The 72,089-nt window shown below is 34.2% G+C and overlaps 2 protein-coding genes, 2 non-coding genes and 2 pseudogenes across 5 annotated transcripts; all 6 read right to left on the bottom strand.

Moving 5' to 3' along the window:
• Positions 1 to 9,809: 9,809 nt before the first annotated feature.
• On the bottom strand, positions 9,810 to 10,726 carry LOC148550570 (protein FAR-RED ELONGATED HYPOCOTYL 3-like; annotated as a pseudogene).
• Positions 10,727 to 10,979: 253 nt separating this feature from the next.
• LOC148550569 (protein FAR-RED IMPAIRED RESPONSE 1-like) lies at positions 10,980 to 11,449 on the bottom strand. The gene is made up of 2 exons (XM_088493230.1): positions 11,298 to 11,449; positions 10,980 to 11,214 (listed from the first exon to the last, which is right to left on the bottom strand). Exons 1-2 carry the CDS (start codon positions 11,447 to 11,449, stop codon positions 10,980 to 10,982), a joined length of 387 nt encoding a protein of 128 aa, XP_088349356.1.
• An 11,438-nt stretch (positions 11,450 to 22,887) lies between these two features.
• LOC107609570 (protein FAR1-RELATED SEQUENCE 5-like) lies at positions 22,888 to 33,132 on the bottom strand (annotated as a pseudogene). Its single transcript, XR_002351237.2, has 10 exons — positions 32,464 to 33,132; positions 32,252 to 32,301; positions 30,734 to 32,160; positions 30,475 to 30,544; positions 29,945 to 30,403; positions 29,720 to 29,847; positions 26,367 to 26,536; positions 23,634 to 25,956; positions 23,230 to 23,521; positions 22,888 to 23,124 (listed from the first exon to the last, which is right to left on the bottom strand). The product of XR_002351237.2 is annotated as a protein FAR1-RELATED SEQUENCE 5-like (transcript).
• Positions 33,133 to 39,144: 6,012 nt separating this feature from the next.
• On the bottom strand, positions 39,145 to 41,953 carry LOC107606886 (putative O-methyltransferase 3). Its single transcript, XM_016308894.3, has 2 exons — positions 41,134 to 41,953; positions 39,145 to 40,124 (listed from the first exon to the last, which is right to left on the bottom strand). Exons 1-2 carry the CDS (start codon positions 41,875 to 41,877, stop codon positions 39,819 to 39,821), a joined length of 1,050 nt encoding a protein of 349 aa, XP_016164380.2. The 5' UTR covers positions 41,878 to 41,953; the 3' UTR covers positions 39,145 to 39,818.
• A 16,252-nt stretch (positions 41,954 to 58,205) lies between these two features.
• Positions 58,206 to 58,313, bottom strand: LOC148550568 (small nucleolar RNA R71). Its single transcript, XR_015893165.1, has one exon. It is a non-coding gene; the product is annotated as a small nucleolar RNA R71 (small nucleolar RNA).
• A 9,440-nt stretch (positions 58,314 to 67,753) lies between these two features.
• On the bottom strand, positions 67,754 to 67,857 carry LOC148550567 (small nucleolar RNA R71). Its single transcript, XR_015893879.1, has one exon. It is a non-coding gene; the product is annotated as a small nucleolar RNA R71 (small nucleolar RNA).
• Positions 67,858 to 72,089: the final 4,232 nt, after the last annotated feature.

Below are 72,089 nucleotides of genomic sequence, written 5' to 3'. Positions count from 1 at the left end.
AAATAAGATTTTATAAACAAAATTTTAAAAGAAGATTATAAATATTATTTTAAATACTTCTTTAAAATTATTCATTTATATTAAAATAAATTATTATTATAATTAGTATTTATTAAAGATATTATTTTGTAAGAATATTATAATGTGTAATATTAATGAGTAAGCAAGCAAGCAAATTAATCCTAAAAGTTTTAGAGAACGCAGGCTTAATTAAAGAACTTTATAATTATTTTTCTTAAAACACTTAGGGAAAGGCGAGGGAACAATGTGAAAATAATTTATATTATGAACGATAAGAAAGAAAGAAAGAAGAAGAAAGAAAAGAAAAGAAAAGAAAAATATTAAAGAAACATCTGACACAAAAGAGTAGAGAGAAAAGATTAAAAGAATCTAAAAAATCTCTGTCATAGGAGAGCAGAGAGTAGGAATAAAAGAAACGAAAGAAAGAACGAGCTAAGATGATTATGTACCTGCTGATAACGAGCAGAGATATGGTGATGAGTCCACCGAAATTTGTTTCCAGAGATACATCGGCTAATCCAAGGGATGGTCGCACCTGTAAGACAGATGTTACTTACAAAGGTTATAGCTACATACATTGACTAGAGAGAGCCTCATCTGTAAGACAAAGGTTGCTTACAGAGGTTATGTTTGCATACATCGGCTCAAGAGAGTCGCACCTGTAAGGCAGAGGTTGCTTACAGAGATTATGACACTGGAAACCAAACTCAGACAAAGGTTGCTGAGTTGCGTCGGGAGCGGGTCGAAACCGACAGATGAGCTCATTACCTGCACTAGGGATAGACATACATCATACTTGTTTGCGCATATTATTTGTGAGTGTGTTTTCTATGATTGTGTGTGCTTGTGATTGGGTTTTGTACTGTTCTATAATTGTTGAATTGACTCGTACTTTGTTCACTGTTGTTGACCAAGTATATATAAAATGGATATAACTATACACCCCGACCCTACTAAGAACTCCCTAGTTCTTACTCCTATTTCTACCCCTTTCAGCTACAGGTGTGAAGGTTTAGTGCGGAGCTACAGGAGTATAGAAGATTATATTCACGACTTAAGTTGTTAGAATTTACTTTTTCCCTCGTCTTCTTTTGGTTTTTAGAGGGGTAGGATTTGTAATTTAGGTTCTTTGAAATAAGTCTATATATATAAAGATGTGTGAATATATATACTTTTATGGTTAAGTGATTTAAAATAAAGTCTCCTCTTGTTTTCTTAATTAAAGTATCGTTTCGTATTCACGAAGACTCAATATTAAATAAGCATAGTATATAATTAAAGGAATAGAGGTAAGTAGCGCTCGAACTTTTAGTACGATCATGAGGTACTAAAAGTTAGAGTGTTACACCTTTCCCCTTTCCCGAACCTAACCCCTTTTTTGTAGATCAGCACGTTGTCTTCACCTCCCATGACTTCTTTGCTTGAGACTTCGAGCTACTCGCCGTTGTGTATGTTGCCGTCGTCTCCTCGCTTGTCGTCTTCTCTTCGTCGTTCTTCTCTCCGTCGAATGTTAGTGGTAGAGTTTTTCACTTCTTTCTTTTATGTTCTGTTTAGTGGTTTTTGAATGTGAATGAAAATCAAATAATTAATTTTGTGTTGTTGAAAATGAATTTATTACTCTACTGCTATTTTTTTTATTTCTGAGTATGCTGTTTTTTATTGTTTTTTTTATAGATATATTAATTTCTAGTTTAGGGTGATTAATTGTTGCTATTTTTTAATTTTTATTGTCAATTGTTCTTGATTTCTGGTTCTGTTCAATCTGTTATTGTGCTGTTGGTAATGGTGTTTTTGATTTGATTTATGTTTGTGAGCTGCTATTAGTGTGGTGTTGCTTTATTGATTTTAGTTATGGTCTTATGGATGATTATTTAATTTTTGGCTGTGTAGTTGCTGTTTTTAACTTTGTGAATAATTTATTAATTTCAGTTATGGATGATAGTATTAATCAAGAAGCAATTATTGATAATAATACACCTGTGAATAATAATTTATTTGTCAATCTTTCTATTTCGAATGATGCTGCTAATTCTAATCTTCTTAGTTCTAACAATAGTCAATCACAAAATTTTTTTAATTTACGAAAAAAATAGATTTAGTTTAAAAATATGTTGCTCTATAAATAATGATTAAAAATTACAATATTAATATTATTTTGTTTATAAATTTTTTATAGAGATTATAATTATATTTTAAAATGTTTATTTATAATTTATTTATTATTTTATTTTAAAATAATTTATTTTAATTAAATTACGATTAAACTAATTAAATTAATAAATCAATAAATTGAATGATTCGATGATCCGATTCTTAAAATTTTGATTTATAAGGCTATGGTTTTAGGGTTTTTTTTTTTTTTTTTTTTTTGTAAGCATTTGTAAAAATAATCTCAATAAGTTGTTTTGTACGTGGAATCCCATGCTACGTAGCTTGCATTGTTTATAGGCCAGTCCTATGGTGACGAAGGCATGTGGTGGTTAAGCTTGGCAAAAGTTGACCTGCCAATAAAATTGTTACACATACGTGAATGAATCATTTTAAAGGGGTCTGTGGACAACCAATGCACTAGTGTGTAATAATGGAGGATGATCCTCTCAATTTGTTTTAATTGAGGGTGTAAAATGTAATTTTTAATTTTTTAATATTTTATTTATATTCTCTTAATAAAATTTATGATATTTATAATTTAATATTTAATTTTTGTTTAATTTATTTTTTATGATAAAGTTTGAATATTTAATAATTATTTATTTTTATATTTTAAAATTAAATATTAATTTTTACTTTTTTTTAATAAATAGACAAATATTTTTAGATATTATAATAATCATTTTTTTTAGTTTTACTTATTAAATGTATAGTAAAAGATCATATTTTATACCTTTAAATAGAAGTATTTGCGTTACGGTTTGGATCAGTTTTGAATTAAAAATTTATCTGATCTGAATATTAATTTTACTTGTAGTGCAATTTGGACGAAATAATTTTTTTAAGAAAATTTGATCCAATTTCAAGTGATTTGAATTGAATTTGCGATTTTGTAAATTAAAAAAATTAAATATACATGATAAGTCTTAACATTAAATTTTAAATAATCAACAATAACATAACAACAAGTCTTAATAATATCTTAAAAAACTAACAATAACATAATAATAAAAATAAAATTATAGATTAGTTAAAATAATAAATAAATAAATCTCATTTTAAATTCATAAAATATTCATTAAATAATAATAATATATGAATAACATAAAAATGTATAATAAATTGAATCTATTGTAAAAAAAATTTAATATAATAATAAAATAATAATATTATAATATATTATACACTTTGGATTGGATTGAATTAGTTTGAGAAGTAAACCTAAAATTTAATCCGAGTAGTTTGTCGAAAATAGAATCCAATCAAATTTAAATTAATTTGAATTTAATTAGTTTTCGGTTTGAATTAGATTTGATAAATGATTTAATTTGGATTGATTTAAATTTAAACATTTCTATTTTTAAGTGAAAAAAAATTAAGAGAATCTAATATCATAATTAAATATAGGTAAACAGCAATAACTGTGAGAAGTTTACCGTAATAATATAACTATGGTTAACATCTTTGAACATTACCACAATTAAGAACATATTAAAAAGTGTAAAAATTTTAAAAATTCAAAAACCTCGAATTTGAAAATTGGAAAACTGTCAAACCTATGAGAAATAGCATAAACCATATTATAGATTAGGGAACAGGCCAGTAGTCTAGAGAGTGTTGATTCACTTGAAAAAAAAAATCGATTACAAGTTTACAACAATAAATGATTTTTAAAAGTATTACAAAACTGATGTTTAAAAAATGAACAATCCCTATTGCAAGAAAAGCAACATGCCTCATGTAATTTTTAGTTAAACAACAAAATCTAAAGAAAGTGACATATCTCACGTAGCTTTTAGTTTTAACAACCAAATGGAAAGAACACTACACTTAGAGAGTGTAGTGTTTCATTCATTTATAAATAAACTATTAATTAAAATGTTAAAAGTAAATATAACTGGGTTAGTTAAATTAGTTCCTAAAGATAAGATATTTTTTAAATTCGTTTCTAAAAATTTTTTTAAAAAGAGTATGAATTAATCATATTTATCATTCAGTTACTCCATTCACAATTTTCAATTTTTTTTTTTTACCAAAGATAAGAGACTCGAACCCGCAACCTCTTAATTGAGTATGGAGAGACTATGCCATTTGAGCTATTACTTATTGGCCATTCACAATTTTCATTAACGATTGATGATGTGAAATCTTAATTAATAGCGTACATAACACATAATATATTCAATTAGACGTTGACTATATATATTTACGAAAATCTATCAATTTAGTCACTAGGTCATATTGGGAATAGGGGTGGCAACACTACCTGAATCCGTGGGTATCCACTCCGCCCCTACCTGCTCGGAGCGAATAAGCAGAGCAGGTTTTTAATGAGGCGAGTTCTTGGGCGGGGCGAACGGAGTTGGTTTAGGTTAAACTTGCCCCAGTATATGATATATGTAATATATATAACATAATTAGTAAAATAATTAATAATATTATATCATATTTAAATTTCTATTTTAATTTATGTTATGTATATAATAATGGTCATATAAATTTTAAAATTTAATTTTATTTGTTAAATTTTAATAATTATAGGGGTGGGTAGGGATAGGGTAGGTACCTGCAGGAACAAGTTAGGGTTTAGCTTTTCACTACCCGCGAGTAGAAGTGGGACGGATTCGATGTGGGTTATTGTAGGGTGGGGCGGGGTCAGGTATGGCAAAAACTCGCCTCTACCCGCCCTATTGTTACCCTTAGCTAATTGGGAATAAGATTTTTATAATTATAAGGAGAAATGAGGGTAAAAAACGTATTTAAGCCAAGGGAAGAAATTTGTTACACAAATAAGCCAAATAGAAATCTAATTCATCAATCAACCAAAGCATGTTATTATGTAATTCGAAGCAACTTCTTTCGAATTACATTCCTACATAATTCGAAACAATATAGTTCGAATTATGCACAAGCGTTTTGTGAAGGTAAATCGAAGCAACTTGGTTCGATTTACTCATTGGTTTTGTTTGTATATAATTCGAATGGGACTGATTCGAATTACTATGCATTGAGCTATTACTCTATTACAAATTTTTATAGTATTCCAAACATCTTTTAAGTCATTTTTTAAAATTATTTTACATAGAATAAAATATTTTTTTGTGGTATAATTTAAAAAAATATTAAAAAAATTTATTAAACTATATATTTACTCAAATTTTAAATATAATACTCTTCTACATAATTAATAATTTAAAAATTAAAAAAATTATTTTATTTCATGCAAAGTAATTAAAGAGAAGACTAAATTTGAAGATAAATATTTATGCATATAGTCAAATTTTAAATAAAATACTCTACATAATCAATAATAATTTAAAAATTAAAAAAATATTTTATTCTATACAAGACAATTTAAAAAAAAGACTTAAAAGATATTAGGAGTATTATAAAAATTTATAATGTCCCAATAATTTAGATAAGTAAATGATAAAAATATTTTTTTTAATTTTTAAATTATTATTGACTATGTAGAGTATTTTATTTAAAATTTGAGTACATATATTTCTAAATCACTAGGACATTACAACTCTTTATAGTACTCCTAACATTTTTAAACCATTTCTTTAAAACCATCTCCTAGTACATATATTTTATTTTATTTTATTTCTTTAAATTATTTTGTATAAAATAAAATACATGTACTAGGAGATGGTATTAAAGAAATGGTTTAAAAATATTAGGAGTACTATAAAGAGTTGTAATGTCCTAGTTGAAACCAAAAATTAAAATACGGTTCGGTGGGCTTATAAAATATTTTTTATTATTTTTAATGGAATATGATAATAGTTTGGGATAAATATTGAAATGTTTACTGTTTAATGCAGCAGACCTCTGGAACAGCAACAACAGCCCTGCAAAGAACCAACAGCACAGCAATCCGAACAAGAAGCACTTGTTGATGTGTAAGTTTTACTGCTTATACAAATACCGATAATTTTGGTACACTACATGGTTTAATTATGGTTCAGTTGAAACCAAAAATGAATTCAATGTATTTTTGTCTTTGGACTCTCTTCTATTTCTTACAGCTACCCTCCAGAACCCGAAAAGCAGGGCGTTACGGTGTCTCTTACGAGTTCTGTAATTGAAAAGTTAATCAAAGATGCCTATATCTATGAAGTTTCTGATGAAGAGTAAGTTTTACATAGAAATTCTTTTTATTAATTTTAATGGTATAGGATAATAATTCTGGGTTGTTATTGAACTATTTTCTGTTTAATGCAACAGCCCTGCCGAAGAACAACAGCAACAATCCTAAGAACCTCCAGTGACACGGCAATCAAAACAAGAAGCACCAGTTAATGTGTAAGCATAAAATTCTTTAATATCATTTTTGTTTAATATCATTTCGGTTCACTATAAGTTTGGATTTAGGTTCACTATTAGTTTGGATTTTGGTTCACTATAATGATTAATATCATTTTTGTTTAATATCGTTGTTAAATATCTATCATCTTGCAGTGCTGCTCAACCTAGGCAAAGGAAAGATGAAAGGCCTTCCTTTAGCCTTGGGATAAGTCCACGCCAGCATCTCAACCAACTCAGTCCTCTCAACCGAGTGTTTCACAGCTTGAAATCCTGGAAGAGACGGTGGTAGATGCTGGAGTGATGGCAGCATTAAAGTTTGCTGAAGCAACAACTTCAGAGCCAACCTTACCAGCTGTTGAAGTTTTTAAAACCCCGGAGAAAAAGATAAAAATCACGAACGAGTTGATTGAAAAGTGTTATCATTGGATGACACATGTGAAACGGACAAGAGATAGTAGCAATGAATATGATGCAATATTCGTCTTGAAACATGAGGCACTTTACGAGGGGTTAAGACAATATTTTATGTCTCTAATGCCTAAAGAACATGTGCATGCCACGATAAATTCTTTGCCAGTTGCAATAACGTTAATGATTTTTCTAAACACTCTTATATGGTATATCTCATAAATTTTCTTCCTGTAGGCAGTTAGTATACACAGTATGATTCTCAACCAAATAAAAGTTCGCCGGTATCAAGAACAAATATACATTGTGCCGCTGGATATTGTGGTAAGCTAAATTTCTTATTCGCTGCTGATTGCTGTTTGGTTAAGTGGGAATGTTAATATTGATTCACCTGATGGTTATGTGTTTTATTGAGTTCTTTTGCATGAAGAAAACTTTTCTCTTGATGATTGAATGTTTTTCAAGTATTATTCAGCACATAAATTGTGTTCGGTTCAGTGCATGAATTGTGTTCGGTTCAGTGCAAATGTGATTTAACTGATATTCGTTTTGCAGAATTTTATGTTGGGAACACATGGCGAGTCCTACACTGATAAAAGGACAAACAAGGCCTACCGGTTCGATATTGAACAATATGCCCACCACCGCCGGTTTCTTGATAAAAAAAACTTGCATCGCATCCATTTGTAAGTTGTAATTTCTAAAAATTCTTCGATAATTCTCTTGTTTGCTATTGTTTCGACTGAAATATTTTATTATTTTCCCAAACTTCAGCAATTTGTGCCAATTTGTAATGGAGCGCATTGGTGGTTGTGGATTATCGATGTCAACAAAAAGAAATTCTATGTGCTTGACCCTGTCAATAAGCTGCCAAAAGATATACCTGAATTGAGAGTGAAACTGAACAAATTTGTTGTAAGTTATTTTCTTGTAAATTATTCAAATTATTCAGTACATGAAATGAGTTCGGTTCACTGTTGTTGATTTATTTTTTTTTCAATTTTTTCATACCTTTCAAGAATTAATAATTTCTAAGATGAGGGTTTATACTGGGGCGAAACCCTTAATGGAGGATGGACTAGGAGTAGAAGCAGACTATATCCTATTAAATGGTCAACGTACAGAATAATAATCTTTCTCTTCTATAGTGCTATTTTTAATATGTTTTATTTTGTATACTATTAATCATATTATACTCAATTCTTGCTTAGCTATGATTGTGGAATATACGTCATGAAATGGCTCGAAACAATTGATCCATAAAAGATCAAAAGCGGGAAGAGATATAAATATAGAGCTCGGACATAAGTTAGTACTTTCTATATTTATAAACTTCTTTCTTTTCTTATTTTAGTTGGGTTCATTTCTTATATAACTAATTCCTTTCAATTGAAATGTAGGAAGAGATTGATAGTTTCAGGTACCAATATGGTCTGCACATTCTGTTGCATGAAATGAACAAAATCAGAGACCAAGTGATTTAGGAATTTGAAGCAATAAGACTCCCGAAGCCATCTGCTGCCCTCTCCAGCCCTTATTGTAAATTCACATATGGGAATTTAGATAGTAAATAGCATATACTATGATTGCCTGGTTGTAATTAACAATATTTTGTTTAACTTGTTTAAAAAGCAAAATATGCTTACTTCAAATGTATATATGTCAATATTAATGTAAATGTTAATGTTAAAATTTATATTTGATTCAAGATGGATTACTCATCTGAGATGTTAATTTATATATCTGTTGGAACTGTCTGGCTACTGTTTTATTCCAGGTTCTCAGTGATTGCAATCACTGTATTTACCAATACATTACGAACACCAAAAGAACACAGTGAACCGAAATTAATATACTGGGTGAACCGAAAGTTGCAAACACACTGTATAGAAATTCAGAGAGCTAAACCATGAACCCCTAAACCCTAAACCCTAAACTCTAAACCCTGAACCTTGAACCTATAAACCCTAAGCCCTAAACACTGAACCCTGAACCCTAAAACCCTAAAACCTTAACCCCTAAAACCCTAAAACCCTAAACCCCTAACCCTAAATCCTAAACCCTAAATCCTAAAATGCTAAACCCCTAACCCTAAAATGCTAAACCCTAAACCCTAAACTCTAAACCCTGAACCCTAAACCCTAAACCCTAAACCCTGAACCTTGAACCATGAACCCTAAACCTTGAACCCTAAACCCTAAACCCTAAACCATAAACCCTGAACCTGAACCCTAAACCCCTAAACCCTAAGCCCTAAACCCTAAATTCTAAATTCTAAACCCTAAACCCTAAACCTTGACCCCTGAATACTAAACCCTGAATCCTGAACCCATAAACCCTAAACCCCTAAAACTCTAAACCCAAAACCCTAAACCCTGAAAATTCATCCAATAAAGTGTTTTAAAACTCCACCAATGTAAGTTAAAAATATTTATGTTACTCTTTTAGATTTTTTTAATAATTTTTGTTTAATTAATTACACAAAAAATGTAACTAGCACTACACCTGATTCCCGTTTCTCAAAACAAATTCTAATTATTCAACTTAGAAATTAATACACTAGACGAATCGAAAAACTGCATATATCAATATAGAATTTCACAAAAAAGTGACTATTCATTAAAGACTAACAACAGTCAGAAATTAACACTGCTATAACCATGGTGAACCGAAATTTGCTCATGGGTGAACACAAATTTACATTAATAAAAACTAAAACTTGTACAATCCTCTCTTGGATAATTCATATATGGTGCATTGTAAAGAGTGGAGCTTGACTGAATTGATGATCCGGAGTCTAAAAGGTTCAACTACAAAAGACATAATTAATTGTATATTAGCAAAATGAACAATTGAATTTTTAACTAATAAAAAACAAGTCACTTTTACCTCGCTTGGAGCTGTCTTTTTCTTTTTCTTCATGGCATTTGAGATCTTTTTTTCCAGGTTTGATCCAAGTCTGTTCTTGAGCCGGCCTCTTGTTTTGACACGTGGTGGGCTTTGAAGGTCATTCACATTGCTTAATGTCGCTTCTTCATAGGTTAACAAACTTTTTCCTTTGCTTCTCTCTTGGTATTCTTCCATCTCAGCCGTGACCTTGTCAAATGCTCGGTGCAGAATTCCGGTCAACTCTTCAGACTCGGATGCAAATTCACATATATTGTGCGACTGAAACACCAATTCGTCAAATCTCTTACTTCTCGTCTCCAGTAGAGGTTCATCTTGGCTGCTCTTGATGTGTGTATGCCTCCTCTTTATGTTCTTGCTTCAGCGTTTCAATATGTATCTCGGTGCCACGTTATCCACTCGCTCAAAACTTAGGACGCTTAGGGAATGGCGGCATAATATGCCCCTAGACTCAAACAGCAAGCAATGGCACTTTACATCTCGTGATACTGCGTCGTAGGTGACGACAAACTTGTTGAATGTGGAGTTGGAAACCTGCTCAATGACTTCATATGTTGTGAAACCTAGGGTGAAATGCATTGATCTTGTGATACAGTTCACTTTACCTCTGAATTGAGCTTGAACTTCCCTGAACTTCTCATGGGTATATAGATGCTGAAACTGTGTCTCTATTGCTGATTTTGTTGCGCACGGTATCACGGTGTGAAAATCTGCAGCATAGAATTCTCTCTCTACTTGCTAGACAATTGTCGTATTGCTTCACGAATTGTCTCATGGAGCTATTCCGTGTGATGAACTTGTTGAAAAATGAATGCATGCTCTCACTCCTTTGCGTGATTCTCATCCCGACCCAGAAGTGGTGATCCAAGTAAACTGAAATCCATATATGCCGATCCTCGTACAGCTCTGCAAAACAAACCGAACCCATAAGGTGTGGTGAACCGAAAATAGTGCATGCTTTGGGGAAAAAAGATATGAGCATGAAAATAATTCGAATTGAAATATCAATTACCTTAAAGCCACTTGTTGCCTCCGAGGCCGTACTTTCTAAGGAAATCAATCCAGTTTCTGTCAAATGCTTATTTTGTATACGAGTTCCAAACAACATGGCTCATCTCTTGTTCAATTTCGTTGTGTCCCTTGTAGCCATTTAATTTACTTGGGATCTTCTTCATAATGTGCTAGATGCACCAGCGGTGAATTATTGTTGGCATGCACATCTCAATTGCCATTTGAATCGATGCGCATTGATCAGTAAGAATACCTTTTGGTGCCTTCCCTCCCATACAACGTAGCCAATACTCAAATAGCCATTTGAATGATTGGATGTCCTCATTTTTCATCAACGCGCATCCGAGAAGTGTCGATTGGCCGTGGTGATTCACATCCACAAAAGAACCTAAAACCAAATTGTACCTGCATAAATAACAAGCAAACCGTAGTGAACAGAAATATATACATGCAATGAACATCAAAATATATTTGAATGAACCAAATACCTGTTTGTGTTATAGGTGGTGTCAAATGAAACCACATCTCCGAAATACTCAAATGCAGCCCTGCTTTTTCCATCGGCCCAGAATGCATGTTTAATGTAGTGATCGCCTTCAAGGTTGAGCTCAAAGAAGAAATTTTGGTTCTTCTCTTTCATTCTTACTAGGTACTTCCCAAATTCTTTGGCATCGTCTTCTTCGGATATATTCCGTACTTCTCTTGTGATGTAATTCCTGACATCTTTTTCTATAAAATCTAGTTCACGGTGGCTACCAGCTGCTGTCACAAATGATTGGTAAGTTTTGCTCGGTCTAATTCTGACTTCCTCATGGGTTTTGATGGTGCGACGCACGAACATGCTAAGCTCCCTGTGTTGTTTGAGCATCTCAGCCTGGTCTGGACAACAAGGATGTGAGTGATTCAAAACAACCTTGAAAATTGTCCAAAAACCAACATCCTTCATTATGTGTACGTAAATTCTAGCTGGACAATTTAACCCAGCTGAAGGGTTTGTCTTCAAAGTTGGAGATATCTTAGATTTCCACCTCCCCTTTCTGGTGCATACAATTAGTTGATTCTTAACCTTGTCTCTATCCCGAGTCGTGTTCCTTATTTTCGTAGAAAAACCGGCAAGTTTGGAATAATGTTTGTAGAACTTTCCAGCTTCTTCTAGTGTCTTGAAAATCATTCCCACTTTTGGGACAAATTTTTCATCCACAACACAACTGGTCTGCACGGTGAACCGAAATCTTAATTACGGTGAACCAAAATCTTAATTACGGTGAAACAATTATATAGTGCTTAGGGAACAAAATAGAATATATTCGTCTAATTTTTTTAGGCTCCTTTCTGCATACCGAACCGAACACATGGATGGTGAAACAACTCTATAGTACTTACCGAACCGAACAATTACTCACAGTGAACGAAACCATTATACAAAACCAAATTTAAAATAACTCTGTCTACAATTTACATATTATCAATTCAATTCAATTCAATTCAGATACAGATCACCTCAGTCCATTCAATTCAATTCAAATAAAATTAGCAATTACATTTCGTTGAATTCGATTCAATAATTCAAACCTCATCAAATTGATGCGTTTCGGAAGAATTATCCAAATCGCACTCATTCAACTGATTTAAAGTTGATTCATTTATTGTTTCAATTCAGAAGTGCAGATAGAAGAAGAAAACAAAGAAGAAGAAGAACGACGAAGTTAATTACGTTAAAGTCAATCCAGATCCATAATATAGAGAAGAAAAATGCGAACAGAGGAGAACAACGAATTTAATTAGGTTGAAGAAGAAGAAGGAGAAGTGGAAGAGGAAGAAGAAGAAGAAGAATAAGAAGAAGAATGCGAATAGAGAAGGAAAAGAAGAAGAAGAAGAAGAAGAAGAAGAAGAAGAAGAAGAAGAAGAAGAAGAAGAAGAAGAAGGTTTACGTTGAGAAAGGTTGATCACGCAAAAGAAGGATTACGTTATATACGTTATATGAGGCGCGTGTAAAACAAACGAGTGTGGGTGGGGGAAAACGCATGAGGTGGAAGGTACTTGGATAACATCCATGTTATTTTTACATGGATGTAGAGCTTTTCCTTATAATTTTTTAGTTATTATATAAATAACTATAAAGTTAACACAGATGTTTTTAAATTTTATCATGATTAAATTTAAAAAAAAATTAAATTCTTAAATTAATTTATTCAATTGATAAATTTACTCATAATATTCATAAATTCATACACATAACATCCATTATTTTATGTTAATAACATCCATAATTTATACTCATAATATTCATAATTTCATACCTATGATGTCTATAATTAATAAATTTTTATAATTAATATTATCAAATTTTAAACTATATGTCTTATTGTATTTTTCAAATTATCTCATATGTGCACTAATAGGTCATGATTTTAATTATTTTAATATTTTTATTTAATATTCATATGTATGCTTATTTATTGATTTTAATATGACGAGTTAATAATTATTTTTTAAAATTTATTTTTTAATTTTTGTTTATATTTTATTTTTTATTTTTTAATAGTCTATATGTAAAATATAAGTTGTATAGTAGAAGTTGATAAAAATTTTTAACTTAATTTCCATAATTTTTACAAAGAATTGTTACATTTAATGGATAATTATGTGATTGAGAGATGTTAGGGATTTGATTTGGGAGAAACTAAAATTAATTTTGGAAAGAACATTAATAACTCCAAACATACAGCAAAATAGTAAGTGATAAGAAGAATAAGTGATAAAAAGATGTATATCACTTACTTATTAAGAGAATAAAAATTTTTATGTGATATTTTTATATTATAATTATTTTTTGATAACCTAACATCACTCAATAGAATATATACTACTGTAGTACATAAACGCTAGGTTACATTTCGAAAAAAGGGTTGCTTTTAGTATTCTACATTATGGTGATTAGTGTTTTAAAAAATATTCATAAAATTAAAATAATATTTTTTATTATTTAATAATATTTTTTAAAAATATATTACCAAAAAAATAAATACCAAAATATAAAAAAATGTCTTTAATTTAATAATACTCTATAATCATTATTACTATTATTACAAAATTTTGACTAATTATAAAAATTTGACTGTCGACTATACCATATATGAGATGAGTCTAGTCGAGAAGGACTTAAGATAATTTGATAATCACATGTAGTTTTATCTGATAACACTATACAGAATTTGGGCGAAGTAAAAGAAAAGACATAGAATGTTCAACTTAGATGACAAGATCCTTTACGATCAAGACAAAGTCGTAGATTGTGAGATCCTAAGAAAAAGGGAGAAGATAGATGATCGTGAAAAAGAAAAGCATTCTGCAATCCACCCTTGTGATCTATAAATAGAAAAAATTTGTTAGAGACTTCAATTTGCACACTTCATAATCACACAAAATTCTGCAAAATTCAAGTCACACTAACACCAAAAAAAATCTATGAAGTACAAATACACGTGAATGTTCGAAGTCAACTTTTAATTCATTTTACTTTTATTTCTTGCCTTTACATATTTTTCTTCAAACATTTTACTTTCTTTAATTCTAAATTTTACTTTCTTATCTATTTTAAGCTTTATTTATTTTTTATGTTCTATTTATTATTGTTTACATTATTTGATTCAACTTTTATTTCATGAATAACTGTTCGACACATACATTAAATAAATTATAGGTTGAGTTTACTCTTTTAAAATAAATCGTATCTACTTTTTGAATTAAAATCTTAATACAAATTTGATTTAATATTATTATATTTTATCAAAATTACTAAAAATCAAGCAAAATAATTACTATCATGCATATTTATAAGCATACTGAAATTATATATATATATATATATATATGCTTGGTTTATTAGAGTACGAGCGAAGAAAGTCGTTCCAAATATATATATATATATATATATATATATATATATATATATATATATATGCTTGGTTTATTAGAGTACGAGCGAAGAAAGTCGTTCCAAAATTGTTTTCATCATGTGACAAATTCACGATAATTGTTTCAGAAAATTTCAAGGATTCCAAATGTTGGATGGTAATTTATCGAATACATCGTTTTATTATTTCTTTTGTTTTCATATTCACAATAGAAATTTTCAAATTAAATTTTCTTGTTCGTTGTTCCTTTTAATTTGTTGGATCCACATGGATGGTTTACAATACAAAGGTACGAAAATACAATATGCAATCTTAACCATATGATGCTAAGATCACAAAATAGGGATTTGTTTTTTTGTTACCTAGTTCCTACAAAAATACTTGTGCATTTATTTTTAGAAGACTAAAATAATTTATTAACTACTTCGACCACAAACAATTTGATACAAAGAAGGCCCTCAGGTGCAACCGGTTGCCCTTCTTCGTTTCATTATTTTAATGATACTGCTAGAGAACTAACTAAGATGTAGTTAATTTGGAGTTAATTAGTTAAAAAATAAGTCTATTATAAAAAAAGAAAAATAATTTCTTACTATCCTTGATAAATCGTGGGAACCTGATAAAATTTTCTTATTGCTTCTTCTCATTGTAAATCATTGCTACTTAGCACGATTTACACTTTTAAATATAAAATCATAACTTATTTTCTAATACAATCAAATAATTTTTATTAATCAAATAAAGATATGTATGTTAGTCTCTTACAATTAATATTAAAATGTACTTACTAGTTTTAGTCCTTTAAAATGAACTACAATCGTATTTTAATCTTATTAAAATTAATACTGAAATAATATTTTAGCCTCTTATAATAAATTATGTAGACATTTTAGTCTTTTTTGAGTCAATTTCAAATTTTAGTTTCTCATATAATTTAACAAACTTTAACTTAAAAAGATATTTTTTAATATTAATTCTAACATTTAATTCTTGTTAAAATATTAAAACGTATATTTGATTTCTTTTATAATATTAGCCAAAAATATTTTCAATCATTTCATAATTAATTACAAAGACATTTTATAAAATAATATATAATATATTTTTAAATTTAATTAATATTTCCAGTGAAAGTAAAAGATTTATTAACAAAAATAATGAGAATCTACTTTTAATTTGTTAATATTAATAGTCAACTTTAATATTTAAGTTATAATTTAAAATTTATAATTAATTATTTATAATTTAGGATCTAAATTTAGGATAAATAAAATAATTTTAAAATAATTAATTGATATTGGCTTAAAAAAAAATAGATTATTCAGTATTGGTCAAATGCACATACATTATGATGCAAATTCTGACCGGAACTCAGTTCAACAATCCGGTCCATTAGAAGGTTGTACAGATGCAAGAGAAGGAGTAACACTGTAACAGGCCCAAATAAGAATAAGAGAGAAAGAAAGGTCTCTTATTGAATTAGGGATTATCAGATGGAAAAATAAGAGTTAGAGCACAATAGAGAATGAGGAGGAGAGTTAGTTAGGACTTGGGTGGTATACTTTGGGAGTGAAGGGAGAGAGTGGGGTAAGAAGAATATTATTCAGTTAGGAGTAGTGTCCGTTTTCTTGGACTCGAAGACAAGGACATTGTTACATTGTATTTCGATTGTTGAATCAAATTTTTTCAATTCCTCCATTTTCTTGCTATTCTGATTTTTGCTTTCTTCTCTATTATTCTTATAATTCTGCTTGTGAATTTTGGGTCTAATATTTTTGGTACTTTCACTGAGAGATTGACAATGGAGTTAGGAACTCCTATTTCTTATTTAGAAGACGTTTGCAACCAAAATTGATCTGAAATCGCAGCTTTGCAACGAGAATAAATCGAGATGTTGGCACAAATTACGAAAACTCAGAAGAGAATGGGATCCGTTGAATTTTCGGTAAAGAACATTATTAAAAGAATATTATAGACATTTTAAAGCTGAATATTAATCAATTATTTTTTAACACATAATATTAATCTATCTTATCATTGTATCACATATCACTTAACCTGACATATTACATATATATCATCATATCTAACATTTTAACTAATATGATCAATTTAATTTTTGATAATATCTAAAAACTAAAATAATTTATTTTTTAGAAGACCAATTTAAGAAGTATGCGATCTTTCAACAACTTTAATTAATATATCAAAAAGTCTATGATGCACGGACATCGATAGAGATACGGGACACGACACGACACGGGACATGTCGATACGTGAATTTTAAAATCTTACATGACACGGAAACATGTATATATATAAAATATAAAGTATTTTTTAGATAAATTGTAATGATATTTTGATATTTTATTGATATTAAAATATAAATTAAAATTTTTAATTATTTTTAATGTCTTATTTTAATTATATCAAGTATTTAAAATATTTTTTATTTTAATAAATAATATATACTATATTTACATTTATTTTAAGAATATATGTTAAGAATAAGACTGGACACGCAGACACGTGATGATATTTAGGTATGTCCAAACGTGTCTGGAGAAGAATTTTTTATTTTTTATTAAGATACGGTTGGACACAGCAGACACGCGTGTCAGACGAGTGTCGGTGAGTGACGTGTCCGACACACGGACACGATAATTCAGCGAAATATCCGTGCTTCATAGCAAAAAGTATATTAATCTAAAATTATTTTATTATCAGAAATTCTTGAATTACTATGTTTCTTAATGTTGTGTTCTTTCTTTCAATTATTTTTTTTCTAACGAATCTTCAAATTTTGTTATAAATTCAAATATAATTAAAAAATAAATGAAAAGATCTTAATTTTTTGTCAATAATTTATTTCTTACAAAAATTATTGGAACACTTGTCAACAAATAACTTATATCTATGAAATGTTTAAATAAGTTTGAACCAAATCTGGAAGTACTAATAGGACATGAAAATAGATGTATTTTTTCAACAAAATGGGGCTTTTTCCACAAAATCAGTATTGACAAAACAACACTTCACACTTTTTCATATTATAAAAGCATTAATGTCTTTTAAGAAGCCAAAGATTTTTCTCCAGATTAGAACCATGGTTTTGTCTAGTTCATATCTTCGATATGTGTGGCCATTACTTAGCCCATATCCTTCTCTGGAGCTCTGGGCCAGCTCATTAATTAGTAATAAATGTCTATTTCATTTAGGATTGGGTTGAGTATATATTAATCGTAGGTGAATTTTATGGTGTCTATAATTTAGTATTTAATTTTTGTTTAATTTATTTGTTGTAGTAATTTTTGAATATTTAATAATTATTTATTTTTATATTTTTAAAATTAAATATTAATTTTTAATTATTTTAATAAGTTAGACAAATATTTTTAGACACCATAACAATCACCTTACTCGTAAGACAGATGAACCACAAACATAATTAATGTTAAAAGTGTTTTTATTCTGACAAAAAAAAGTGTTTTTCACAAACAAAATTGATGTTAAAAGTGTTTTTATTTTGACAAAAAAAAAAGTGGTTTTATTTGTATGTTATAATAGTCATATATAATTCAACTTTATTTGTCTCTTGATGTTATAATTTATTCAACTTGTGACCGACAATTTCAATATCATCATCGCAGACCTATGTATATTTGGTAATATAATGGAAAATGTTAATATTTATCAGGGTTTAAAATTGATTAAATATTAATTAAAAATAATAAATTTTGTTAGTGATACGATAATATATTTTTTTTAATTAGCCAAATTATAGTATATTTACGTACGTATATTCTATAACAAGATTAAAAATACATAAATTTAAAATGTATAAATATTTTATTAAATACATACATCTGGTCACTTATTAAAATAATATTTATTTTAATTATTTTTATCACGTTTTGTAATACTTTAAGAGCGTTTTCTTCTTATCGAACGTAGGAATATTTCTGTTAGCGTTTTTAAAAATTAGGAACAATTTTAATTGTTCACCCAATAAATAAAAATATCGTGGATATTATTACTATAAAGATTTTATAATTGTCTTTATATAAAAATATTTTATTTTATCATTAGATCATAAATTATATAATTTGATTTTGATGTGTTATAAAAATATTATTCTTTTAAAGTGTGGCTAAACAAACAAAATATATTTTTAACATTAAAATCTTCATAAAAAGATATTTTTAGCATCTTCGTTTGAGTAGCTGCCTAAAATTATTAGTTGAACTAATAAACTCAAACAAAAAAAATTAGCAAAATGACTTATCCATATAACACTACTATTAGGAATGACTACACTATTATTCGAATTTGTTAGTACCCATCCCTTCTTTATTTGGTTGAGACAGGTAATTATCCTACTCAATGCAGGATAGATTTTTTGTGGAATGGAATATTGGGTGAGGTGAGTCGAGGTCGGGTTTAGAAAATATTTATCCCAAAATGTATATAAAACTAAAATTTTAAGCTAACTATTCAAATCAATTTCTGAAATTTTTAAAATCAAACACTTTAGCCTATTAAGTTTTAAAATACATAAAACGAGTTAAGTCTTAAAGTAGTCCCTAAAATTACACTCGAGTCTCAAAGTAATCCATGAAATTAATAATTACCCAAATTTATCCTCGAAGTTGCACTCTAGGACTCACAGTAGTCCATGAGGCATTTTCCGTTCATCAAAACCTTAAAACGACGTCGTTTTGAAAAAAGAAAGAAAAAAAAGAAGAAAAAAGAAGCATAGAAAAACGTCGTCGTTCTATATTAAAAAAAAAAAGCAATCCCCTTCTTCTTCAACTTTTCAACTCTGTTCTTCTTCTTCTTCTTCAATTCTGTTCTTTTTCTTCTTCTTCAACAGTTCACAAAAATAAAAACCAACAACACAAAATATCACCAAAAAAACTAGCATTAATCAGAAAAGATCAATCAACTTAAATAGAAAGCATCAATCAACCTAAACAGCAACAAGCACAAAAAATAGCAACAATAAAAAAAACCAATAATAATTTTAGAATAGAAAACAACTAAAATTAACCATTGTTGTTATATTGAAACAGGATCAGCAGCAACAATCACCTAGACATTAAAGAACAATGATTGAATAACTAAAAAAATTAAAAAAAATCATGACTGAGAGAGAGAGAACTGTGCCAGAGGAGAGAAGAGGGAGGCAGAGAAAAACAGAGCGGAGATGGAGGCTGGCGAGCGGCGCAATGATCACTACAACAATATAGATTATTTTTGAGGGTTATAATGTGTAAAAAAAATTAAAATTTGTCAAAAAAACAAAATTTGACACTATTTTAACTATAAAAATATGTTAATAAAAATTTTGTCAAAAATAGTATTTTTAACATATAAGTGATTGTGAAAAAAATTTAAATCTTATTTTGATAAATATTGGCTGTCAAAAATAATTTGTTAGAAAATTTTGAGAACATATTTTCTGTGATACTTATTAATTGTCAAAAATACTATTTATTTTGACACTTATTAACTATAAAATATTTTCAACAAAAAATTTTAACAAAGAATGAAATGAGATCTTGAAACAAAAGAATAAATTGAGATTTTGAAGATAAAGAATGAGTAGTATAATCCTAAACTGAGAGTAGTGTGATGTCAAAATTAACAGAGCCCAAAGAAAAAGAAAAATAGTGGAGTAAATTGAAAACAAATGAGTATCAAAATTGAGGAGTAATTTTCTACGGTCAAATTATTCATCAAGAAAACATAAAAAATTTGACATTTGTGATATTTGTCAAAAATATATATTAATTTTGACATTTAATTATGGTGTTAAAAAATAAAATGTTAAAATAACTCTATTTTCTTGTAGTGGATGACAGAGAAGATTGAGGCTTTGTGCCTCTGCTTCAACTGTGTTTAAGTGTGAGAGACTAGGTTAGAGTGGGGGATGAACGGCGCGGCACTGAAACGGAGGTAGGCGAGAGGCGGCGATAGCGAGGGTTGACAAGAGCTCTTGTGAATGCGAGAGTATGGTTGGGGAAGGAGAGGGCGTCAGGTTAGGAAGAAGAAGGGGAATGGGAAGGACCTCAGGTTGGGGAAGTAGAAGAGGAAGAGGAAGGAGTAGGGCGTCAGGTTGGGGAAGTAGAAGGGGAAGGGGAAGAGTTGGGGGAGGGAAAAGGGACGGGTTGGGGACGGAGAAGGGGAAAGGGGAAGGTTGGGGGAGGGAAAGGAGACGGGTTGGGGATGGGGAAGGGGAAGGGAACGGGTTGGGAATTAGGAGGGGGGGGGGAGCGGGGGATGTTTTGCTACGCTTCTTTTTTCTTCTTTTTTTTTTTTTCAAAACGAAATCATTTTAAACTTTCGATAAATGAAAAATGCCTCAAGGACTACTATGAGTCTCGGAGTGCAACTTCGAGGATAAATTTGGGTAATTATTAATTTCAGGGATTACTTTGAAGTTCGAGTGCAACTTCAGGGATTATTTTGAGACTTAACACATACATAAAATACACTGCAAGAAAAATGTTGAATACCGTTGGATTTAACGTCGGACGTTAGCGACGGGTTTGCCGTCAGATTTACTAGCAGATTTGTCAATAAATTTATCGGATAAAAAGTTACCGTTGGATTTGATTTTTCGACGGTATATTCGCCGAAGAGTCGTAGACGACGTAAGTGGCTAATATGGGTGGCATTTAATTTTTATGCATGGTTGTTTCAATCAATTAACCTCTTTGGTAAATGAACTTGTATATTTAAGTGTCGCTGTGATATTTTAAATATTCGCATAACTCTTAATGGATTTGTCACCCGTTTCATGGCTAAATTCATCTTTTTTAGATTATAATCCTTGTTGCAACGATGCTTACCTACAATTCTGGTCGCCTAATAATATGGTATTTTCCTCCAACGTTTGCGGTAAGAATTAATGCGTATTTTAAATCCTACTTGCATGCCTCTTATCTAAAAAAAATTACTGAATTGGGATAAATGTTAGCAACTTGCTTGTGGCCATGGACATTTCCATGGTGGAACAGCCAAATGGATCAGGGATAAATACATGGCCAACATAGATGAGGTGTTGAAGATACATGTGCCTATTTGGCATGACGACCATTGGTTTTTACTGGTCATTGACATGTTGGCAAAGCAGCTCCTGTACTTGGACTCCGCACGTTCGGCTAAGCAAAGAGATTCACATGTCCTGCAGATTAAGAAAGTGGTAAAATACTTGTCGTACTAGTGCATGGATAGAGATTACCGGTCAGACTTTCAGTCTTGTTCTAAACCTATATTATTTACAGGCCTTGTTCTTGGAAGAGATAGTCTTAGATGAGTCCTGGTATGCTTGTAAAAGGCATGAAAGGCCAACTATCTCTGAATTTAAGCTAGTGGAACCTGAGGTCAATCAGCAAGAAGTTGGAACCTAAGCTTTTTTTTATCTTCCTAGTACAAAATAACAATCTTGTATAATACTAGATAGTGTTTGTCTTACTCTTACGTGTTGGAATTACTATTTACATTGACTAAACAGAAATGATTGTGGAGTGTGGGTCTGTCAATGGATGATTTTATCTCGATTGTGGGGATCTCACAATGTTGAGGTATCTACTTCTTTATGATCCTTGAAAAATGTTTTGTTTACCTAAATTATACAATATTTAACTGTGGCAAACTTTGATAAAAAAAAAGGTACATTGTCTTGTATAACTATGCAGAAGGTTACTGAGTACACTAGAATGAAGTTGGCGATTGACTTGGTGCTAAAACCGCATAATGAAATCCGTCAAGACATTATCAATAAGGCAATGAAAAATTGGAGGAGATTCTCCCAAGTTTAGGAGCCTTTGCTGTCGGAAGAACTTCTACCTTAGAGCCTTTAAATTTTGCACAGATCTATTAAATTTTGCACAGATCCATGTTGAAATGATGATTGCAACACATATTTTGTTGGGTATTTTTGTTACGCATAACTAAAACCTCGACTAATATAATTAGAACTCAAAATTCATTATATTTCGAAGAAGGTGAAATACAATCAGAACTTGAAATTGACAGTTCACTCCAAAAACTTCTAGCATAAACAAGTGCATTATCATCAGATTATTCCAATAAAATACTTATACTAAGAAGTAAATCTGAAAATGTAACCTCTCATATAGCTCCACATTTCCAATGAAAAATGGCAATAAAGATAATAATAATTATATATAATTAATACATGTAATTACATGATCCTCTCAGGATATAAGAGAGTAATTGATCGATAATATAATGTCTACCTTACTAGCGACCCAAAATAATAATTTGCTGAACTCTTAATAGCGTAGCATATTAACAAGTGTATTCCATAGATTTGTAAAAGGCATCACTTAAGTCCTCACAGATTGTTCCTTGCATGTGGCATCATATCCTAATATGGAATGTACACATTAGCAAATAGAATAAAAACAGAACACATATCAGTAAATAACGGTAAAAAAAAATGCAATTAAATCTTTTCAATTAGTTAAACAACCTGAAAATGCCATTGATGGCTAGGAACAAAGGAAAACACATCTGTTCCAGCATTAGAATACATGGCATTGGCAAAGGGCATTACTTTAGCAATCGGAGATGTAGATGAAGATGGCATTGCATTCATAGCATGAACTTGGTTAATGTGTTGCTCTTCTAAAAAAAATCTGTTTTGGGACAATAATATAATTTGGAATAGAATTTTTACAGATATTCTTCAAAGAGTCTGATGCAACTTCATCACAACCTGTGCTATACAAACCAAACTTGCTTGAAAGTGATCCTTGCTTGGCCTAAAAAGAAAATACCCAAAGAAAAAAAAATTATGCAACTTAACGACATTAACCAAATTATAAGTGAAACAACATCTACTTCAATTGATCTAATGAAAAAGCATGTACTAACCACGACATCATCATCATGACTATTATGCCGTCCTGTCTCAAACCTACTGCCATGCCCTTGGCCTTCAGAGCCATTGTCTCCAGTCGAACATTGCTTCTTAGATTCTACATTATGACATGTTCTTCGGGTGTGACCAGTTTTCCCACAACGGGAGCAGTTCCTTGTCTTCAATCCCTTGAATTTCTTGTTGAGTTTTGGCGCACCCTTGTCTTCACAATCTCAGGGTCCTCAATGTCTTTGACTGGCCTACTCACATTTTCGACCAAGCATAACCTCTTCTCCAAATACTTTATAATGCCATTAACACATCCAATTGTATAGCGATAAGTTGGTGCAGTTTTTGCGGCAAGAAAGTTCATCCAAATTGACCCCGACCACAAGGAACCGTACCGGAGAGCAAACGCGGAGAGAAAACGCTCTCTTCGGGTCTTTTCCATCATCAACTTCTTCATTTAAGTACGCCTTTGCATCTTTTCGCCATCTCTTTAAAACCAAACGTTCAGAAAATTCACAAATATCCTCATGTCTCATGACACAAAATATATGGCTGCATGGTATGCCACTTTGTTCCCAACGGTGACACTCACATTCAATCCTTTCTGAAGTCACATCATGAAGAACATGATAAAGTCTACCTGGTCGTCTAAATTTGCAACACAATGAACAACATTACTGCCCATACCACTTTTGCCAACATGCTTTAGTGCAGCAACTTTTGCTAGTTGATCCTTCACCTCTACAAATACTTCTGTAGTGTAAACCCTTGCTGCAGCCTGCTCAATGGAGTCCAACCCAGTAGTCAGCACTGGCTTACTATACATAGACTTGAATTGAGCAACAAATTCATTGTTACGGTACTCTTTAACCACACGCTCTAGATTTTCCACAAGCTCAAGCAAGGTTTTTCGCGACTTTATAAACCTTTTTAGAAAAGAGTTTATACCTTTACATCAAGATGTTGTTCTAACACCTGCACTAAACTTTCCGCGTAGGTATGCACTGGCCCACATTTTCTTATTGGCATATTTGGTTAAAAGCCAGTGGTCCTCACCAATATCAAATTTTTGAATCATTTCTTCCCAATAAGCTTCAAATTGGGGTACCGTCATATTAGCATACATCGATACCTTAAAAGCATCCAAAAGAGACCGATCCTTGATATGACTATTTGCATTTTTCTCAATGTGTCATGCACAATGCCTATGTGTTGCGCTAGGGAAGACCTCCTTTATTGCTTGTCGCATTTGATCGTCGCCGTCAGTCACTACAACACTTGGTTCCTTGTTCATCATGACATCCAAAAATTCCTTCAGCAACTATGTGTAGGTATCTCGACTTTCACTGGCAAGCACAGGAAACCCAAATATGCAAGTCAAGCGATGATTATTTGATCCAGAGAAAATCACTACAGGTTTATTATATCTATTCTTCTTATAAGTGGAGTCAAAAGCTAACACATCTCCAAAGCATTAGTAGTCATTGATCATAAGTCCATCAGCCCAGAAAAGATTACCCAATTTGTTACCGTTGACTAGTGTATAACGAGTAACAGACATTGGGTCCACATCTGCCTTACCCTGAAGATAACTTATTGCTGCCGCAGCATCTCCGTTCTCTATCTTTGCACGCCTATCTCGATCAATGAAGTTATAAACATCCTTCTTCATGAAATTAAGGTTATCATAGCCACCAGCAAGCTTCGCCAAAACCCCAACAATTTGAGAAGTTTGAAACCCAGGTTCCTTCATGCAAACAATCCGGACTTTGTCAGCCTCAGTCAACTTCCGATAGCTAGAAATTAAATGAACAAATTGTTCTGGGATCATTGGATGGTTGTGCTCCTCTTCTAGTGTCTTAACTCTCCATTTCATGGACAACTTATCCAAATAAACAGAACAATGTGCCTTGCAACCAATTCTTGTCTCTGGCTTATGATTCCTCTTTCTATCAACTAGACGATAGTGTTTTGGATCCCTTGTCCCTTGGCAATTGCAAACATAGTATCTTCTATTCAAATTCACATCCTCATCTCTTGACAAGTCTCTTTTACGGACAACAAAACCCATATCTCTCGCATACTTTATATAAGCTTTATAGGCATGAACCTCCTCGTCAAACTCAGAACTCCATAGCATAGTTGTAGTAACCTTGTCATCATCTTTCTCTATGCTAGATTCAATATTATCAGTGTTCTCAACACCTTGATGAGAATCTTCATCCTCATAGTAAATGCTATCGTCACTGCTGCTACTGGTCCACTCAGGAGCTTGATCACCACTGCTAAATTCATCCATTTTCAAGACTCCAACTTAAAAGGCAGCACCTAAGAAAGAAAGGACACCCAAAAAAATTTTACAAATCACCCAGAAGCACAATTAGGATTCTTTATGTTCATATATAGAAACACATCAAACTAAAATTTTCATACTATTAAAAATAAGAATAAAGAAACATTTTCCTCTCTCAATACATACATGGAATAAACTTGGTGATAGGGTTCTTATTCATTATTTTTTTAATAAAAATTTTGGATTGTTCATGATTGAAAACGTACAAACAATAGAGCAAGAAAAAAATTCTTGAGAAAAAAAAGATTAGAGAAAAAACCCTCAAAATTTCAGAGAAACAATATTCAATATAACAATAGCAACACAATAACGAAACTCTAAAAAAAACACCAAGAACCAAAAAAAGTGAAAAATAAAAAAAATCGGAAAAAATCCCAAATCTTACCTCAGAAACAAATGGAAAGAAGCGTATGGAGGAGGTGTGAGAGGAGGGCCACAATGTCACTGTCCACAACAGCAATGGAGGCACGGTGAGGGCAATCGTAACACGAACAGTGATAGAAGAAGATGCCACACCTCGGTTCGTGGGTCTTCAGAGTTACTTTCAATGGAGGACTGGAGAAAGAGTAATGACTCGTGAATGGAAGAAATGCAGTAACACTGATTATTGTCACCAAACAAAAGAAAGAGGAGCAAATAAAAATTTTGGGTAAACATTGGCTGGGTAATAGAGAGAATGAAAAAAATCAAGTTAACGCCGTTTGTTAACTCTGTAAAAGTTACTATTACCCCTAATAGTTTCATGTCCACTTGTCAATCTTATAATTTACCAAATTTTTTCGACAATATTTCGGCAAAAATTTTTAGGCACCGAAAAAATATTATAGACACTTTAAAGCTGAATATTAATCAATTATTTTTTAACACATAATATTAATTTATGTTATCATTATATTACATATCACTTAACCTAACATATTACATATATGTCATCATCTAACATTTTAACTAATGAAATGATTAATTTAACTTTTGATAATATCTAAAAACTAAAATGATCAATATATTTTTTAGGAGACCAATTTAAGAAGTATGCGATCTTTCAACAATTTGAACATTAACTTTAATTAATATATCAAAAAATATATTAGTCTAAAAATATTTTATTATCAGAAATTCTTGAATTACTATGTTTCTTAATGTTGTGTTCTTTTTTTCAATTATTTTTTTTCTAACGAATCTTCAAAATTTGTTATAAACTACAACATTTTCAGGTTGAGGCAACTTTTAAAAAGTGTTGCCTAAAAGCTGACAAAAGGTTGCTTTTGATCTATGGCAACACTTTTGGACCTAAGGCAACGTTTTTGGGCGGCGTTGCATATGCAGCCGTTGCCTTAGATCAAGGCAACACTTTTTTATTTAAAAAATGTTGCTTTTGAGAGCAACACTTGCAACACTTGGTAAGTGTTGCCTTTGGTTGAAAAACAACAACACTTCAAAGGTGTGTTTGAGACTACACTTTTTCAGTGTTGTCTTTTCTCTTATATTTTGGCCACTACTACAAAATGTTGCCTATTTGTAATAAAATGCAACCCTTTTACGTGTTGTTTATAAGTTTGAATTCGCAATACTTTGAAGTGTTGCCTATTAGTTATGAATATGCAACCTTTTAAAGCATTGCATTTTCTTTTGGATATGCAACCTATACAAGTGTTGCCTTTTCTTTTGGATATGCAACCATACAAGTGTTGTCTAATATTCAAAATATGCAACTAATAGAAGGGTTGCCTTTTTGGTAAAAATAAAAGTTACTTTTGTAATAAAAATACACAAAATTAAAATTTACAATAAAATTTTTTGTTCATACATGTGTAATTATTTTATTTAATAAATAAATTTGTGCACAATAAAAAAAATTATAAAAGAGACAAAATAACTAATAATAAAATTCTAATTAAAATAGATATTAAAAAGTTTAATTAGTATTTTAAATACATGTTTATCAATAATTTTCAACAAAATAATAAAATTCTTGTCTAACAATAATTGTCATAATAAAATAGTAATTAATATTTATCCAAAAAATATCAATTTACTTGCATATTTTATATCCATGCTTGACTTGTCCATATGCTAAATTTGCAAATAATACACAACAAAAAAGTATATTGTTATTCATGTACCCGATATAGATGAGTATATAGTACTAGTGAGAGAGTTATACCCTATCGTTGATGCATTGATGTTATCCCTTTGAAGTGTTAAGCATGATCTGTTTTTTTAGAGGGAGCTGAATCTACTAGGATGGATAATGAAAACAAACAAGCTTTCTTAAACTCTAGTTAAAGTTATCTTGTAATATCTAATATCTAAAATACAAGCACTTGAATGATACAGAAATTATGTCAAATTCATCAGACTTTTCTTTCCTTTTCATTTAATTTCGAATGGCATCAATCAGCACTCTTAGTCCATATGAATGCTACAAATGGCAAAACCATGTGTGGCCAACGTGCAAAGGATAAGACTGGCTTTGTACATTGACAAGTGCAAATTAACCGTTAGTGGGAATGCCTTCAATTTTCAAACACATCAACAAGCTCCATCATGTAAATCTTAGGTATAGCTGTATAGGTGCATACAACACATGCATGTTAAGTGATTATTTCAACAGTAGTTCTAATATCAGATGCTACTTATCTATAAGTCAATCTCTATTTAATTTCTCATAATATATACTTCACTTGACAAGTGTATATATAGTAAATGTAAACAGATTGATATCAAATCATTTGATAATTTATGTATAGGAAATATAATTCTACAGTATCACCAAACCATGGGCTAAAATCTGTTGGAACTTGGTGAGAGGAAAGAGTGTGAATGAAAGAGTTGAAACATGTGGAGGCTACTTATTCCTATTATATTCATCTGTGTTAACAGATTGCAAGCTTCTGTCTTTATTTTCTGACTCAATTTCTGTCTAGCTATATAAACACATACTGAAAAGGGTTCAACATAGACTCAGAATACAGTACATAAAAGAAACTAACCAATCCACCTCATAGTTAACTTGTCTTTCTATCAAAGTAAAGACCTCTGTTCATTGCATTTTTTGTTCATTCATTAAACACTAGCTTGCTATGCATGTGTGTGTGAAAAAAACTTACATTGAATTAACAGAATCAGACAACCAGTGGTTGTTGATAGTACATGGTAGAGTAAATGAACCATTTTTGTATGTGCTGATTTTTTAATAATTCAGCTAAATAGTCCTTTAAAGAAATTGGTTAAAATAGTGGAAAACATAAAAAAAAAGAAGCTTACAGTTAGTTAACATTTTTCATTAAAACTTTCTACATTTAAATATTTAATATGTTTAATAAGTGTTCTAATAAGACTTGAAATTTAAAAAATATGCAAAAAACAGCTCTCCCAGAATTAATTAAAACAAAAGCATGCATTAAGTCTCAAAAACCAAAGCATGCATTAAATCTCAAACTATCTGCACAGAAACGAAATTGCAATCCACCAAATCAATTATTTGAACAAAACCGGCTCAGAAGTACAATGGCATGCCTAAACAACCAAGAATCAATGAGCAGGAACATCTAGAAGCTCTGTTGTGCAATGCAACCTTCATCAATCACTAATCAAAGACCACAAGATACCATTTAACCCCAAATGACAAAATATGCAAGAAAAAAACAACTTGAAAAGCAATCCCAGCTAAAAAAGAGAAGAAATGTGAACCACTTGAAACTCAACTCCCAAATTTCTTAAGGAGGGAGGGAGTACCTTTTTCACCAGCATCACTGTCTTTACGCTTGAGAATCTTTCTCACATCTTTCCTTGTTAAAAATTTAAACATTGTCCTTTAGCAGAGAGGGAAGCTGAGTGTGGTGCTTGAAAGTTGCAAGCAAACCCTAGAAAGTTAGACCCCATAGTATTACTGGTTAAATACTTCAGCTAATTTTGCTATATTGCTCAAACAAGAAAACCAAATACAAAAACCTAGATAACCTTTTCCATGATGACGAGAAGCTGGCATCCTTGGAAGAACACAACTTTATATAATAATTCAGATCTGATCATCTATGATGGCTGATCAACAAAGCAACTTGAACTCCTCTTTCTCCTAATAATAGATTCATCTTATTGTTCCTTAGATTCTTTGAAGAGTGGCAACAATTCAAGTGAAGCAGTATTAGTGGTGTTAGTACTATTAGGCCTTTGATCCATTGAGCTTTCAGAAGATGTCAAAGAACTTTAAATTTCAAGTGAATACATGGCTCCTCTGTTCTGTTTCCTCTGCCCACAGCTCCCACTGAACCCTCCTCTTGTTTCTGTCAGTTCCGAAATCGGAGGAGATCCCGGGCTGCCATTGTTGATCATTCCTGCAAGTGTTTCTTGTGCCTTGTGTAGTATTGATTGCAAGTACTTCCCTTGTGCTTCAATCTTAAGCTGCAAATGTCTCTGCACCTGAAAAATCATTATCCATATTGATCTTTAACATATCCTTGTTATGCTTCAATTTTAATTTAGATACCTACCTCAATTTGCTCATAAAGTTTCTTCTACACCTCCATTTGCATTTGGAGAGCCTCAGCAATTTGCATGCTTCTGTTGAACAAAACATTTGATCAATGAAATTTTTTATACCAATTACAAAAGCATTCAACTAGTTTGATCAATTTTCTAACTATTATAATTATTACTCAGTCATCTCATTCTTATTATTATTTTATAGTTTAGAATTTAGACATAAACTAAAAGAACTTAGGCATATAACTTCCAACATCACAATCTTACCTGTTCACTGTGACCTTGTGAAAAGTACACAACTCAGCTTCCAACAGCTGGTAAAGAAACAAGGGGACCAGCACATGCATGCCAAAGTTCTGAATCCAAAACGCGTTTTTCTCTTGTAACCAAAGGCCCTCAAGTAACCATATGAAAGTCCATCAAAATCATTCATATGTTATAAAATCATATGCTTTTCTCCAAGACTATTTCGAAATGACCTTCCCTAGTTAACGGCTATTGCATAACCTAAGCAAACCGACGCATGCCTATGAAAGAACAATAATGTTTTGTTAAGATTTCTTTTTAATAAATGACTTCTAAGACTTTGAGAATTGCACTATCTTTTTTGGCGACAAATACCATCCCCAATTCCCATTAATTCCTCACTATTTCTAAAGTGATGTTATTAAAAGTTAATTTTGTTTCTTGACACCCCAAAAAGAAAAGTAATAAATAAAGTTAATTTTGTTTAGATAGTTTATAGATATATTATTTATTCAAAAACTTGTTTTCACAAACTGTTTTGGAAATGACATTAAGTTTAATTGTAGGTATTAATAGATAAAGTCATTTAGTTGAAGAATACCAAAGTAAATAGATATTGAGAGTTAAGATCTGGAAAATTGTAGGTATTAATAAAGTTTAATTGTGAAAGTAAAAGAATTGACTGAAATAAAGGTAAAGACAAAAAAAGACAACTAAGAGGAAGAGTGCAGAACACAAGAAGCATGTGAAGATGGCTAACTTGACCACCTTCAACCATGGAAGTGGAACCCAACACCCAGGTGGCTTAAACTGAATCCCCGTGCAGTCCCTCTTTTCTCCTGTAACCATATGATTATATACACAAAATTCTCAGCAACCAAAGTCCATCAAGATCTAAAAGAGAATAGCATTTTCACCCCCCTTAACACTGGTACGCAACAATAACTAGCTCCAAAACAGTGGAGAATAGAAAGGGAGATGAACAAGGAAGAATATGCAAACAAGAGTGTATACATAACATACCTTCCGGGGGTGGAGGACAAAAATCAGCTGAAGAAAGCTTATTTTTAGCAAAATTTCAAAACTAGAAAAAACCAAGCCAATCCCACACAGTCAATTACTAAAAACAAAAGCTCTTTAAGTAGACCCATTAAGTAGGAGCAAAATTCTCACAAGAAGAACCTCAGACCACAGAAAAATCCTTTTCTTCTCTCCTTTTCCGCTGCAAAATCTCATTCTTCTTACCTTTATAATTACCTTTACATCCATTAAGCAAGGCTAATAACAATTCATTCTTCCCTAAATTCCTTTTACTACTTGCCAAATAATAATGCAAATTTCTAATTACCTGTATATCACGAAATTTAGCTTCTTCAACAATCAATTTGGATGTTATTTCCGCTACAATGTTTGTACTTCTCCTCATATTTCTTGCTTAACAACTCTGCCTGTAAAATAGCAGCAACTGAGAGTTTATTCTCCAATTTCTTAAACTTAAAATTAAATGACATATTTAAAGACAAAAGGAGCATACCTCACATTTATCTGCAGATGGCCTTACTGTAATCTAATTGAGTTACATGAAATTTCTGAAACATTAAGGAAAAGAAAAAAAAAAGGTCACATTTCTCACTATTTTTGTATAAGTAGCTACTTCTCCCAATTTAGAATACGGAGGAGTGGAGCAGAACTCAACGCGAGAGAACGAAGAACAAGGTGCGAGCAAAAGAATATAGCGGAGCAGAGCAAACCTTGGCGCGAGCAGAAGAACATGGTGGAGCAAAGCAGAACTCGATGCGAGGAGAAGAACACAGCGGAGCAGAAGAACACGGCGGAGTAGAGCAGAACTCGGCAGAGCAGAGAGAAATGCAGAATGCGCACATCAGTGTTGTGAAATTGGGGAAATTGTGTTAGGGTTGGGGTTAGGGATTTAGGTTATTCATGATTTTGATTATGAACGCCGTCCAAGCGTTCGTCTGGGAGAGATCGGAGACCAACGCGCCTCCGCAATCAACCATGAAACTCACGCGCCGCCCGAGCAAGCCTCCATGGAGCTGGCGCATCCACTCGAAAGAACCTTCCAGGACAAACTCGAAGGCTCGATCCCTAACGGCGGTGAAGAAATCACTGAATTCGGTAACAAATGAGGTAAATCGAAGCGAGCCACAACATGAACAAAGCATATGAGATCGAATTTCGCTCCTCAAACCACAATAACAACAGCAGCAGCAAAAAGAGAAAACAACAACAAGGACAACAGAGAAGAAGAAAGAAGAGTATCACGATTTAGTAACAGGAGTGAACCAGGTGATGAATGTATGCTGTGCTGCTTAAAATATTTAGAGGGAAGCGTAAAATTTTAAAAGAAAATATTGAATTATTTTAGGCAACGATTATAATGAGAAGTCTATTAAAAAATTAAAAGCATCCTTCGTAAAGGGTAATATATGAAGACCATAAGCGTTGCTTGATTAATTTACTAAAGTAACGCTTTTTACATGTTTTCTAATTGATCAAAGAGAACGCTTATGACACGTTAGTTAATAAAAAGTTACAATAGCCTTATTCTTTTGCAATAAATTTTAAAAGTTGTTTTTGATTGTTATAGACAACATTTTTTAAGTGTTGTTTATATTATATGTTGCAATAATTCAAAAATGTTGTAATAAAATCTAAATATAATTAAAAAATAAATGAAAAGATTTTAATTTTTTGTCAATAATTTATTTCTTACAAAAATTATTAGAACACTTGTCAACAAATAACTTATATCTATGAAATGTTTAAATAAGTTTGAACCAAATCTGGAAGTACTAGTAGGACATGAAAATAGATGTATTTTTTCAACAAAATGGGGGCATTTTCCACAAAATCAGTATTGACAAAACAACACTTCACACATTTCATATTATAAAAGCATTAATGTCTTTTAAGAAGCCAAAGATTTTTCTCCAGATTAGAACCATGGTTTTGTCTAGTTCATATCTTCGATATGTGTGGCCATTACTTAGGCCATATCCTTCTCTGGAGCTCTGGGCCAGCTCATTAATTAGTAATAAATGTCTATTTCATTCAGGATTAGGTTGAGTGTATATTAATCGTAGGTGAATTTTATGATGTCTATAATTTAGTATTTAATTTTTATTTAATTTATTTGTTGTAGTAATTTTTAAATATTTAATAATTATTTATTTTTATATTTTTAAAATTAAATATTAATTTTTAATTATTTTAATAAGTTAGACAAATATTTTTAGATACCATAACAATCCCCTTATTCGTAAGACAGATGAACCACAAACATAATTAATGTTAAAAGTGTTTTTATTCTGACCAAAAAAAAGTGTTTTTCACACACAAAATTGATGTTAAAAGTGTTTTTATTTTGACAAAAAAAAGTGGTTTTATTTGTATGTTATAATAGTCATATATAATTCAACTTTATTTGTCTCTTGATGTTATAATTTATTCAACTTGTGTGACCGACAATTTCAATATCATCATCGCAGACCTATATATATTTGGTAATATAATGGAAAATGTTAATATTTATCAGGGTTTAAAATTGATTAAATATTAATTAAAAATAATAAATTTTGTTAGTGATACGATAATATATTTTTTTTAATTAGCCAAATTATAGTATACTTTACGTACGTATATTCTATAACAAGATTAAAAATACATAAATTTAAAATGTATAAATAATTTATTAAATACATACATCTGGTCACTTATTAAAATAATATTTATTTTAATTATTTTTATCACGTTTTGTAATACTTTAGGAGCGTTTTCTTCTTATCGAACGTAGGAATATTTCTGTTAGCGTTTTTAAAAATTAGGAACAATTTTAATTGTTCACCCAGTAAATAAAAATATCGTCGATACTATTACTATAAAAATTTTATAATTGTCTTTATATAAAAATATTTTTTTTATTATTAGATCATAAATTGTATGATTTTGATTTTGATGTGATAAAAATATTATTTTTTTAAAGTGTTGCTAAACAAACAAAATACATTTTTAACATTAAAATCTTCATAAAAAAATATTTTTAGCATCTTTGTTTGAGTATGTGCCTAAAATTATTAGTTGAACTAATAAACTCAAACAAAAAAAATTAGCAAAATGACTTATCCATGTAACACTACCATTAGGAATGACTACACTATTATTCGAATTTGTTAGTACCCATCCCTTCTTTATTTGGTTGAGACAGGTAATTATCCTATTCAATGCAGGATATATTTTTTGTGGAATGGAATATTGGGTGAGGTGAGTCGAGGTCGGGTTTAGAAAATATTTATCCCAAAATGTATATAAAACTAAAATTTTAAGCTAACTATTCAAATCAATTTCTGAAATTTTTAAAATCAAACACTTTAGCCTATTAAGTTTTAAAATACATAAAACGAGTTAAGTCTTAAAGTAGTTCCTAAAGTTACACTCGAGTCTCAAAGTAATCCCTGAAATTAATAATTACCCAAATTTATCCTCGAAGTTGCACTGTAGAACTCACAGTAGTCCATGAGGCATTTTCCGTTCATCAAAACCTTAAAACGACGTCGTTTTGAAAAAAGAAAGAAAAAAAAGAAGAAAAAAGAAGCGTAGAAAAACGTCGTCGTTCTATATTAAAAAAAAAAGCAATCCCCTTCTTCAACTTTTCAACTCTGTTCTTCTTCTTCTTCTTCAACTCTGTTCTTTTTCTTCTCTTCAACAGTTCACAAAAATAAAAACCAACAACACAAAATATCACCAAAAGAACTAGCATTAGTCAGAAAAGATCAATCAACTTAAATAGAAAGCATCAATCAACCTAAACAGCAACAAGCACAAACAATAGCAACAATAAAAAAACCAATAATAATTTTAGAATAGAAAACAACTAAAATTAACCATTGTTGTTATATTGAAACAGGATCAGCAGCAACAATCACCTAGACATTAAAGAACAATGATTGAATAACTAAAAAAATTAAAAAAAAAAATCATGACTGAGAGAGAGAGAACTGTGCCAGAGGAGAGAAGAGGGAGGCAGAGAAAAACAGAGCGGAGATGGAGGCTGGCGAGCGGCGCAACGATGACAGAGAAGATTGAGGCTTTGTGCCTCTGCTTCTACTGTGTTTAAGTGTGAGAGACTAGGTTAGAGTGGGATGAATGGTGCGGCACTGAAACGGAGGTAGGCGAGAGGCGGCGATAGCGAGGGTTGACGAGAGCTCTTGTGAATGCGAGAGTATGGTTGGAGAAGGGGAGGGCGTCAGGTTAGGAAGAAGAAGGGGAATGGGAAGGACCTCAGGTTGGGGAAGTAGAAGAGGAAGGGGAAGGAGTAGGGCGTCAGGTTGGGGAAGTAGATGGGAAAGGGGAAGGGTTGGGGGAGGGAAAGGGGACGGGTTGGGGATGGAGAAGGGGAAAGGGGAAGGTTGGGGGAGGGAAAGGGGACGGGTTGGGGATGGGGATGGGGAAGGGAACGAGTTTGGAATTAGGAGAGCGGGGGGGGGGGGGGGGGGGAGGAGGGGATGTTTTGCTACGCTTCTTTTTTATTTTTTTTTCAAAACGACGTCATTTTAAACTTTCGATGAACGAAAAATGCCTCAAGGACTACTATGAGTCTCGGAGTGCAACTTCGAGGATAAATTTGGGTAATTATTAATTTCAAGGATTACTTTGAGGCTCGAGTGCAACTTCAGGGATTACTTTGAGACTTAACTCATACATAAAGCACACTGCAAGAAAAATGTTGAATACCGTTGGATTTAACGTCGGACGTTAGCGGCAGGTTTGCCGTCAGATTTACTAGCAGATTTGACAATAAATTTGTCGGATAAAAAGTTATCGTTGGATTTGATTTTCCGACGGTATATTCGCCAGTAATAATTGAAGAAAAAATAAGAAAAATTGGCTTTGGTGCAAACCTATCAATAATCCACAAACAAACCAATATGGCAATATATATTAAAACTTCTAAAGCAAATAACCATAATATATAGAGATTTTTTAAAAATTTTGGCAGAGTTTCATCTATAATTGGAATGCGCCACAAGCTCTATCCATCAACAGAAAATTTAAATAGCACCAAACGTCAACAATCAATGAATAACAGGGAATAATAAATAAGCAACATCTATAAATCCACTAAACTAGAATCAATAATCAGACACTTTCAACATATAGAATCAATAATCCGTCACTGGAGGCGGCGTCGTCGAGACATTCGGCTGTTGAGCGGATGGAGGCGTTGTCATCGTCGTAGACGCAGGGACGTAGTTGGGGTTAGAGACCATGATGAATGATTGATTCGATGCACCCGCAACCTGTGACGTCACAGGGGTATGTAGTCGAAGTAGAGGGAGAGGATCCAGAATTCCCAAGGGTACCGACAGAAACTCTCCCTCTACCACAACCATGACCCTGATCCGCAACACCACTACCTGTCATCATGTTTGCAAAGAGCATACCAATTAGAAATGTACTAAACATATTCACAACATCATTCAAACTGCTTAATCAAGCTCAGTACCGTAAGTTCAGAACTAAATAAGGAACACAAATCCGCCAATATTCTAATTAAAATTAAAACTACACAAGTTCAGTACCCTAAGTTCAGAATTTTAGAAAATCATAAGTTCAAAACAAGTTCAGTATCCTAAGTTCATAACTAAATAAGGAACAGAAATCAGAACATGTTCTAATTAAGATTGAAACTAAACAAGTTCAGTACCTTAAATTCAAAATTTTAGAAAATCCTAAGTTCAAAACAAGTTCAGCACCTTAAGTTTAAAACTAAATAAGGAACACAAATCCGCCAATATTCTAATTAAAATTAAAACTACACAAGTTCAATATCCTAAATTCAGAATTTTAGAAAATCATAAGCTCAAAACAAGTTCAGTACCCTAATTTCATAACTAAATATGAAATAGAAATAAGAACATGTTTTAATTAAAATTGAAACTAAACAAGCTTAGTACCCTAAGTTCAGAACTAAATAATCAACAATAATCAAAAGTCTCAAAATAGCAAATAAACCTAATAAATTATATCAACAAATCAGAATTCTAAAAAAATCCTAACATCAGAAACATTACCTGAAGAAGAGCACTAGAGGTGAGAAGAAGAAGTAGCGTAAGCGATGACAGCAACAACGGCATTGGTGTGCAACAGAAGCAGCGGCGTTGGCGGCAGCGGTAATAGCGGTAGCAGCTCCTTCAACATCCAATAGCTACAATGGTAACAGCGAACGAGGAGTAGCTCTCAGAGAGGAAGGACTGTCGGGGAGATGAGAGGGGGTAGAGAGAGAGTGGGAGGTGAGAGGGTTAAAGAGAGAGATAAATTCGAACGAGGGGGAAGAGGTTTCACACTTCAATTTTACGACATAATTACCATAAAATAATTTCGACGGTAAACCATTGTGGGTCACCAAAACACAGTATCTCATTAGGAGGGTTTACCGTCGGAAAAATTCGACTGTAATTCTGACCCTAAAGGACGCGCCAATTTCTTTTTGTTTTCCTCCAGTTATTACTAGCGAATTTACTGTCAGAAACATAAATCCACTAGTAATCATTCAACCATTCGAATTCGACGCCTTTACTGCCGGTAAATCCGTCACTACTCTGTGATGCTAAATCTGACAGTACTTAGCATTTTTCTTATAGTGATATCTTAAGTTAATGATTAAATAATATTATTTCTTATGACAGTTTAAATTAATAAATAAAATTATCTTTTAGTATATATGTCGATATATTTTTATTCTTTATTTATTATATATTTTTTAATAATATTTTATTATTCTGATTAATAAAAATGTTATAAGACATTGACTTTTGAAAAAAATTAAAAACATTCTAATGGACTATTTTAAAATTTTTAAAATTTTTTAAAAACTGTTTTAAGATTTTTTAAATTCTTTAGAATTGTTTTTGTACTTCACCCGTGGAGACTAATTTGTTCAACTCACATATGTAGACATTTAATGGTCACATATGTAAGTTAACGTTTTATGACAGTAGTCACTATTAGTGGCTAATAGAAAAGGATTATATTGTCTAACAAAATAAATATTGAGACTGTTTTATGTTTCTTGAAAATATGAAGGACTAAAATGTCTGATTTTAAAAATTTTAAATATTGATTTAGGTAATTATTTTTTTAAATTTTATAAAAATATTTTTGGTGATTGTCCATACATTTTTTCAACCTGTTTTAAGTTTTAATGGTGACTAATAGATTCAATCTATACCTACTACTATTATATTTGAACTAATGACTATCGCTGTATAAAAATAATACTCTAACCACTGTGTTAAGTAAATCAATTTTTTTTTACGAAAAATAGATTATAAAAAAAAGAGAATACCCATTTTATTAGATCAATGGATTATAAAAGAAATATTAAATATATTCAATAACAAGGCGATATCAATAAAAAAGAATATGGTCACGAAATATTCATCTCGATAAGAATTTTTAAATATAATATGACTACTAATATTTATTACACTCCACATCAGTCACCTCTTCAAGGCAAATCAACCCTCAAGTGAAAAACAAAAAGATCACGGTCTAGCTAGGTGTAGAAACAGATATCATTAATATAAATTTTATACTAGTAAATCATACAAGAATAACTTTATTATTACAAAGTTCAAATCTGTTTGTAGCCATTAGTAAACAGAATCCTGGTTCCATCTCGTTCATTATTTTCCAACTAGTGTTCATGCTAACATTTTTGAAAAGGAAAAGTTACAAATGATTCACATGAACTTTGTCTTATGTGCAAATTGGATTATATTTCTTTAAATGTACAATTTCACATGTTGAAACTGTCAAACGGTATGTATAAAAAGAACAATTCTTCTAACTGCTTCTTTTGAAAATTACCCGTTCTCTAGTGTTTTATTTATTACAAATCATTTATTAATGGAAATTAAGGATAAACTTTGAGGGAAAAAAACAAAAAGGCCTTTATTTTATAATTTGAGAAAACTTTAAATAATTGAATTTGACATTTCAAAGGTTTGAGAGTCTAAAAATCACACATAAATCAATGTTTATAATAAAAATCATTTGCAATTTTTTCCTTTTCAAAAATGAGTTATTATGGGTAGACCTCAATAACAGACCTCATACCTAAAACTGGAATTATCTTATAGTCACTGAATCCGGCAGAGAAGAACAACTTGGCCCATTCTTTTTCACTTCTCTCCTTTCCGGCAGCCATAACCAACATGAGCAAGTCAAAGAAGAGTTGCGTTTCCACTAATTCAGGATCTTCCTTCTCATCTTCCTGAACTACCATGTCTATAATGATCAATTTCCCTTCTTTGCCTTTGCTCAGAATTGCTTCATTGCTTTTCTTCAATATGTTAATGCATTCTTTATCATTCCAGTCATGCAAAATCCCCTGATTTATTATTCAACGTACCATTCATTAGAATCAATTTGAGGAAACTAAATAAAATTTTCTTTTTATTCATCTTAATCTTTGCATAATAAATTTTCGTCTATATTTTTCTTTTTCTTCATACAAGGTTAAAATTCAAGTTTCTGTATTTAATATTGTTTTGATGCTTATAACACAAAGAAAAAAACGTGATATTAAAAATGTTATATGTACATATAAAAAGAAATTAAATCAGCACTCATAAAATTAAAATACATATTTGATATTAATGAAAAAAATTTATTATGTTATTATTTAAAAAAATTGCTTATTTTGTTATGACATATTTGATTATTTAACAATGTTAGATTTGATTATTCTAGTGTCTCATAATAAAAAATATATATATAAAAGAACATATAATATAATATAATAATATACATATATTATAATTAATTTAGTAGCTGATTTTTTTATATTTGTGGAGTATTTTGAAATAACCACTAAAAAAATCATTTGACAATATTATACTAACCTTTAAAATTCTTAGTTATATATATGATATTAGGATCTATAATTTTTATTAATATTAATCAATATTTTGGACTAATATTTTATTTTTATATTATTAAAATTTAAAATTCTGAATTTAAAATTTAATATAAAAATATCTTTTGTTGGCCAAGTGTTAGTCGAAATTTTATTAGTCATGTAATATTTTTATATGAGAAGTGCTAGGGGCTAGCACTTTTGTTAAATTATAGCCATCACTTAACCATCAAAAGGAAATTGAATGATTCTACACCATTAGATACAATCTCACCCCATTAAAAATATCATTGATGGCTAATTAATGGCTAAAAACCATAAAATCAGTTGGTCCTCTAGACTTTATCCTATTTGTATATTATTGGTGGTGAGGAAAAAAGATTCTTTTTTTCTTGTAATATAAATACGATTATGTAACCTACATTATTTATATAGAGCTCATAAAATAAAGAGCAACATGCATTTAATATAGTTTTTTTACCTTCATCAAAACAGCATCCGCAGGAGGAATGGCCTCAAACATGTTCCCTCCAACATATTTAAGGTTGTCACTTCCTTCCAAGTCAGCAACAACATGTGGCTGATCAAGCACAGTGCACTCCAACTGTGGGAATGATTTGGCAATGGCCTTTGCAAGAGTTCCATTGCCTCCACCAACATCAACCAATGATTCCAATCCCTCAAACACACCTTTGCACTTCTCAATCACCATTTCGCTAATGAATCTAGCATCACTTGCCATGGCATCATTGATCAAATGATTGAGCCTAGGTTCACGGCCACCATACTCCCATACCATTATCCCATGCTCTGTTTCAAACGGCGTAGGATCTTCATTTTTGTACCATGTTGACAACTTGTTCCATGGATTTGTCAAAATTGGATCAAGCGAGTTAACAAAGAAAGTCCTTATACTTAAGGGGTGTTCCTTAAGTAACAACATAGACGAATCAGTTAGAACATACCCAATTTCGATCTCATTATTGTTATCGGCCACATTTGTCGTTGCGAAGAAGTCGGAATGTGTCAAGATTCTTATCAAGCGATGGATGAAGGTGGTTTTTGAAGGGTGAATTTGCAATGAAGCAATGAGTTGTGAGAGTGACATGGGTTTTCCATGTTTGTGTATGGTTTCAAATATGTCTAAGTCAACGGCACATTTAAGGGAAACAGTGTTCACAAAACTATACATATGATTCCATATGTGGCATTGAGCTTTAAGCATATTGTTAGCTTGCTCTCCACTTTGGAATCCCCAACTCTTTTGGCTTTCAGCTATGTTATCTTGTGGTATGGAATATGGATACACTCTAGTTACATTAAGGGTCCTTTATTTATAAGCATTCCAAATTATGATAATTCCACCACTACAACTACAGCATTATTTGGTTGGTGAAAACCATACGTATTAGTTTGAACCTGAAAGCATATAATTATTAGATTAATGTAGAAATTTTTGAATAAGTGGAAGAGTAGAGTTTGGACTTATTGACGGGTTAGATATATAATGAAGAATAGAAGCAATTAGTATTTTTTATAGTACCTACTTGACTATCTGCTTTTAAAGATACAAAGTTCAATTTGAGTTCCAAAAATGCATGTTATGAAACTATTTATATGTTAATTGTATTGCAAATATAAAAAAAAATTAACAAAAGCTTTCGCTCAGTACATTTTACAAAGTGGCTTTCACTTAAGGAAAGAACCTGTACTTATCATATCCGTTGCTTTTTAATCCTTCATGCTTATTGTATATAATAAAGGAAAAGTATAGATAGACAATGAAAATATTAAACAATGTGAACAATAGATATATTGGATGTTTAATTTACTAGGTGTGCGGATGGTTATTCTAATATTAAGATTTAGGTGAGTAATTTGAAGATGTAGTGTATTTTACTTAAATTGAGCCCATTTTAAGGCCCGTTATTCATGTTGTTCAAAAAAATCATTGGTTACCTGGCATAACCCTATAATAAAATGTACTCATCAACAAAAGCATTTCTAACTTTAACTATTTTAATTTGTATAAAAAATTAATGACAATACTTTATCAATATCTTCTATAAACAGATATACATGATAGATTATGATGGATTATTGTAATATAACAGTAACAACACCACTCCAAATTAAAACTAACAACACAATCAAATATATGAAGAATTAATTAAAGAGTAGATAGAGAATAAGAAAATGTATATAACAGCAAAAAAAAAAAATATAAACAACAATTCTCCCCATTCAAGTTAGGGAAAAAACTCTACTCAATTATCAAATCAATTACTATCTCTCACTTACTCTACTCCTCTTTATTCATACCTCTCATTTTATTACGTAACTAATTATGACAATTATTTTTCTGTTGCGCACTCTTCTCATACATGGTAGTCCCTTATTTATGTTGGAGCTTTTTTCACTCTTTTGTTTTAGATCTCATTTTGATTACTTGGCCCAATCCCTTCCTCAATCTTGGGTTCTTGGTTTGGGCCTCTATGAGATGGGCCATTAATCGTATCAACCACTCTCCTGTCAATAACGACATTGTTCTCAAGGTCTACTTCTAGATATAACTTGATTAACTCTGACCAACTGATCTAAGTGGATTGCTCCCACGGTGCACCTTGCCATTCCACCAAAACTTGTATTCTATATGGCTCTTCTTCCTATGGCAGTACTCAACTATCAATAATTGCTGTTGGATTGGGGTCAAAAGGGAGAGTCATAGGCAGATTGTTTGCTCCAACAGTGGCTGTAGAGTCACCCTTATATTTCTTCAACATTGAAATGTGGAACACCAAATAAATAGCACTTTCAATCGGAAGTTCCAACTTATAAGCGACTTTCGCTATCCGTTGAAAGATCTTGAAGGGCCCATAATACCTCTTTCTTAATTTCAAATTGCCTTGCATCACCACTGAGCCTTGCGGTAAGGTTTCAATTTTAGCAAAATCCAATCACCAACCGTAAATGACTTTTCACGCCTCTGCTGGTTAGATCGTTTCTTCATACGTTCTTGAGCCCTTTTCAGTTGGTAGTGTAGCTCTAGATCCAGAGCTTCTTTTACCCAAAGCATGTCATCTACATCCTGCACTAGGGAAGAGCAACTGACATACTCTGAAATATTAAGGATGACAAACCCATATCATACCTCATAAGGTGATATTTTAATGGTAGAATAAAATGAAGTATTATGATAGTATTCAGCCCACATGAGATAAGACGACCACTTCTCTACATGAGTATGAGTGAAGACACATATCCACTGTCTAAGGCTCGATTAATGACTTCAATTTGCCCATTCCGTTTCGAAGGTGATAAGATGTGCTATACAATAATTTAGTACCACGGCTTTCAAATAACAGCTTCTAGAATTGACTGAGGAAGAGGGGATCACGATCAAACACAATTTAAGCGGGAAAGCCATGGTACCTAACTACATTGTTGAGGAACTTTTGTGCTACCACCTTGGCTGTAAACCCATTTTTCAGCAGAGCAACTCGAGCAATCTTACTGAAGCAATTTACCATTACCATAATAACTGTAAAGCCACCAGATTTCGGTAGCTCAGTGATAAAATTCATACTAATTCCCTCCCAAGCTTATTTGGAACCAGCAGTGGCTGTAATAGACCTTAAGGACGTGCTGGAAAATATTTTGTGCTCTGGCACTCATCGAAATGGTCAATAAATCTGATGATATCCTTGTGCATACTTGGCCAAAAAATGTCTTGCTCAAACCTTTATAACTCTAAAACACCTCCATGGCCTACTGTGATGACTGAATGGAATTGGTGTAGTAAAATCTCTCTCAAATCAGCAAAATTGGACACCCAAATTTTATCCCGATATATAATAGCAACCCATCTTTGAAACTATAATCAGAAGTAAACTCTCCAATTTGGGCTTTGTCTCTGAATTGTTGCATTTCTACTGCTTCTTGAATAGCTTCCAATAGGGTAGGAATGAAAGCAAATTTAACTGTGGTGAAGGCTTGGAATTGAGTTATTGTGATCTCTTTTCTTGCCGTGACAGCTCATCGGCAACTTGATTGAATTTTTCCAAGCAAAATTCAATCTTGAATTCATGCCCAACAAGCTTAGAGAGGTAATGTTGTTGTTCTGAGGTTAAGATCACTTGCGTTTGTAGTTCCTTGAGCCCTTGCTGATCTGAACTGATCACAAATTGCCTTCCCAACAAGTAATGACACCACTTCACCCTTGCTTGCATCACTGCATACTACTTCTACACATATGCCGAAGCTTGTGCCAACCTTGCTCATAGTTTCTTGCTAAAAAATGCAATCGGGTGGCTTTCCTATGATAGAACTGCTCTGACCCTTGTGCTCGACACATCTGTCTCTACTGTAACACCCTACCACACTAAGCTTTACGCTTAAGTCATAAAATGAAGGTGGTGTGGTATTACGACATCTAAAATAAAATGAGTACATATAATAGCAGAAGAATTATAATATGGTAGGAGCCTTAAAGAATAGCGGGAAATAAAAATCGCGAAATAAAAGCGCAACGCTCAAGGAACGAGTTAACTTGCGTGTAAAGAAAAAACCATAACTACTAAACATAAGATAACAGAAGTAGGAATAGAGTGCCAAGGATACAAAATAACAAGCTCCTAACTTAGCCTATGAAGTCAAGTCTGGTCGGAGAATATTTACACATATATACATACATATCCAAAATCCAAAATTACATATACACAATCCTGCCTCTCCATAAACCTCTAAGAGGATAAAAAAGAATAAGTTATATGGAGAGAAAGCTACGTACATATATATATATACATCATAGCATAACAAAATAACCCAGTAACCATTCCGCTTCAAGAGTTCAGACGTCTAACGAGATGCCTCTCGACCTGCATCTGAAAAATAACAACATAGTATGAAATGAGAACCAGAGGTTCTCGGTATGGTAAATGTGCCACACACATAATATATAAGTTCCTGGGAATGCCAGAGGCAATCCTAGAACGCCGACACTCAAATTATAGAGCTTAAAGTATTAAACAGAAGCCATAAGAGGCGGTTTTCTAAGAATATTTAAACCTAACTTAACTTAACCTTAAAATCTAAGTCCCACATTACCATTCCTCCATACCTCCAACTCCACCATGCATTTCCACAGACAAATAAACAGATAAAGGCAAGCACAAGAAGGTTACAATTACTGCAGGTAAGAAATACACATTTAACATGGCAAGTACATATAGGCACACCCAATTAAAGCACAAGCAAGTAATTCAAGTATTATGCATATGATGCATGCCTGTCCTATGGTTGATGAGGCTCATCTGTCGGTTATCCAGCCAACCCGACAAGTCTGAATTGTACTTAGACTGTCCCCCGACGTGCATCCCCAAGAGTCTATGCATAGCTTTATCTCAAATAATCAATATTGCTCAACGGGGGTAACATTCCTAGGAATTTATATAGTGCCCGGTCACACTTATGTCGTAGGGTCAACAGAGTGTCGAGTTTTCCAACCTGGTACACATGGTGGCAAGCCACAACACTTTATCCAGGGAATCTCGTATCTCAGATTATTCAAATTCATAAGCCATATAAATAATTCAATTATAATTCATCAACATCCACATCATTCTCAATCGCATCTCATTCATCATCATAAATCAATCATATTCAATCCTTATCCTTCATTATCACACCTCCGATTCCGTCCATCAATAGTTCCAATTCAAAACATAATTCCTTCTTTTCTAAATGAATCAAACTTAAAACATGCTCATTTTCTTAATAACTCAAAATCAAACATTATAACTTTTGAATCTAAATCTTTTTAAATAATCATATAAACAAAATCTCTAATTTTTATAAAATTTTGACAGCATCTCCTCTAAACTCAGACTTTGCCACCCTTTTCGAGTCCAAACCTGCATTCTTTTCAATTCAACACACCCTTCCTCATCATCATAACAATCATCATAATGAATCTACCTCAGATCAACAGTTAAACTCATACAATATTCAAATCCAAAAACCAAAATTCAACTAAGAATCATAGTTCACAAATCCTAGGCTTTTAACACAAAATACCTCATTATCACAACAACCTCCACAATAGTTATACCTCAAATCAATAATTCACCAAATCACCAGTTAATCAACAAGCACCGAACCAACCATGTTCATCAACAGGATACTAAGTATTAAATATACACATGCAATCCAACTTATCCTATAGTCATCTAGCCTAAGTTTTCACAGAATATTATATATTAAATGCAAGAAACCTAAACCATACCTTAGCCGATTCCCAAGTATTATTCCAAGACAATTTTTCTAAAAGAACACGGCCCTCAAAACCTCAACTAATCCGCTTCCTCCAAGTTCCAGTATTCACAATTTCAAGCTCCAATTATTTATTCACAACCTAATACACATTCATAACACATATATATTCAATTTAATACTCAAAGCTCAAATTTAATGAAAATAAAATAGAATTATCATATCCTCACCTTACCCAGGCTTCACATAAGCAAGAGTGAATGTTTTCCTCAAGCTAATTGGATCCTAAAATATCAGAAATCAAAGAAATTCAACCTCCCTTCTCAAAATTAAAAAATTGGGGGAAATGAAGGCTGAGTGTGAAATAAGGAGTTATCTATAAAATTGTTCCAGTAGAAACGTAGAGCTCGACGCGGTGAACGTGTGGCCGCAAACGGTGCAGCGATTGGAGCTCAAACGGAGAAGTTACGGGAGTTGGAAGTTAACGTAAGGGTTTTGGGAGCTTTCTCTCTTCCCTGGAAGCATTTCACGCTACTGCAGGTGAAATGAAGAAGAAAGGGGCTTTTGGGCTCTTTTAATGTGTTAGTCCATTGGACCGACAGCCCGGTTCGGGTCCGGTTCAACCGGTTCAGCCCATTCGGTCTAATTTTGGACCATTTTCTTCGAAATTAGTGTCAAAATTCTCGTTTCGATGAGTTCTATCCTAATTGAATATAATATTTGTGTTTCTAATCTTCCTTATTAAAAACTAATTTATCGACTAATTATCTACTAATTTAACCGGTGTTTACATCCTACCCACCTAATAAAGAATATTGCCCTCAAAATTCAAATCTAGTTACCTGAAAAGAGATGTGGATAGTCCTTTCACATATCTAATTTGAGCTCCCAGGTATGTTCCTCGATACAAGCTCGACTCCAAGCTACTTTTACCAATGATACTTCCTTCCCGCGTAATCGTTTAATACTGATGTCATCAATTCTCACCGAAATTACTGGGAGTGTTAGATCTTCTCTTACTTGAATTGGTTCCGGTTCTAGAACATGACTTGCGTCAGGAGTATACTTCTGAAGCTGCGATACATGAAACACATCGTGCAAATTCGAAAGATACGGCGGTAAGACAATTCTATAAGCCACTGCCCCAATTCTCTTCAGGATCTCAAACGGTCCAATATAACGGGGATTTAGTTTCTTAGTCTTAATAGCTCTTCCCACTCCAGTGGTTGGTGTAACTTTCAGAAAAACATGCTCCCCTTCCTAAAATTCCAAAGGCGTTTGCCTCTGATCAGCATAACTTTTTTGGCGGCTCTGGGCTATAAGCATTCGACTACGAATCTTCTTTATCTGTTCAGTAGTTTCAGCTATCATCTCAGGTCCTAATAAACTCCTTTCTCTAGTTTCATACCAACACAACAAAGATTGACATTTTCTGCCATACAGAGCCTCATATGGATCCATTCCGATGCTCGCATGATAGCTATTATTATAAGCAAACTCTACTAATGGCATATACCGATCCCAGCTTGCCGGCTGGTCCAAAACATAAGCCCTTAGCATATCCTCCAAGGTTTGAATAGTTCTTTCTGACTGACCATCTGTCTGAGGGTGATACGCAGTACTCAAGCTTAACTGAGTTCCAAATGCACACTGAAAAGCTCCCCAAAATCTTGATGTAAAGCGTGGATCCCTGTCAGATATAATGGTAGAAGGCATGCCATGCAACCTGACAATCTCTTTAATTTACATTCGAGCTAATTCTTCCATTGTACAACTTATTCGAATAGGAAAAAAGTGAGCTGATTTTGTCAGTCGATCCACAACTACCCAAATAGCGTCACAACTAGATCGGGTTCTAGGCAAACCTATCACAAAATCCATTGCAATACTCTCCCATTTTCATTGTGGAATCTCCAAAGACTGAAGGGTCCCTGATGGTCTCTGATGCTCAATCTTAACTTTTTGACACGTTAAACATTTAGATACATGTAATGCCATATCATTCTTCATACCTGGCCACCAGAACATCGCTTTCAGATCTTGATACATTTTAGTACTCCCCAGGTGAATTGAGAATCTACTCTTATGATCTTCCTTCAGAATACTCTGTCCCAGGTCTCCGATATCTGGTACAATAATCTAGTTCTTGAACCTCCACAAACCATCCTGTCCTTTCGACACTCTCCACTGTTTTCCCTGTTCAACTACTGGTAATACCTTATGTAATGCTTCACTGTCTCAATGAGCCTTCAGAAGTTCTGATTTAAATTCACTTGAAATCTGCAACTGACTCAAACAAAAAATTCCAGATTCTTCTCTAATTCCCAAATTCAAACCTTGAAATGCCCTTAGTAATTCTTCTTCCCGTAGCATCATCCAAGCTGCATATAAAGATTTATGACTCAAGGCGTCTGCCACAACGTTCGCTTTTCCTGGATGATAATTCAATTCGAAATGATAATCTTTCAGAAGCTCTATCCATCTCCTCTGACGCATATTCAACTCTCTCTGCTCAAAAAGATACTTCAAACTCTTATGGTCTGAGAAAATATGAAACTTAACGCTATAGAGGTAGTGCCTCCAAATCTTTAAAGCAAACACAACAGCAGCAAGTTCCAAATCATGTGTCGGATAGTTCATTTCATGCGGTCTTAATTGCCGTGAGGCGTATGCTACAACATTCTGGTGCTGCATCAGAATGCACCCCAACCCTTTCAGAGATGCATCACAATACACTTCAAACAGTTCACTTGGTTCAGGTAATACCAATACAGGTGCAGTAGTCAACCTGTGCTTCAATGCTTGGAAACTCTTCACATTCCGGAGTCCAGAGAAAAGGCGTATCCTTCCTAGTCAATTTAGTTAAAGGTAAGGCGAGCTGTGAAAATTCCTTAATGAATCTGCGATAATACCCCGCCAAACCTAGAAAACTCCTGATCTCTGTCACTGAAGTTGGTCGCTCCCAATTCATCACTGCTTCTACCTTAGCAGGATCCACAGCTATTCCCTACTTACTCACCACGTCGCCGAGAAATTTCACCTCACTCTTCCAAAACTCACATTTAGATAACTTAGCATATAACTTACTGTCTCTCAAAATTTGCAACACAGTTTGCAAGTGATCAGCATGCTCTTCTTCAGTCTTAGAGTAAACAAGAATGTCATCAATGAAGACAATAACAAATTTGTCCAGATACGGTCGGAAAATCATGTTCATATAATCCATAAATACTGCTGGGGCATTAGTTAACCTAAAAGACATCACTGTATACTCATAATGACCATAACGCGTCCTGAAAGCAGTTTTCAGAATATCCTCGTCTTTAACCCTTATCTAATGATACCCGGATCGCGGGTCAATCTTAGAAAACACACCGGCACCCTATAACTGATCCATTAGATCATCGATTCTAAGCAACGGATATTTGTTCTTCACGGTGATCTTATTCAATTGCCGATAATCGACACACAAACTCATACTCCTGTCCTTTTTCTTTACCAGTAACACTGGCGCTCCCCACGGAGAAACACTTGGTCGGATAAAATGCTTACCCAACAGATCTTCCAGCTGAGCTTTCAGTTCAGTCATTTCTAAAGGTGACATCCTGTAAGGAGTAATCGAAATCGGACCGGCTCCAGGCACCAACTCAATTGCGAATTCAACTTCCCGGTTACGTGGAAATTCATTAATATCATCCGGAAATACATTTGGAAATTCACATACAACTGGAATCTGCTCTAAACTCTGATCATCACCTGATACTCCCGCAGTTAATAACATAATACCCTGACATTCAGTTCCAGAATAGTTTACTATCATAGAATTCAAATAGTAACTATTCACCACAACCGGTGCTTCTGACCCTTCCGGCATAAACTGTACTGATTTCTCAGAACAATCAAGCAAAACATGATTCTTAGATGACCAACCTCCTGGTTATCACAGCGCCATCTAACTGCAGGATACGTCATGTTCCCTGTCACCAATACTGAGCTTCACCTTGCAACTGATAAGTTCCAAACTCAACCCATTGCTCTTCAGGAACCTGTTGTGCCTGTAACACCCTTTCCATAACCTGAATCCAATTATCTTCATCAGTGGGATTTGAGGTTCCCCTGAAGGTCGGAGGGTGAACTTTCAGAAATGTAGCAAGCGTCATAGGACCGTCCTCATCATTATTGTTCCCATGATTACCCTGGTTTATCTGATTACCCAATACCTCGGCTGTCGCCTGCATAGCTGCAGCCATATTTCCAGGGGCAGCCATAAAGTCTACTGGATCAGTCCCTATGAGGGCAGGAGTAAAGGTGCCTGTCCTACCTCTGCCTCGCTCGCGACCACGTTCGCGAGTCGACATCTGGTCCCTATACACACCAAACAAGTGATATTAAGTTGATCAGTCTCAATATCGCAGGTCTAATGCTTTAAGTTCCAAATGCATGCTCACAAATGTTTATGCCATATATATAGTTAGATATCCTAATAGCACAAAGACACATATACAGAGAATGTACAGAAGCACAATCAGTCCGTCTTTCAGGCTTTATAGGAACGAACTACTCTGATACCATAATGTAACACCCTACCACACTAAGCTTTACGCTTACGTTGTAAAACGAAGGTGGTGTGGTATTACGACCTCTAAAATAAAATGAGTACATATAATAGCAGAAGAATTATAATATGCTAGGAGCCTTGAAGAATAGGGGAAATAAAAATCGCGAAATAAAAGCGCAACGCTCAAGGAACGAGTTAACTTGCGTGCTAAGAAAAAAAAATCATAATTACCAAACATAAGATAACAGAAGTAGGAATAGAGTGCCAAGGATACAAAATAACAAGCTCCTAACTCAGCCTGCGAAGTCAAGTCTGGTCGGAGAATATTTACACATATATACATACATATCCAAAATCCAAAAGTACATATACACAATCCTGCCTCTCCATAAACCTCTAAGAGGATCAAAAAGAATAAGTTAGGAGAGAAAGCTAAGTACATATATATATATATACATCATAGCATAACAAAATAACCCAGTAACCACTCCGCTTCAAGAGTCCAGACGCCTAACGAGATGCCTCTGGACCTGCATCTGAAAAATAACAACATAGTATGGAATGAGAACCAGAGGTTCTCAGTATGGTAAAGGTGCCACACACATAATATATAAGGTCCTGGAAATGCCAGAGGCAATCCTAGAACGCCGACACTCAAATTATAGAGCTTAAAGTATTAAACAGAAGCCATAAGAGGCGGTTTTCTAAGAATATTTAAACCTAACTTAACTTAACCTTAAAATCTAAGTCCCACACTGCCATTTCTCCATACCTCCAACTCCACCATGCATTTTCACAGACAAATAAACAGATAAAGGCAAGCACAAGAAGGTTACAATTACTACAGGTAACAAATATACATTTAACATGGCAAGTACATATAGGCACACCCAATTAAAGCACAAGCAAGTAATTCAAGTATTATGCATATGATGCATGCCTGTCCTATGGCTGATGAGGCTCATCTGTCGGTTATCCAGCCAACCCGACAAGTCTGAATTGTACTTAGACTGTCCCTCGACGTGCATCCCCAAGAGTCTATACATAGCTTTATCTCAAATAATCAATATTGCTCAATGGGGGTAACATTCCCGGGAATTTATATAGTTCCCGGTCACACTTACGTTGTAGGGTCAACAGAGTGTCGAGTTTTCTAACCTGGTACACGTGGTGGCAAGCCACAGCACTTTATCCAGGGAATCTCGTATCTCAGATTATTCAAATTCATAATCCATATAAATAATTCAATTATAATTCATCAACATCCACATCATTCTCAATCGCATCTCATTCATCATCATACATCAATCATATTCAATCCTTATCCTTCATTATCACACCTCCCATTCCGTCCATCAATAGTTCCAATTCAAAACATAATTCCTTCTTTTCTAAATGAATCGAACTTAAAACATGCTCATTTTCTTAATAACTCAAAATCAAACCTTATAACCTTATAACCTTTGAATCTAAATCTTTTTAAATAATCATATAAACAAAATCTCTAATTTTTATAAAATTTTAGCAGCATCTCCTCTAAAACTCGGACTTTGCCACCCTTTTCGGGTCCAAACCTGCATTCTTTTCAATTCAACATACCCTTCCTCATCATCATAACAATCACCACAATAATTCTACCTCAGATCAACAATTAAACTCATACAATATTCAAATCCAACAACCAAAATTCTACTAAGAATCATAGTTCACAAATCCTAGGCTTTTAACACAAAATACCTCATTATCACACCAACCTCCAGAATAGTTATACCTCAAATCAATAATTTACCAAATCACCAGTTAATCAACAAGCACCAAACCAACCATATTTAACAACAGGATACTAAGTATTAAATATACACATGCAATTCAACTTATCCTATGGTCATCTAGCCTAAGTTTTCACAGAATATTATATATTAAATTCAAGAAACCTAAACCATACCTTAGCTGATTCCCAAATATTATTCCAAGACAATTTTTCTAAAAGAACACAGCCCTCAAAACCTCAACTAATCTGCTTCCTCCAAGTTCCAGTTTTCACAATTTCAAGCTCCAATTATTTATTCATAGCCTAATACACATTCATAACACATATATGTTCAATTTAATACTCAAAGCTCAAATTCAATGAAAATAAAATAGAATTATCATATCCTCACCTTACCCAAGCTTCACATAAGCAAGACTGAACATTTTTCTCAAGCTAATTGGATCCTAAAACATCAGAAATCAAAGAAATTCAACCTCCCTTCTCAAAATTCAAAAATTGGGGGAAATGAAGGTTGAGTGTGAAATAACGAGTTACCTATGAAATTGTTCCGGTAGAAACGTAGAGCTCAATGCGGTGAACACGTAACAGCAAACGGTGCGGCAATTGGAGCTCGGACGGAGAAGTTACGGGAGTTGGAAGTTAACATAAGGGTTTCGGGAGCTTTCTCTCTTCCCTGGAAGCATTTCACGCTACTGCAGGTGAAATGAAGAAGAAAGGGGCTTTCGAGCTCTTTTAATGTGTTGGTCCGGTTGGAGCGACAGCCCGATTCGGGTCCGGTTCAATTGGTTTGACCCGTTCGGTCTAATTTTGGACCGTTTTCTTCGAAATTAGTGTCAAAATTCTCGTTTCGATGAGCTTGATGAGCGGATAATTTATACGCTTTTTGGCATTATTTTTAGTATATTTTTAGTAGAATCTAGTTACTTTTAGGGATGTTTTTAATAGATTTTATGTTAAATTCACATTTTTGGACTTTACTATGAGTTTGTGTGTTTTTCTGTGATTTCAGGTATTTTCTGGCTGAAATTGATGGACTTGAGCAAAAATCAGATTCAGAGGTTGAAGAAGGACTGCTGATGATGTTGGATTCTGACCTCCCTGCACTCAAAGTGGATTTTCTGGAGCTACAGAACTCGAAATGGCGCGCTTCCAATTGCGTTGGAAAGTAGACATCCAGGGCTTTCCAGCAATATATAATAGTCCATACTTTGGCCAAGAATAGATGACGTAAACTGGCATTCAACGCCAGTTTTCTGCCCAAATCTGGCGTCCAGCGCCAGAAAAGGATCCAAAACCAGAGTTGAACGCCCAAACTGGCACAAATACTGGCGTTCAACTCCACAAATGGCCTCTGCACGTGCAACACTTAAGCTCAGCCCAAACACACACCAAGTGGGCCCCGGAAGTGGATTTATACATCAAATACTTACTCATGTAAACCCTAGTAGCTAGTTTATTATAAATAGGACCTCTTACTATTGTATTAGGCATCTTTGGATTCCCTTATGATCCTTTGATCACGTTTTAGGGGGCTGGCCATCTCGGCCATGCCTGGACCTTTCACTTATGTATTTTCAACGGTAGAGTTTCTACACTCCATAGATTAAGGTGTGGAGCTCTGCTGTTCCTCAAAGATTAATGCAAGTACTACTGTTTTCTATTCAATTCTTCTTATTTCTCTTCTAAGATATCCATTCGCACCAAAGAACGTGATGAAGGTGATGATTATGTGTGACGCTCATCATCTTTCTCCCTTATGAATGCGTGCCTGACAAACACTTCTGTTCTACATGAAATAAGCTAGAATGAATATCTCTTAGATCTCTTAACCGGAATCTTCGTAGCGTAAGCTAGAATGATGGCGGCATTCAAGAGAATCCGGAAAGTCTAAACCTTGTCTGTGGTATTCCGAGTAGGATTCAATGATTGAATGACTGTGACGAGCTTCAAACTCGCGAATGTTGGGCGTTAGTGACAGACGCAAAAGGAGGGTGAATCCTATTCCAGCATGATCGGGAACCGACAGATGAATAGCCGTGCCGTGACAGGGTGCGTGAGCATATTATTCACTGAGAGGAGGGGATGTAGCCACTGACAACGGTGATGCCCTTGCATAAAGCCAGCCATGGAAAGGAGTATGACTGATTGGATGAAGATAGCAGGAAAGCAGAGGTTCAGAGGAACGAAAGCATCTCCATTCGCTTATCTGAAATTCCTACCAATGAATTACATAAGTATCTCTATCCCTATTTTATTAATTAATATTCGAAAACACCATTATCACTTTATATCTGCCTGACTGAGATTTACAAAGTGACCATAGCTTGCTTCATACCAACAATCTCCGTGGGATTCGACCCTTACTCACGTAAGGTATTACTTGGACGACCCAGTGCACTTGCTGGTTAGTTGTATCGAAGTTGTGACAATTATGAATTAAGATCAGAGCACCAAGCTCTGGAGCCATTACCAGGATTTGTTCGAGCCTGGAGATCACAATTTCATGCACCAAGTTTTTGGCGCCGTTGCCGGGGATTGTTCGAGTATGGACAACTGACGGTTCATCTTGTTGCTCAGATTAGGTAACTTTCTTTTCGTTTTCTTTTCAAAAATTTTTCAAAAATATTTCAAAAATTTCTCCCTTGTTTTCGAAAAATTTTAAAATAAAAATGTTTTCAAAAAAATTATATTTTTCTTCAGAATTTTTAAGAATGAATTCTAGTGTTTCATGAAATATGTTGAATCATATCTGGCTGTAAAGCCATACCCAAACTACTTTGGGATTGATATTCAACTAATCACTCCAGCCCATGTAATTATATGCTAAAGCTTGGCTGGCTGTTAAGCCATGCCAGACCCTTTGATTGGAGCTTTAAGACTAACATGGCAAGATTCCTGGAATTCATATTAAAAATTTTGGAATCCTTATTTTTATTTTTCACAATAATTTTCGAAAAAAAAATATTTAAAAAGAAAATCCAAAAAAATTTAGAAAATCAAAAAAATAAAAAAAAAAAATATTTTCATGTTTCTTGTTTGAGTCTTGAGTCATGTTATAAGTTTGGTGTCAATTGCATGTGCATCTTGCATTTTTCGAAAATTTCATACATTCATAGTGTTCTTCATGATCTTCAAGTTGTTCTTGGTAATTCTTCTTGTTTGATCTTGATGATTTTTTGTTTTGTGTCTTTTCATGTTTTTCATATGCATTCTTGAATTCTTAGTGTCTAAGCATTAAAGAATTCTAAGTTTGGTGTCTTGCATGTTTTCTTTGCATTAAAAAAAATTTTTTTTTTCAAAAATATGTTCTTGGTGTTCATCTTGACATTCATAGTGTTCTTGGTGTTCATCTTGACATTCATATCATTCATGCATGCATTCATTGTTTTGATCTAAAAATTTCATGCATTGCATCTTTTTAGTGTTTTTCTCTTGCATCATAAAAATTCAAAAATAAAAAAAATATATATATCTTTCCCTTTTTCTCTCATCAAATTCGAAAATTTGGATTGACTTTTTCAAAAAAATTTTAAAATCAAATTGTTTCTCATGAGTCAAATCAAATTTTCAATTTGAAAATCTTATCTTTTTCAAAATCTTTTTCAAAAATCAAATCTTTTTCAAAAGACTTAGTTATTTTCGAAAATTCCAAAAATATTTTTCAAAAATATTTTTCTTATTTTTACATCAAATTTTCGAAAATAACATCACTAATTAATGTTTTGATTCAAAAATTTCAAGTTTGTTACTTGCTTGTTAAGAAAGATTCAAACTTTAAGTTCTAGAATCATATCTTGTGATTTCTTATGAATCAAGTCATTAATTGTGATTTTAAAAATCAAATCTTTTTCAAAAACTAATTCCTATCATATCTTTTCAAAAATATCTTCTTATCTTATCTTTTTCAAAAATATCTTTTCAAAATATCTTTTCTAACTTCCTAACTTCTTATCTTTTCAAAATTGGTTTTCAAAATTTGTTTCAACTAACTAACTAACTTTTTGTTTGTTTCTTAACTTTTTCAAAACCACCTAACTAATTCTCTCTTTCTAATTTTCGAAAATATCTCCCCCTTTTTCAAAAATTTCTTTTTAATTAACTAATCATTTTTATTTTTATTTTTGATTTCAAAAATTTTCGAAAAAAATACTAACAATTTTCAAAAACCATTTTTCGAAAATCACTAACTCTTTTTCAAAATAATTTTCGAAAATTATCCCTCCCCCATCTCATTCTATTTATTCATTCATATCCTAACATCTCATCTCACCTCTCTTCCATCCTCACAGTTGTGTTTCTTCCATTATATTACATTCTTTGTCTCCCCCTCTTCTTCCACTCACACAGGGATCCCTATACTGTGGTATAAAGGATCTCCATTATTATTATTATTTTTCTGTGCCTTCTTCTTTGTCATATGAGCAGGAGCAAGGATAAGAACATTCTTGTGGAAGCAGATCCAGAACCTGAAAGGACTCTGAAGAGAAAATTAAGAGAAGCTAAAATACAACAATCCAGAGATAACCTTTCAGAAATTTTCGAACAGGAAAAGGAGATGGCAACCGAAAATAATAATAATGTAAGGAAGATGCTTGGTGACTTTACTGCACCTAATTCCAATTTACATGGAAGAAGCATCTCCATTCCTGCCATTGGAGCAAACAACTTTGAGCTGAAACCTCAACTAGTTTCTCTGATGCAGCAGAACTGCAAGTTTCATGGACTTCCATCTGAAGATCCTTTTCAGTTCTTAACTGAATTCTTGCAGATATGTGATACTGTCAAGACTAATGGAGTAGATCCTGAAGTCTACAGGCTCATGCTTTTCCCTTTTGCTGTAAGAGACAGAGCTAGATTATGGTTGGATTCTCAACCCAAAGATAGCCTGAACTCTTGGGATAAGCTGGTCACGGCTTTCTTAGCCAAGTACTTTCCTCCTCAAAAGCTGAGCAAGCTTAGAGCTGATGTTCAAACCTTCAGACAGAAAGAAGGTGAATCCCTCTATGAAGCTTGGGAAAGATACAAACAGTTGACCAAAAAGTGTCCTTCTGACATGCTTTCAGAATGGACCATCCTGGATATATTCTATGATGGTTTATCTGAGCTATCAAAGATGTCACTGGACACTTCTGCAGGTGAATCCATTCACCTAAAGAAAACGCCTGCAGAAGCTCAAGAACTCATTGACATGGTTGCTAATAACCAGTTCATGTACACTTCTGAAAGGAATCCTGTGAGTAATGGGACGCCTATGAAGAAGGGAGTTCTTGAAGTTGATACTCTGAATGCCATATTGGCTCAGAATAAAATATTGACTCAGCAAGTCAATATGATTTCTCAGAGTCTGAATGGAATGCAAGCTGCATCCAACAGTACTCAAGAGGCTTCTCCTGAAGAAGAAGCTTATGATCCTGAGAACCCTGCAATAGCAGAGGTAAACTACTTAGGTGAACCTTATGGAAACACCTATAACTCATCCAAATTTCTCATGGAAGGATCAAAAGCCTCAACAAGGCTTTAACAATGGTGGAAGAAACAGGTTTAACAATAGCAAGCCTTTTCCATCATCAACTCAGCAACAGACAGAGAACTCTAAACAAAATGCTTCTAATTTAGCAAATCTAGTCTCTGATCTATCTAAAGCCACTATAAGTTTCATGAATGAAACAAGGTCTTCCATTAGAAATCTGGAAGCACAAGTGGGCCAGGTGAGTAAAAGGATCACTAAAATCCCTCCTAGTACTCTCCCAAGCAATACAGAAGAGAATCCAAAAGGAGAGTGCAAGGCCATTGACATAAGCGCCATGGCCGAACCTGTGAGGAGAGGAGAGGACGTGAATCCCAAGGAGGAAGACCTCCTGGGACGTCCAGTGGTCAATAAGGAGCTTCCCTCTGAGGAACCAAAGGACTCTGGGGCCCATCTAGAGACCATAGAGATCCCATTGAACCTCCTTATGCCCTTCATGAGCTCTGATGAGTATTCCTCTTCTGAAGAGAATGAGGATGTTACTGAAGAGCAAACTGCCAAGTTTCTTGGTGCAATCATGAAGCTAAATGCCAAATTATTTGGCATTGATACTTGGGAAGTTGAACCTCCCTTGTTCATCAATGAACTAAGTGATCTGGATCAACTGACATTGCCTCAGAAGAGACAGGATCCTGGAAAGTTCATAATACCCTGTACCATAGGCACCATGATCTTTAAGGCTCTGTGTGACCTTGGTTCAGGAATAAACCTCATGCCCCTCTCTGTAATAGAGAAACTGGGAATCTATGGGGTGCAAGCTGCTAAAATCTCATTAGAGATGGTAGACAGCTCAAGAAAACAGGCTTATGGACAAGTAGAGGACGTGTTAGTAAAGGTTGAAGGCCTTTACATCCCTGCTGATTTCATAGTCCTGGATACTGGAAAGGAAGAGGATGAATCCATCATCCTAGGAAGACCTTTCCTGGCCACAGCAAGAGCTGTGATTGATGTTGACAGAGGTGAAATATTCCTTCAATGGAATGAGAACTCTCTTGTGTTTAAAACTCAAGGATCTCCCTCTGCAACCATGGAGAGGAAGCAGAAAAACTTCTCTCCAAGCAGAGTCAACCAGAGCCCCCACAGTCAAACTCTAAGTTTGGTGTTGGGAGGCCACAACCAAACTCTAAGTTTGGTGTTGAACTCCCATATCCAAACTCTAAGTTTGGTGTTGGAAAGTTTCAACAAAGCTCTGCCCATCTGTGAGGCTCCATGAGAGTCCACTGTCAAGCTATTGACATTAAAGAAGCGCTTGTTGGGAGGCAACCCAATGTTTATCTAATTCTTATTTGTTTTTCATGTTTTCTTAGGTTCATGATCATGTGGAGTCACAAAATAAATAGAAAAATTGAAAACGGAATCAAAAATAGTAGAAGAAAAATCACACCCTGGAGGAGCATCTGTCTGGCGTTCAAACGCCAGAACAGAGCATAGTTCTGGCGCTGAACGCCCAGAACAAGCATGGTTCTGGCGTTCAACGCCAGAAATGGCAGCAAAGAGGCGTTGAACGCCCAAAATGGGCACCAACCTGGCGCTGAACGCCCAGAGTTGTGTGCAAGGGCATTTTACATGCCTAAATTGGTGCAGGGATGTAAATGCCTTGACACCTCAGAATCTGTGGACCCCACAGGATCATCTCAGGATCTGTGGACCCCACAGGATCCCCACCTACCTCATCATCTCTCTTTCCATTCATGATCATCCCTTCTTTTTTTTCCATTTACCACTCACATCCATACACCCACTACCTTCAAAAATTCAACATCTCTCTCCCACCCAATCCCACCCATACGGCTGAATACACACTCCCATCCATCTCCTCCATATCTTCTTCTTATTCTTCTATTCTTTCTTCTTTTGCTCGAGGGCGAGCAACATTCTAAGTTTGGTGTGGCAAAAGCATAGCTTTTTTGTTTTTTCCATAACCATTGATGGCACCTAAGGCCAGAGAAACCTCTAGAAAGAGGAAAGGGAAGACAAAAGCTTCCATCAAGGGTCTATAGCTCAGTGGTAGAACATTTGACTGCAAATCAAGAGATCCCTGAGATACCTCAGGGGATTCATTTTCTTCCACACAATTATTGGAAGCAACTAAGGGTGGAACATCAGGAGCACTCCATCATCCTTCATGAAATCAGAGAAGATCTAAAAGCAATGAAGGAGGAGCAGCAAAGACAAGGAAGAGACATAGAAGAGCTCAAGGACATCACTAAGGTGGACTCATTCCTTGTTCTTACTTTCTCTGTTTTTTTTCGTTTTATATGTTATGTGCTTATCCATGTTTGTGTCTTCATTACATGATCATTAGTAGTTAGTAACTTTGTCTTAAAGTTATGAATGTCCTATGAATCCATCACCTCTCTTAAATAAAAACTGTTTTAATTCAAAAGAACAAGAAGTACATGAGTTTCGAATTTATCCTTGAACTTAGTTTAATTATATTGATGTGGTGACAATGCTTCTTGTTTTCTGAATGTATGCTTGAACAGTACATATGTCTTTTGAAGTTGTTGTTTAAGAATGTTAAATATGTTGGCTCTTGAAAGAATGATGACTAGGAGACATGTTATTTGATAATCTGAAAAATCATAAAAATGATTCTTGAAGCAAGAAAAAGCAGCAAAGAACAAAGCTTGCAGAAAAAAAAAATAAAAAAAATAAAAAATAGGCGAAAAAAAATAGAAAGAAAAAGAAAAAGCAAGCAGAAAAAGCCAAAAGCTCTTAAAACCAAGAGGCAAGAGCAAAAAGCCAATAACCCTTAAAACCAAAAGGCAAGGGCAATAAAAAGGATCCCAAGGCTTTGAGCATCAGTGGATAGGAGGGCCTAAAGGAATAAAATCCCGGTCTAAGCGGCTAAACCAAGCTGTCCCTAACCATGTGCTTGTGGCGTGTAGGTGTCAAGTGAAAACTTGAGACTGAGCGGTTAAAGTAAAGGTCCAAAACAAAAGAAGAGTGTGCTTAAGAACCCTGGACACCTCTAATTGGGGACTTTAGCAAAGCTGAGTCACAATCTGAAAAGGTTCACCCAATTATGTGTCTGTGGCATTTATGTATCCGGTGGTAATACTGGAAAACAAAGTGCTTAGGGCCACGACCAAGACTCATAAAGAAGCTGTGTTCAAGAATCATCATACTGAACTAAGAGAGTCAATGACACTATTCGAACTCTGAGTTCCTATAGATGCCAATCATTCTGAACCTCAATGGATAAAGTGAGATGCCAAAACTATTCAAGAGGCAAAAAGCTACAAGTCCCGCTCATCTGATTGGAGCTATGTTTCATTGATAGTTTGGAATTTATAGTATATTCTATTCTTTTTATCCTATTTTGATTTTCAGTTGCTTGGGGACAAGCAACAATTTAAGTTTGGTGTTGTGATGAGCGGATAATTTATACGCTTTTTGGCATTGTTTTTAGTATATTTTTAGTAGAATCTAGTTACTTTTAGGGATGTTTTTAATAGATTTTATGTTAAATTCACATTTCTGGACTTTACTATGAGTTTGTGTGTTTTTCTGTGATTTCAGGTATTTTCTGGCTGAAATTGATGGACTTGAGCAAAAATCAGATTCAGAGGTTGAAGAAGGACTGCTGATGATGTTGGATTCTGACCTCCCTGCACTCAAAGTGGATTTTCTGGAGCTACAGAACTCGAAATGGCGCGCTTCCAATTGCGTTGGAAAGTAGACATCCAGGGCTTTCCAGCAACATATAATAGTCCATACTTTGGCCAAGAATAGATGACGTAAACTGGCATTCAACGCCAGTTTTCTGCCCAAATCTGGCGTCCAGCGCCAGAAAAGGATCCAAAACCAGAGTTGAACGCCCAAACTGGCACAAATACTGGCGTTCAACTCCACAAATGGCCTCTGCACGTGCAACACTTAAGCTCAGCCCAAACACACACCAAGTGGGCCCCGGAAGTGGATTTATACATCAAATACTTACTCATGTAAACCCTAGTAGCTAGTTTATTATAAATAGGACCTCTTACTATTGTATTAGGCATCTTTGGATTCCCTTATGATCCTTTGATCACGTTTTAGGGGGCTGGCCATCTCGGCCATGCCTGGACCTTTCACTTATGTATTTTCAACGGTAGAGTTTCTACACTCCATAGATTAAGGTGTGGAGCTCTGCTGTTCCTCAAAGATTAATGCAAGTACTACTGTTTTCTATTCAATTCTTCTTATTTCTCTTCTAAGATATCCATTCGCACCAAAGAACGTGATGAAGGTGATGATTATGTGTGACGCTCATCATCTTTCTCCCTTATGAACGCGTGCCTGACAAACACTTCTGTTCTACATGAAATAAGCTAGAATGAATATCTCTTAGATCTCTTAACCGGAATCTTCGTAGCGTAAGCTAGAATGATGGCGGCATTCAAGAGAATCCGGAAAGTCTAAACCTTGTCTGTGGTATTCCGAGTAGGATTCAATGATTGAATGACTGTGACGAGCTTCAAACTCGCGAATGCTGGGCGTTAGTGACAGACACAAAAGGAGGGTGAATCCTATTCCAGCATGATCGGGAACCGACAGATGAATAGCCGTGCCGTGACAGGGTGCGTGAGCATATTATTCACTGAGAGGAGGGGATGTAGCCACTGACAACGGTGATGCCCTTGCATAAAGCCAGCCATGGAAAGGAGTATGACTGATTGGATGAAGATAGCAGGAAAGCAGAGGTTCAGAGGAACGAAAGCATCTCCATTCGCTTATCTGAAATTCCTACCAATGAATTACATAAGTATCTCTATCCCTATTTTATTAATTAATATTCGAAAACACCATTATCACTTTATATCTGCCTGACTGAGATTTACAAAGTGACCATAGCTTGCTTCATACCAACAATCTCCGTGGGATTCGACCCTTACTCACGTAAGGTATTACTTGGACGACCCAGTGCACTTGCTGGTTAGTTGTATCGAAGTTGTGACAATTATGAATTAAGATCAGAGCACCAAGCTCTGGAGCCATTACCAGGATTTGTTCGAGCCTGGAGATCACAATTTCGTGCACCAGAGCTCTATCCTAATTTGATATAATATTCGTATTTCTAATCTTCCTTATTAAAAACTAATTTAATGAATAATTATCTACTAATTTAACCGAGGTTTACATCTACTACAAAAGGTTTCAAGAAATTTGGCAAGGCAAGAATGAGAGTCTGAGTCATCAGATTCTTCAAATGGTGGAAGGCTTGATCTACTGCTGCTGTCCATTGAAACACATTATTCTTCCTAAGTATCTTAGTTAGAGGAAAAGCAAGTTGAGCATGATTCGCGACGAAGTTTCGGTAATAAACTGTGAGACCTCAGAATCCTCTTAATTGTTTGACTGGTTTAGGTGTTGACCAAGCCATAATTGCTTCAATCTTTGCCAGGTCAACCTTTACTCCCTCACCCAAGATAACATGGCCTATGTATTTGACTTGTTGTCTCAGAAAAGAGCATTTGGAACACTTTGCAAAGAACCTTTCTTAGTACTTGTAGAGTCTGGGTTAAGTGTACGAGTTGCTCCTCCTTAGTACGGCTATATACCAATGTGTCATTGAAAAACACAACAACAAAATTTCTTAAGAAACGAAGGAAAATTCTATTCATCTTTTCTTGAAAAGTGGATAGTGCATTGGTGAGGCCGAAGGGAATTACCCTAAATTCATAGTGACCTATGTGACTTCTAAATGTTGTCTTGCCAATATCCTTCTCCCTCACACAAATCTGGTGATATCCACTACACAAGTCAATCTTTGAAAAATACATAACACCATGTAATTCATCGAAAATTTTTTCAATAGTAGGAATTAGAAATTATCTTTGATAGTGATGAGGTTGAGAGCTCTGTTGTCTACGTAAAATCTTCCCCTATCATCTTTCTTTTTTACTAAGAATACAGGACTAGAGAAAGAACTATGGATGTCTCTTATTATGCCAGTTTCCAATATTTCAGCAACCAGTCTCTCCATCTCCTCCTTTTGGAAATGGTGGTATTTATATGGTCGGAAGCTAATAAAGGTTGCACCCGGGGTCAAATGAATTTGACGGTCCAGCTCACGATATGGTGGAAATTGCCTTGGCTCCTCAAAGATGTCACCAAATTCTTGCAGCACTTCAGAGACTTTTCCTTCCTCTGTCTTTTCACCTTTATCATCTCCAAACTTCATAGCCTCTAAATGGAATAAGGAGGCTATTGCCTTAATTTCTTAAAGTTTCTTGAGCTCTCAAAAATTCAGTCCTGCCTCTCTTAATAGTCTTTTCCCTTAAAAAAGTCTCCGACTTCTCATTATCCTTAAATTTCATGAAAAGTTTGAGATAATTAATGCTGATGGTTCCCAGCTTCATCTAGTGGACACCCAACACTACATCAGCACCCTTTAAATCAAGGACATCGGTATCAATAGAGAATGTGTACCCTTTCATAACTAGGACAAAGTCTTCACATTTAGCCCCATAGTGAATGGAATCACCATTGCCAACCATGACTTGAAGAGCATGAGTTGGGGATAACGGCAGACCCAATTTCTTCCTGACAGAAGTTTTGATGAAGTTGTGGGTGCTCCCCCGTCAACGAGGATTGTCAGCACCCGATTCTCATGAGTACCTTGCATTCGCAGCGTTTCTAGGTGAAATTCACCGTCCAAGGTGTTGAGGCTAATTTGTGGTGTTGGTTGCTCTTCATCATCCCCATCATTATCAAAATCTGACTTAGAATTCTTCACTGTTGGCTTCTCAGGATCTTGGAATAACTGATAAACCACTATTTTATGATTTATATTGTGTTTAATTGAGTGGTTTTATCAATTCTTTACCTACTTATTCATATGGATTGCATGATTTTATAATTCCTTCCTAGTATTGTTTATGGTTGAAAACTTGCTTCCTAGAGATCTTTTAATTATGTATTTTAATTCTCCTTTATCTCATTCGATGTCGTGATCCGTGTGTTAAGTGTTTCAGGCTTCATAGGGCAAGAATGTCTTAGAGAATGGAAAGAAAGCTTGCAAAGATGGAAGGAACACAAGAAACTAAGGAGATGACCAGCGAACACTGACGCGAGCGCATGGCTCATGCGAGCGCGCGAAATGAAGAAATCACAGCGACACGAACGCGTGCCTGACGCAAACGCGTGGATTGGAGTCTGCACAAATGATGCGAATGCGTGGACGACTCGAACGCGTGACAAGGAAAACCGCTGAATGACGCGAATGTGTGGACGACGTGTACGCGTGACCTGCGCGATCTGCAAAAATTACAAAATACGCCAGAGACAATCTCGGGCCACATTTTATTCCAGTTTTCGGCCCAAAAACACAGATTAAGGCTAGGGAACATGCAGAGACTCTACACGCACCCACACACATTCAGATACATCGATATTAGGATTACTCTCAGTTTTAGATCTGAATGGAGATTAGCTTTACATTAGTAGTTTATGCTTTTGCTTTGGATTTTGGATGCTGAAGAGTCATTACCTCCGTGAAGACATCACTTTAGTTTGTTTCCTTATTCCTTTACTTTTATTAGTTGCTCATTGACCCTATTCAAATAAGTATGTTACATTTTGGATTTATTAATATATAGAGTTACTTTTACTTTTAATTAATTTTAATTTTATATTTTATTTAATTTAATTGATTATGTCTTCTTATATTTTTATGAGTATTAATTCCATGTCAATGGAGTAGATTTTCTACTTGACATGGGGGTTGATTAAAAGAAGACACTTGAGTTGGAATGCTCAAGTGCTTAGTTAAATTGGACGTTGTTGGCTAATTCTGTATCTACTAACGCTAGACCTTCCCAAGGGAGAGGACTAGGATTTGCGGATAAGAGTTAGCTCAATCACTTGACTTTTCTTTATTTAGTAAGGGTTAACTAAGTGAAAACAACAACCTCTTTACACTACACTTGAGAAGATTCCAACAAGGATAGAACTTCCAATTAATCATTCCCCCGGTCAAGGCCTTTTAATATTAATAATAATTTTTAGTTTATTGCTTTAATTTACAGTTATTTTAAATTGCTCATTATCCAACTAAACTTTCTTGAAAATTCCTGATTAATAAATTAGCACCCTTTTCTGCAACTCGTTGGGAGACGACCTGGGACTCATACTCCCAGTATTTTTTATTTCTAAAATTTGTGACAACTTTTCTAAATTGACGAGGCGGATCTTAGCTGGTTAAGAGCTATACTCACAACGTATTCCATGTTTTGATTTCTTAATTAGCTGACTTCTGCCGCTCGTTCAATTTTTGGCGCCGTTGCCGGGGAGTTGCAATAGTGTGCTAGATTATTAATTAGTGTACATATTTTATTTTATTTGCATATTTTATTTTTATTTTGTTACCATGAACTATATGTCTTTCTCATTGAATGACGCGTTTATTGCTTGATCCGAGCTTAGCCGCTTTTGATCCTGAAATTGAAAGAACTCTTTCACGTATTAGGCAAGCTCGACGTCGGTTAGCCTCTGAGGGTGGTGAAGTGATTGTTATCGATTCACCAGTCTCATCTGAGGGCGAATCTGAACCGCCATCTGAGAGTGATACAAGCTCATTTACTACTGATTCAGTTGATTCACTTGCAGGTAACATGGCAGCACCTAGGAGGATCACTCTCCAGGAAGCTAGAGCCCCAGATTTTACATTGCAACCGTATCAAGTGCGTCACCCAAATCTGGCTGCAGATTTTGAACTAAAGACTGCACTAATCAACTTGATGCCCAAGTTTCATGGCTTACCTGCTCAGGAGCCTATCAAGCACCTTAGGAATTTCCAGACAGCCTGTTCTACTGTTAGGCGTCATGGTGCAGATGAAACCTCTATTCTGTTAACCGCCTTCCCATTTTTTCTTGAGGGAAAGGCGAGGGAATGGTACTATACCCAACCTGAAGAAATTGTTACTAACTGGGATACGCTTAGAAGAGAATTTTTGGAAAAATACTTTCCAGCTAAAGTTATTGATAGATTGAGGAAAGAGATTTCAATGATTATTCAGGGCGAATCTGAGACTCTCTATGAATATTGGGAGTGCTTCAACAATCTACTGGACGTATGCCCCCATCACATGATTGATAGACTAGTATTGATCAGCTACTTCACTCAAGGCATGAACCCCCAAGATAAGACTACACTGGATGGTGCTAGTAATGGTTCCCTGAAAAAGTACATGACCGCAGATGAAGCATGGCAACTGATTAGCGACTTAGCTGAGTCCACTAGGAATCACAGGCAGAGGTGTAGCCACTCAAAAGCTATTGCAGAGGTTTCCTCTAGCATTGAAACTACTGCTCTTAACCAGAGTATATGTGAAATGACCAACCTACTGAAGCAGATGCAGTTAAATCAACAACAAGCACAACAAGCTCAACCTCCCTCACCACAACAAAGCCAACAGTTGGTTCCACAAAGAGTATGTGGGATCTGTGCTGATTATAGTCATTATACTAATGAATGTCCGCAGCTCCAACAGGAAGACAACACTGTGGCAGCCACTCACAACTTCTATGACTGCCCGGATCAAGGATACAATCAACAAGGTGGCAACTACAACTAAGGTGGCAACTATAACCACGGATGGCAGGACAACTCCAACCAAGGTTGGAGAGATAATTCTAACCATAGTTGGAGGGACAACTATAACAGAGGAGGCAGAGATAACAATGGAAACCAGAGGTGGAATAACAATAACAACAACAGACAACTGAATCAGAACCAACCTTACAGAGCACCTCACCTAAGATAGTCCCAATGACCCCAGCACAACCAACAACAGGTTCCTCAGATCACTTACTCCAATTCCTCATCAAATGACAAGATGCTCCGTTCTCTTGCACAAGGACAACAAGACATGCAGACGCAGCTGAACTCTACTTTAAATGGTCTGACTGCCACTTTACAAGCTCTCGTCTACCGGTTAGATTCATCACCTAATTCCACCAATCAACCTTCAAACTTCAGTGGAATTCCTTCTCAACCCATACCTAATCCCAAAGGTGGCATCAATACCATCACTTTGAGGTCCGGAACCACATTGCAGGAGAGGAACCATGAGGAGCCAAGCCCACCAGAACACATCCTAGCTGAAGATGTGGTGGAAGTGGAAGATGCTGAAGAGGAAGAGGATGTGCAAAACATAGTTAAAGAAGAAGCAGCTCAACCACAGAATGAAATACCAAAGGATGCAGAAGCTGCAAGTAACGCCATCCCTATCCCATTTCCACACCTTGCAAGGAAGCCCAGAAAGCAGATGGAACTTGATCCCAAAATGGTAGAAATATTCAAAAAGGTTGAGGTAACTGTTCCCCTTTTTGATGTTATTCAGCAGGTACCTAAATATGCAAAGTTTCTAAAGGATTTGTGCATACATAAAGATAAAATTAATGAATTAGAAACTATTCCTTTAGGTAGTTCTATATCTGCTTTAATGGGAGGTATAGCTGAAAAATGTAGTGATCCAGGTCCATGTATGGTTAACTGTACCATTGGAGGTGTAATTTTTTCTGACTACATGTGTGATCTAGGAGCGTGTGTTAGTATAATGCCATTGTCTATATATGATACTTTGAGGCTCCCTCCCTTAAAAAGGTCGGCAGCTCATTTTGTATTAGCAGATAAAAGCATTATTACAGTAGTTGAAGTTGCTGAAGATGTATTAGTGAGCATTAAGGGGCTCACATTTTCTATTGACTTCTATATCCTGGAAATGCCCTCTAATGACTTAGGAAGACCATCATCAATCCTGCTTGGAAGACCTGAAAACTTCAAAGTTCAAGCTGGATGCATTCTAAGGAACTTACTCCTTTGAATAGATGGCAGAACAGTGAGTTTCAGTTTAAATGAAGCTATGAAGCACCCTCCAGAAGATTATTCTATCTTCTAGTGCGACATCATTGATGAAACTGTAGCTGAAGTTCACCAAGAAGAAATGGAAGAGAGGCACATGGAGCAAGGTCCAAGTGTGGGGACACTTTCTGAAAACAATGAGAACCCTTTGCCATTATCACTAGCCCTGGATGATCCAGAACCTAGCCAAGAGCCTAAATCATAATTAAAGCCCCTCCCTCCACACCTCAAGTATGCTTACCTTGAGGGTAATCAGAAATTTCCAATTATCATTGCAAGGGAACTCACTTCCCAACAAGAAGAACAACTGCTTAATGTGCTGAGAAAACATAAAAAAGCAATTGGATGGAGCTTGGCGGATATAGTAGGCATCAGCCCTCAAGTTTGTGAACACAGAATATTCTTAGAAGAGGGAGCAAAGCCTGTCCGTCAACCTCAAAGAAGATTGAATCCCGCCATCTTAGAAGTTGTCAAGAAAGAAGTGACCAGGCTACTTGAAGCGAATATCATTTACCCCATCTCAGACAGAGAATGGGTCAGTCTAGTACAAGTGGTGCCCTAAAGTCTGGAGTCACAACAGTAAAGAATGAGCACGGAGAGCTCCTGACAACTAGAGTGCAGAATTCATGGAGAGTTTGAATTGACTTTAGGCGTCTCAACCAAGCCACTCGCAAGGATCATTACCCCTTGCCATTCATTGATCAGATGCTTGATCGCCTGTCAGGTAAATCACATTACTGCTTTTTAGATGGTTATACAGGCTACTTTCAAATTCATATAGCTCTTGAAGATCAGGAAAAGACTACTTTTACATGTCCTTTTGGGACTTATGCTTATAAAAGAATGCCTTTTGGCTTGTGTAATGCACCTGCTACTTTTCAAAGATGCATGATGAGTATCTTTTCAGATCTTATTGAGAACTGTATGGAAGTTTTTATGGATGATTTTAGCGTATATGGTGATTCATTTATCCTTTGGTTGGATAGTTTATCTAGAGTGTTAGACAGGTGTGTTAGTACAAACCTTGTGTTGAATTTTAAAAAATGTCACTTTATGGTAAAACAAGAAATTATACTAGGACATGTTGTGTTTAATACTGGTATTTCTGTCGATCCAGCAAAGGTAGATGTTATTTCTAGTTTACCTTACCCCTTCTCCGTGAGGGAAGTTCGTTCGTTCCTTGGCCACGTAGGTTTTTACAGGAGATTCATTAAGGACTTCAGTAAGGTAGCATTGCCTTTATCCAGATATTGAGTTTGAGTTCAGTGTGGATTGTATGCAAGCATTTGATAAGCTGAAGATCGCCCTGACTCAAGCTCCAATTGTGAGAGGACCAGACTGGAGCCAGCCATTTGAAATTATGTGTGATGCTTCCAACCATGCAGTAGGAGCAGCGCTGGCTCAGCGCGAAGGTAAGAATCCTTTTGTAATTGCTTATGCATCTAAGACCTTAGATGCTGCTCAATCTAATTACACTACTACTGAAAAATAGCTTCTTGCTATTATTTTTGCTCTGGATAAATTCCGAGCCTATTTACTTGGTACTAAGGTAGTAGTGTACTCAGACCATGCAGCTCTAAAACCTCATAGGAAGATAGTAATTGTGTTTAATTGAGTGGTTTTATCAAGTCTTTACCTACTTATTCATATGGATTGCATGATTTTATAATTCCTTCCTAGTATTGTTTATGGTTGAAAACTTGCTTCCTAGAGATCTTTTAATTATGTATTTTAATTCTCCTTTATCTCATTCGATGCCGTGATCCGTGTGTTAAGTGTTTCAGGCTTCATAGGGCAGGAATGGCTTAGAGAATAGAAAGGAAGCTTGCAAAGATGGAAGGAACACAAGAAACTAAGGAGATGACCAGCGAACACTGACACGAGTGCATGGCTCACGCGAGCGCGCGAAACGAAGAAATAGCAGCGACGTGAACACGTGCCTGACGCAAACGCATGGTTTGGAGTCTGCACGAATGACGCGAACCCGTGGACGACGCGTACGCGTGACCTGCGCGATTTGCAGAAATTACAGAATACGCCGGAGACAATCTCGGGCCGCGTTTTATTCTAATTTTTGGCCCAGAAACACAGATTAAGGCTAGGGAACATGCAGAGACTCAACACGCACCCACACACATTCAGATACATCGATATTAGGATTACTCTTAGTTTTAGATCTGAATGGAGATTAGCTTTACATTAGTAGTTTATGCTTTTGCTTTGGATTTTGGATGCTGAAGAGTCATTACCTCCGTGAAGACATCACTTTAGTTTGTTTCCTTATTCCTTTACTTTTATTAGTTGCTCATTGACCCTATTCAAATAAGTATGTTCCATTTTGGATTTATTAATATATAGAGTTACTTTTACTTTTAATTAATTTTAATTTTATATTTTATTTAATTTAATTTATTATGTCTTCTTATATTTTTATGAGTATTAATTCCATGTCAATG

This window comes from Arachis ipaensis, chromosome B7 (assembly GCF_059453495.1).
Source record: "Arachis ipaensis isolate K30076 ecotype BB chromosome B7, ASM5945349v1, whole genome shotgun sequence".
Lineage (NCBI taxonomy): Eukaryota > Viridiplantae > Streptophyta > Magnoliopsida > Fabales > Fabaceae > Arachis > Arachis ipaensis.
Note: the sequence above shows the minus strand (reverse complement) of the source record. Positions and strands in the feature narration are given on the sequence as shown.

Bases quoted from the DNA above. Each gene is read 5' to 3' on its own strand.
- LOC148550569 (XM_088493230.1), bottom strand. From the start codon at position 11,449: ATGAAAGAGAAGAACCAAAATTTCTTCTTTGAGCTCAACCTTGAAGGC. The intron at 11,215-11,297 runs GTATTTGGTTCA...TTATTTATGCAG, and splicing joins ACCACCTATAACACAAACAG to GTACAATTTGGTTTTAGGTT.
- LOC107606886 (XM_016308894.3), bottom strand. From the start codon at position 41,877: ATGCTTAAAGCTCAATGCCACATATGGAATCATATGTATAGTTTTGTG. The intron at 40,125-41,133 runs GTAAAAAAACTA...ATAATAAATCAG, and splicing joins CGGATGCTGTTTTGATGAAG to GGGATTTTGCATGACTGGAA.